Genomic DNA, 65,973 nt, shown 5'->3' with positions numbered 1-65,973 from the left:
AACCATCATTAAGCACTTTAGTACCCTTATTTTCAATGTCGTCAAATGATGTGCAGATTGCAAATCATCCTAATCTATCATTTTTAAAAAAGAGCAGGTGGAAGCAAGACCTCAGCTAGCTAGTTGGTTAGCTAGTTTAATTCAGTTTCTTCTTTTTTTTTTCAGGTATTTAAGAATTATGAACATTGAACATGTCCACTGACGGTAAACTTAAGAATTTTTGCCCCCACTCCGCTTTTTTCCTCTTAATTAGTGGTTTTACTGTCCTCTGATAAAAATGAAAGGCTCATTCTGGAGTCTGTGTTCTTACTATCTTCTGTAGACCACAAAATAAGATCTATAAAAGTTCTCACCACAAGAAAAACTTGTAACTATGTCTGGTGATAGATATTAATTAGACTGATTGTGGTGATTATTTCACATTATATACAAATATTGAATCACTATGTTGTACATAATGTATTATTTTAATTATATGTCAACAAAAAGAAAAAAGAAAATATAAAGAACACACATTTTATCATAGTGCAATAACAATTGCTAAAGTACAAAAAATAAATATTCATTACTGACTTTTTTCTTTAAAAAATGTAAAGAATGAGGAAGGCAATGAAGAAGAATCTTACAGATTTCTTTACTTAATGCACATTTTTATAGGTAATTGGAATCTTTGAACAGTCTGATTTACTTATTAATAAAAACCAAGTTGTGATATTTGCTTAGGTCAGACTAAGGGTTAAATCCTCCTCCTTGCTGTTACACTTTAATTAACCTCTCAGTTCAGTTCATTTCAGTCGCTCAGGTCCGACTCTTTGCGACCCCATGAATCACAGCACGCCAGGCCTCCCTGTCCATCACCAACTCCCAGAGTTCACTCAAACTCATGTCCCTTGAGTCGGTGATGCCGTCCAGCCATCTCATCCTCTGTCGTCCCCTTCTCCTCCTGCCCCCAATCCCTCCCAGCATCAGAGTCTCGTTTATATCATCTTGCATGTCTGTGTGCTCAGTTGCTTCAGGCGTTTGGGACTCTTTTATGACTATAGCCTGCCAGGCTTCTCTGTCCATGGGATTGTCCTGGCAAGAATACTGAATAGGTTACCATTTCCTCCTCCAGGGGATCTTCTCAACCTAGGGATCAAACAGCATCTCCTGAGATGGATTCTGAGCCATCAAGGAAGCCTTATATCATCTTACTATAGTTCCTACTTCACAGTGTTATTAGAGACTAAATAAGACCATTCATGTGAAGTGCAACACAGTGCTTGACATGTTATAACAAATGTTATCAATTTGCTTCCTAAATGCTATGATCACTATTACTACAAATGTACAATAGGTCACAGTACTAATATTAAACAGAGAAGAGTAGGTTGGAAACATATAAAGCAACAATAGCGCTGCTGATAGAGTAAATTATTCAATGGAATGTTTCACAATAGAAATCTCATTATTGAACAGCTAGTATCTAGGAATTATTACTATATAATGTTAAGTGAAAAAAGCAGGTCTCTAAATTATATATATTGTGTTACATTATACAACATGAACCCAAGGCATGATTGTGGATGATTTTAATTAGTTCCTTTATACTTTTCCAATTTTTCAAATTTCCACCATGAACACAAACTGCTTTTATGAAAACTTACTCAGAAACAGCTATCCAAAAACTTGACCACCTTCAGAAAAATGTTACTCAAAATATCAATATTTAAGCCAACTCAAAATAGAATATGCTTTGACCAAATGTTCATATTACTCATTTAATAGACATATAGAGTCTTAGGATAGAGTCTGAAATCACTCTAGAATATTCTACCTGACCTTATCTCTACAATACTTGACCACCACAACTAGATTCAAGACCCTTCAGGTTTCCCAGTCATTTCATGCACCTCTTAATTTCCACAGCACTCTGGAGCACGGTTGTCCATAGCAAGAACTTGATGCTTACTAATAACAAGCATAACTCTCAAGTACTCAAAACAAAGGAAATATTTTACATACTTATTCATTCTTTATCCCCCTAAAACTTTCAAAAGAGGATCTCATATCACTTACAGTAGAAGGTTTGTAGAAAACATCTTTGTTAGATTTAGAAAAAAATTAATGAAAAAAACAAATATGCCCCCAGTTTAAGCCTGTGTACTAATATTGAGCCTTATTTTACATTTATTTTGGGGGTTTGTGGCAGTCAAGAAAAAAAGGAAACTGGGTGGTATGATTACCATTTGATTTTTAAAGTACACATACCAATTCTTTGAATGAAAGCACATTTTTTTGGTACCAGTTCTTAAATATGTTTATTCCATTCCAGAGAGTATAGAATAACAGATGAATGTGTCCTTAATAACCTCCCCTTTGTAAAGAAAATACAGAAACAATCTTCATGTGACTTTCTTGCAGTCACCTTTGATCAATGCCAATGAGGGTAACACTAGAACACATGTCATCAAAGAGAGAGCCAAGCAATTGACACCCCACTTCTTAGCTCTCTGGTGGTGTTACTTGGTACAAGCTTAGAACTTCCATATCTGTAGGGATAAGTAGATATCCTCATAAGTGCTCTTAATGATGATCCCTTCCTTAGCACTTTTGATGGGTGCAGGATAGCAATCAATTTAAGAGAGAGTGAGAGCCTGGAATGCAAACAGTAGACGTTGCTGATTAAAGAAGAATCCACATGCTTCAAACCATAAGCATGCACTCAACAAGGTTGAGATTCTGTTTTTAAAGTCTCTCTCTCTCTCTCTGTATATATATATATATAAGATAAAGAAAGTGTTAGAGTCCCTCAGTCGTGTCCAACTCTTTGAGACCCCATGGACTGTAGCTTGCCAGGCTCCTCTGTCCATGGGATTCTCCAGGCAAGAGTACTGGAGTGGGTAGCCATTTCCTTCTCCAGGGAAACTTCCCAACCCAGGGATCAAACCTGAGTCTTCCACACTGCAGGCAGATTCTTTACCGTCTGAGCCACCAGGGGAAAGTGAAAGTGAAAGTCGCTCAGTCGTGTCCATCTCTTCGACCCCATGAACTATACAGTCCATGGAGTTCTCCAGGCCAGAATATTGGAGTGGGTAGCTGTTCCCTTCTCCAGGGGATCTTCCCAGATCAAACCCAGGTCTCCCACATTGCAGGCAGTTTCTTTACCAGCTGAGCCACAAGGGAAGCCTGAGCTACCAGGTAAGCCATAAATATATATACTTCCTTTCATGAAAGGAAATATATAAGTAAAGGTTCTATTTGCAGAATCTTTTGATGCTCTAATTTTGTTCCTATTTATTTCAGGATATTATCAAGTAGGCATTTATTTGGGAACAAAAGAAAAATCAAATCTTTATTTCTGGTACACTATCAGATTATCTTAGAGAAGTTGAAAGAACAATAAATTTGAAACATGGATACTCTTGTTTTATCCGACACTCTTCCAGTTAGTGGTTTCTCATGACTTTACATGTCTTTAATCATTCTGAGCCTCACTTTTCTTCCATCTACATAATGAAAAACTTGGACTTGATGAGCTCTAAGATCTCTTGCAGTTCTGACATTCTTTAACGTTGTTTTCCCTTTTTTTTTTTTTTTTTTAACATATTGGTTATGGTTGAGATTGAGCAAATCTTGCTTGTTGTCCCAATTTCTGGTTCACAGTTCAGTTGAGGTCAGGCCTTGATCCTGAGAGCATTAGCCAATCATTAAAAGTTGAACCTCTTTTTGGCATACAATTTATTCTGCAGGCTTTCTGAAATAACTACTAAAGCTAATCTCCAGGAAATAAACATGGGGTTTCTCCAAAGCTGCACTTTTAATAAATTTAAACTCAGCTCAAACTGACAAAATCTTCCTAACTCCCCCACCCCCACAAAGCTCATTACTCTCTTCTTTATGCTTTGTCTCTCTAACTTTAGAAATGTTGATACTGTTATCCTACTATATTAAACTTATTTGTCTGCATCCTATACAACCTTGTGAGTTTCTTAAAGAAAAGGGCAAAGGTCTATTTAGTTTAATATCCTCAGCACAGCAAGTGGCACACTCTAAGCCCTCTATAAATGTTTGTTAAACTATTAACAAAAAGAGAAAGAAGTAAAAGAAAGCAGAAAGGAAAGCAAAGAAGGAAAGAAGGCAGGAAGGAGATGACTGTCTGCTTTATATCTGAGGTCATAACCCCATAGAGGTAGAAGAGCAAATTTAATAGCCAGTTGGTTATTCTTAAAGCATCATAATTCTACCACACAGCCACGAGCCTTTTTTTCTAGAGAAGTGTAATGAGTCAAACATCTGGATGGAATAGTCTTTCTGAAAGTTCTTACTTTTGTCCACTTTGAATTTTACCTGTATCAGTTAGCTGGAGAGATTTTTAATTAGGGATTTTATGAAGCCAACAAAAGAGCAATCAAAGCCCTCAGTATAGCAAGAGTTGTGTGTGTTTTCTGATGCTTGTATGCAAGAAGCTGGTATGCAAGGAGCTCCAAGGATATACAGTGGGATCCTCATCATAATTTCCACTGGGGACAGTTGCAAGCCCTCAGCGAATGTGGCTAAAGGCATAATCTGTTCTGCTCTGGTCAGGCTTCTCTTTAGGCACCCCAGTCCTCTTCTGGGTGTGCCATGCTATTCCTCTCCTACAGCTGTCCGTGTTAGTCCTTTGGGTCAGGGCCTATATTACTATTTGAAGAAAATCTTTTAGCTTTTGCTGACCCAATTATATGTGATTTCCTTTAAATTTAGCAGTGGTATTAAATTTTTACTGGTGCTATTGCCAAGGCACTTTGTCTCTATGTATGAGACAGGTTGGCAAAACCAAGGCAGGGCTGCTAGTCTTAGAAACTGGGGTATTACAGATTTTTAAGATACTTATCTGGGGAGGCCTTACAAATAGCTGTGAAAAGAAAAGAAGTGAAAAGCAAAGGAGAAAAGGAAAGATATAAGCATCTGAATGCAGAGTTCCAAAGAATAGCAAGGAGAAATAAGAAAGCCTTCTTCAGCGATCAATGCAAAGAAATAGAGGAAAACCACAGAATAGAAAAGACTAGAGATCTCAAGAAAATTAGAGATACCAAGGGAACATTTCATGCAAAGATGGGCTCGATAGAGGACAGAAATGGTATGAACCTAACAGAAGCAGAAGATATTAAGAAAAGGTGGCAAGAATACACAGAAGAACTGTACAAAAAAGATCTTCACGACCCATATAATCATGATGGTGTGATCACTCACCTAGAGCCAGACATCCTGGAATGTCAAGTCAAGTGGGCCTTAGAAAGCATCACTACGAACAAAGCTAGTGAAGGTGATGGAATTCCAGTTGAGCTATTTCAAATCCTGAAAGATGATGCTGTGAAAGTGCTGCACTCAATATGCCAGCAAATTTGGAAAACTCAGCAGTGGCCACAGGACTGGAAAAGGTCAGTTTTCATTCCAGTCCCAGAGAAAGGCAATGCCAAGGCATGCTCAAACTACCTCAAAATTGCACTCATCTCACATGCTAGTAAAGTAATGCTCAAAATTCTCCAAGCCAGGCTTCAGAACTTCCAGATGTTCAAGCTGGATTTAGAAAAGGCAGAGGAACCAGAGATCAAATTACCAATATCCGCTGGACCATGGAAAAACCAAGAGAGTTCCAGAAAAACATCTAGTTCTGCTTTATTGACTATGCCAAAGCCTTTGACTGTGTGGCTCACAATAAACTGTGGAAAATTTCAGAAAGAGATGGGAATACCAGACCACCTGACCTGCCTCTTGAGAAACCTATATGCAGGTCAGGAAGCAATAGTTAGAACTGGACATGGAACAATAGACTGGTGCCAAATAGGGAAAGGAGTACATCAAGGCTGTATATTGTCACCCTGCTTATTTAACTTATATGCAGAGTACATCACAAGAAACGCTGGGCTGGAAGAAGCACAAGCTGGAATGGAGATTGCCGGGAGAAATATCAATAACCTCAGATATGCAGATGACACCACCCTTATGGCAGAAAATGAAGAACTAAAAAGCCTTTTGATGAAAGTGAAAGAGGAGAGTGAAAAGATTGACTTAAAGCTCAACATTCAGAAAAATGGCATCTGGTCCCATCACTTCAGCTCAAATAGATGGGGAAACAGTGGAAACAGCGTCAGACTTTATTTGGGGAGCTCCAAAATCACTGCAGATGGTGATTGCAGCCATGAAATTAAAAGACACTTGCTCCTTGGAAGGAAAGTTATGACCAACCTAGATAGCATATTCAAAAGCCAAGACATTACTTTGCCAACAAAGGTCCATCTAGTCAAGGCTATGGTTTTTCCAGTGGTCATGTATGGATGTGAGAGTTGGACTGTGAAGAAAGCTGAGCACCGAAGAATTGATGCTTTTGAAGTGTGGTATTGGAGAAGACTCTTGAGAGTCCCTTGGACTGCAAGGAGATCCAACCAGTCCATTCTGAAGGAGATCAGTCCTGGGTGTTCATTGGAAGGACTGATGTTAAAGCTGAAACTCCAATACTTTGGCCAACCTCATGCAAAGAGTTGACTCACTGAAAAAGACTCTGATGCTGGGAGGGATTGGGGGCAAGAGGAGAAGGGGACGACAGAGGATGAGATGGCTGGATGGCATTTACCAACCAAATGGACATGAGTTTGAGTGAACTCCAGGAGTTGGTGATGGACAGGGAGGCCTGGCATGCTGCGATTCATGGGGTCGCAAAGTCAGACACAACTGAGCGACTGAACTGAACTGAACTGAAGATACTTATTAAGTTTCATTACTGTCTTTAAGCATTGGAGATAAAAGGATGAGTAAGACACGGATCTTCCAGATAGAGCTCCCCATTTTTTAGATGAACTTAAGACAGGTAAACAAAATAGAATACAATGCACTCTGAAATACATGTAGAAGACTAGGAGCAGAATTAAGGGACAGACCAGCTAAAACTGCCCAGGCATGTAGGAAGGCTCAAAGAGAACATGACATTTGAATGGATTTTTGAAGGATGAATAAGAGTGTGCTTGACAGAGAAAAAGAGAAAGACTCTTCAAGCAGAAGGAAAAGAAGCAAAGCATAAGAAGTAAGGACTAGAGGACTAGAATTAGAGATAGGAATTAAGGATCAGTCAAAAGCCCAGTTGTCTGAGTGGATTATTGGGACCACAGACAGACTATTATCAAAGGCTTACTGCTGACTCCCCAAAGCATTGAGCTGTCTTTCTGCTTCAGATGAAGCTTGTCCTAGAGATCCAGACAGAAGTCAGCCTTGAGATGCAAGTCAATCGGTTCCAGCATTTGGAAAGGATTTGCAGAACTTGATGACCAGCTAGGTACTGATCTTAGCCAAAACCAGAGGAGAGACGGGGAAGATTATAAAGGATTTATCAGGTGAGAGAGCTGAATCTTCTAACTACAATTTCTTGGCAATCCTCTGATGTAACATACGCAGAGAGAGAGAAACATCAGCTCCAGTCATCAAAAAGCAAAACTGATTTAGTTTCTAGAGAAAGAAAAATTTGGCCAGCAGGTCTCTTTGGTGTTCCTGTTGAGTTAGGCAGGCCTGGGTCCCCAAGATGCTTAGGAGAAGTTTCAGCTACCTGAGGAATAGTTATTGCACCTTGGTTACCACTGCCCTCTCTCTCTCTCTTTTTTTTTTTTTTTAAACTAAAAGGATTATTGGATTATATTGACTCGACAGGGAACAAGGAATGTGTACTCGAGTTACTTGTATATCTGAGTGCCTTCCTGGTGTGCAGTAAACATCTGTTAAATTGGATTCCCCAGTAGATACAGCCACACTATCTTCAACCCACCTGCAAAACCACAGAAAAAAGCATCAGCCTTCACAGGCCCGCCAAAACTAAGAAGCATCCCTGAAGTGCCTATACTGTTTAAGGACATTCGGTTTTCAAGATTTTAGCTGCCTGTCAGCAACTTAACTTCTGTCCGCGTTGTCACCGCCTCCTCCCTCGTCCACATGTACTCTGCAAATGCGCCCTTCCCACCCAGCCCAGGAGACCCCGACTCGTGAAGCAAGGAGCCCTCCTGATGGCACCAGCACCGCCCCCCACTCCTTGCTGGGGAATGGAGGGGAAGGGAGAGGGTTCCTCTGTATTTTGAGGGCGGCCTTTTCGAAGAATCCAGAGGCGGCCCGAGGTCGAACGGAATCCCGGTGTGCGAGAAAACGCTCCCGGAGGCCCCTGCCTGGGCGCCGGGGGCAGCGGAGCTGGCACCCGCGGCCCCGGCGGGGCGGGGTTGGAGATGGGCGGCGGGGGCGAGGAGCAGCGGGGCCCCCCTCCCGCCCCTCCAGCGCGCAAGCGCAGGCGCGCGAGGTGCGGAGGCGGCCGGGAGGGCGGCGGAGCCGGCGGGCGCGGGAAGATGGCGGCGGCGGCGGCGGCCGCGGAGCAGGTCTGTGAGCCCCGCCGCAGCTCGGGGCTGGAGGGCCGGGGGAGGCCGGGGTCCTGCCGGTGAGGTCCTCCTTAGGACCGGCCGGCGGGGGCTGGGGTGCGAGGGCGGGCTCCGCGGGGCGGGGCTGGGCGGGAGCTGTCCGCAGCCCGGGATGCTGGCGAAGGCCGGGCGGGACCCCGGGCAAGGGGCTCCGGGGTGGATAAGGGGGAGCCCTCCGCGGGCTCCCGGCCTGGCCTGGCTGTCCCTCGGCGGGGTCAGGAGGGGCGCTGTCCTGGAGGCCCGGGATGGGGTCGAGGCAGCCGGGAGCCTCCGCCAGGACGTACTGGGGACGTGCCTGCTCCGTGGCCAGCGAAGATGCGGGTAAAAATAACCCCAGCCGACGAGCCGCCAGCCTCCCCCGATACCAGCCAAGAAACAGTCAGCTGTTGTTGGGTATCAGCTTGCGGCCACTTCTTGTGTGCCATCCCCCTAGGCTGACAGCCGCGTTTCTCCTCCCGCTTTGGTTCTGGAGACTAAGTCACAATCAGTATAAGACTGTCTCCTATCCAATTGGTTTAAAATCATTTTTTAAAAATCCTTTATCAAGTATTTCCTTATCTGCATTGTGAACTTGTAACTTAGAATAGCTTAAAAGGCTATTTTCTTCCCCAAAAGCAGGCTATACATTATGCACACATTTACACACACACAAACACACACACACACACACCTGTAGTTACTAGGGTGATTTGTTATAATAAAAATAATTTTGATAGTCTCTCCCCCCGCTTAACTATTATTTCCCTTTAAAAATACTGTGGTAGGATAGTTGCTTTGGAAAAGTCTCATTCTTCAGCATTGTTGAAAAAAATAAATGAGCCAAGTAGCCAACATTCTGTTTCCAGAAAAATCTTGTCTGAAAGTAATTAACTGCTTTTAGAGACATAGTAGGTAGATATCACTGGAACAGTCATGCTGAGCACCATGAAAAATAAAAGACATGACATCTGCCTTCAAAGTTAAAGTCAAACTGCCAGATAAATGCAGAAAAATCAGCTAAAGATGGTAGGCAAGCTACAGGACCTAACAATAAAATGTAAAGGAATGAGTGAAATTGAAAGGAGACAAAGCTTCTTGCAGTTGTTGAGATTGAAATTGTCCTTTGCTTCTGTGATTTCCCTCCTGAATTATCAGCGCCTGTTTTTAGATGGTTCTTTTTTCATGTGCATCACCTGTTGATACTCTTGGAAGTTCCAACTAGTTTCTGTCTTGCTTTACACAAAGACTGGGCAATCTGATCCATCCCTTATTCTCCACTTCAGAGTTAGGTATTTATGTCTCCAGTCTGAATTTAACTGAATTTTCCATGGGCACCCCAAACTCAGAAATTTTTAATGGTGAATGGTGCATTACACTCACCATTAAAAGGGCTCCATTCACTTGGTTTACCTTGCCACAAGCAGGACTGGCTCAAGGGAGCTCAGAATGGACCCACCTTTGGGTTAATGCTCTGCTCTCCCAGGCTTGGTACTTGAGCAGAGAACCTCACATTTTCTTTTTGCTTTAGACCCCACAAATTATGTATCAGGCCCTATTTGGGGGTCATCTTAGATCCCCCTAAGTAACACTCACATCCAGTCAATCACCGGGTCCTTTCAGTTCTGCCTCTTAAGGACTCTCCCAAATCTTGATGTGCAGTGTCAAAATTCAGTCAAGCCCTCATTTGAACTGTTAGGGAAACCTGCTCTTGATATCTCCATCTCTAAATTCATCTATTCCAGTTCAACTCTTCTTGGTTTAGTTTTGCTATAATGCAAATCTGTATCACTAACCTATTTTAAATCCCCATTGCCTTCAGAATAGAGTCTGTCATTCTTGATGTGGTACTTATATCTACTCATTTATTGATCCCTAACCACATCTTGGGGCTTCCCAATGGCTCAGTGGTCAGGAATCTGCCTGCAAAGCAGGAGACCCAAGTTTAGTCCCTGGGTGGGGAAGATCCCCTGGAGGAGGGCATGCCAAGCCACTCCAGTATTCTTGCCTGGAGAATCCCATGAACAGAAGAGCCTGGCGGGGTTCAGTCCATAGGGTTGCAAGGAGTCAGACATGACTAAAGAGACTTAGCATGCAAGCACAACCACATCACACTGCTTCTTTTGTCCCATTCGTATACTCATCTTCACCATCCATATAAAATTACCAACATTAGTTTGCACAAGATGACCTCTACTCAGTTTCGTGATGTTTCCTCTGCCTGGAATGCCTTTCTCTGTACTTTACTTGGCTAACTTTTGTTTGTCCTTCAATGTTCAACTGAAGCCCCAGCTTTTTTGGAGAATCTTCAACTGATGACCTTACTTGATAAGTCAGAGGGTATTCCTCTTATGCACTCTTTTCAGTTTCATTGCTTTACGACTGCACTTGCCATGTTGAACTGTAATTGCTAGTGACTCCATCTATCTACTCTGCTGGCCCGTAAGTAAGTTTGTTGAGAGTAGGTGCAGTGCCTTGCACGTCTTGGTAGTCTGGAATATCTGGCATATAGCAACTCATCAGTAAATGGTAAGTGCAAAGAATGAAATATACTGATGTACATGAATTGACAGAGAAAAGTAACGAATTCATCCCAGGAAGGTAAGATTTGCCCTGTCTTTCTCTTATGTAGTCCTGTATTCAGATTCTGGCTAAGAGTTCTAAATTGCCCATCTGACATCACTGTCATAATCCTATACTGAATCTGTGAAAATTAGAAGCAAATTCACTTTCCCTAAGATATTCTACTTCCTCTGGCCAAAAATCTACCAAAATACAAATTCAACTCTAAAATGTTTGCAGTGTCGACAAGCCCTCATAGTTTCTGCACCTCTCATGGATACACAACCTACATGACTGTATTCAGCAACTTGTTTTGTGTTAAACCTGTTGAGTAGATTGAATGATCTTCTACAAAGCTTTTCTTACTGCTTCAGTTTAGTTCAGTTCAGTCGCTCAGTTGTGTCCGACTCTTTGCGACTCCATGAACCACAGCACGCCAGGCCTCCCTATCAATCACCAACTCCCAGAGTCCACCCAAACCCATTTCCATTGAGTCAGCGATGCCATCCAACCATCTCATCTTCTGTCGTCCCCTCCTCCTTCTGCCCTCAATCTTTCCCAGCATCAGGGTCTGTTCAAATGAGTCAGTTCTTCACATCAGGTGGCCAAAGTATTGGAGTTTCAGCTTCAGCATCAGTCCTACCAATGAACACCCAGGACTGATCTCCTTCAGAATGGACTGGTTGGATCTCCTTGCTGTCCAAGGGACTCTCAAGAGTCTTTTCCAGCACCACAGTTCAAAAGCATCAATTCTTCAGCGCCCAGCTTTCTTCACAGTCTAACTCTCATATCCATACATGACCACTGGAAAAACCATAGCCTCTACTAGACAGACCTTTGTTGACAGAATAATGTCTCTGCTTTTTAATATGCTGTCTAGGTTGGTCATAACTTTCCTCCCAAGGAGTAAGTGTCTTAATTTCATGGCTGCAGTCACCATCTGCAGTGATTTTGGAGCATCTATTTCTGTTTTATTGACTCTGCCAAAGCCTTTGACTGTGTGGATCACAATAAACTGTGGATAATTCAGAAAGAGATGGGAATACCAGACCACCTCACCTGCCTCTTGAGAAACCTGTATGCAGGTCATGAAGCAACAGTTAGAACTGGATGGAACAACAGACTGATTCCAAATAGTAAAAGGAGTACGTTAAGGCTGTATATTGTCATCCTGCTTATTTAACTTATGTGCAGAGTACATCATGAGAAACATTGGGCTGGAGGAAGTGCAAGCTGGAATCAAGATAGCCAGGAGAAATATCAGTAACCTCAGATATGCAGATGATACCACCTTTATGGCAGAAAGTGAAGAACTAAAGAGCCTCTTGATGAAAATGAAAGAGGAGAATGAAAAAGTTGGCTTAAAGCTCAACATTCAGAAAACTAAGATCATGGCATCCGGTCCCATCACTTCATGGCAAATAGATGGGGAAACAGTGGCTGACTTTATTTTTCTGGGCTCCAAAATCACTGCAGATGGTGATTACAGCCATGAAATTAAAAGATGCTTACTCTTACTGCTTGGTGAAGTTTAAAAAATTTTGTCTGCCACATTACCCACAATGATTATTCTTGTCTTTTTCTGTTTTCCATAAGCCCTCAACCAGCCTGCTATCCCTGCAACCACAGTAAGATTCCAGCTGCCCTCTCCACTCTTTATTGAGAGATGACCTTGCCTTTTATATCCCGAGGAAAAATAGAAATGGTTTCTCTTCCTGGTGTGAACTATTTGAATGAAGTGGGAGCCCACCTTTTAAGACTCTTCCGTACATTCACTTTCTTTCCTGTCTCCTGGAGGATCTTATTTCCCTCATTACTCTGCCCTACTCTGAGGTATCTGGTCTTTGTCCTTCTTGGCATGTTTCCCTATGCCATCAAACATGTGAGTCTTCCTACAAATTGTTGGAGGGAAGGGACAGAAAGATCCTAACAACAAGAACAAGCAGTTTTCCTCTGACAGTACCTAATTCTTTAGTTATAGTCTTCTCTCTTAAAATAAATGTGCACTTGCTGGCATCTTTTCAGGACTATTTCTGCTAACAGTTTGCTACTCAGAGTTTGAAAGTCACAGAGGCGATTGTTACCATATTAAGTTCAGCAGTGCTGCACATCCTTAGTTTTCCTGTATCTCTCATTTTCCATTGTTCCTGCACAAAGTTTTCCAAGAGTACTTCCTTGGCTCTTTGTTCTTTTGCTCTATACAAGGGGTCCCTGACTTCCAGGACCCAATGCCTGACAATCTGAGGTGTAGCTGGTGGACTAATAATGGAAATACAGTGCGCAATAAATGTAATGCCCTTGAATCATCCCCAAACCATCCCCCTACACCCCAGTCTGTGGAAAAATTGTCTCCCATGATACCGATCCCTGGTGCCACAAAAAGGGTTGGGGACCACTGCTTCACGTTGTTTCTTTACAGTAGACCTATGTTAGTCTCATGGATTTAATTTACTTTGAAGCTGAAGATTCTCAAATTTGTCAAGTCCTGACTGACCTAATATCTCATGCCGTCTTTCTCATTGCCTTTGAGGCATGCGGTCGTTTCTCATTCAGTTCAAATGCAGCGTATGTAAAATCTCCCTGCTTCATTCCCCATGTTTAACTAGTCACCATTCAGTAAACGTGAGGGGCTTTTTTTTTTTTTCTTAAACCTGGCTACAAATTCACTCAATTCTTCTCTTGACGTCTGTTTTGAATTTCTCCTTTTTCATCCGACCTGTTTTAGGCCCTCAATACCTCGGTTTCCCTTACGACAACATCCCAGCAGCGTGCTGCTGCTCCTAACCTACTTCAGTTGTGTCCAACTCTGCCCCATAGACGGCAGCCCACCAGGCTCCCCTGTCCCTGGGATTCTCCAGGCAAGAGTACTGGAGTGGGTTGCCATTTCCTTCTCCAATGCATGAAAGTGAAAAGTGAAAGTAACATCACGCGGTTGTGTCTGACCCTCAGCGACCCCATGGACTGCAGCCTTCCAGGTTCCTCCATCCAGGGGTTTTCCAGGCAAGAGTACTGGAGTGGGGTGCCATTGCCTTCTCCGATCCCAGCAGGCTACTTGCTAATATTCTCCTCTTTCCTGTGTCTCCTGCAAATACTCACACATTTAGCATCAAACATATATCATTCATATTCAGAGACCTCTAGTGACTCGCCAATAAACAGATGTAAAGACTAGAATTTGTTCACAGGTGTCCCAAAACTTCCACAATCTGTCCTCCTTTTCCACCTTGATCCTTCCTGCATTGCCAGATCTGACCCACCTGCTCCTTCTGGTTTCCGTGACAACTCCAAGCCATGCTGTCTCTTCTCCTATGAACTCCACAGCATGTATTGTCTGTACTATTGATTTTGGCATCAGAGCATACAGAATACGTTATTGCATTGCTAACTATTTTGCGTACCCAAATCACATTTGTAATATCTGGAGGATAAGAATCTTGTCCTGTGTTTCTTTTGTATTCCTATGTATGGGATTAATGTTAAAGCGTAAAGGGCTTAAAAAATGCTTATTCAATAAATTAATTTTCTCAAAGCTCTCAAAAATATGAAAGTTGGGCAGTAAGCATTTCTACTCTTTCCTTTTATGTTCATGATATACCAAATAATCACCTACAGTGTCATTCAGCCGTAGTCAGAGGTTCTCAAATTTTTTGGTCTCCAGTTCTCTTTATACTCTTCAAAATGAAAATCCCAAAGAGAACAAGCTGTGGTTTTGTAGGGGAAATCAAGAGAAATTAAGTCTGAAGGAATATCTGGTATCTAAGATTATTAGATGTATTCATTTCAGTAAAATATAATTGAGTGCCTTGTTGTTGTTCAGTCGCCAAGTTGTGTCTGACTCTTTGGGACCCCATGGACCACAGCACACCCGGCCTCCCTGTCCTTCACCAACTCCTGGCGCTTACTCAAACTCATGTCCATCGAGTCGGTGATGCCATCCAACCATCTCATCCTCTGTTGCCCCCTTCTCCCACCTTCAGTCTTTCCCAGCATCAGGGTCTTTTCCAGTGAGTCAGCTGTTCACATCAGGTGGCCAATGTACTGGAGTTTCAGCTTCAACGTCAGTCCTTCCAATGAACACCCAGGACTGATCTCCTTTAGGATGGACTGGTTGGATCTCCTTGCAGTCCAAGGGATTCTCAAGTCTTCTTCAACACCACAGTTCAAAAGCATCAATTCTTCGGTGCTCAGTTTTCTTCACAATCCAACTCTCACATCCATACATGACCACTGGAAAAACCATAGCCTTGACCAGACGGACCTTTGTTGGAAAAGTAACATCTCTGCTTTTTAACATGCTGTCTAGGTTGGTCATAACTTTCCTTCCAAGGAGCAAGCGTCTTTTCATTTCATGGCTGCAATCACCATCTGCAGTGATTTTGGACCCCCCAAAATAAAGTCTGTCACTGTTTCCACTGTTTCCCCATCTATTTGAGCTGAAGTGATGGGACCAGATGCCATGATCTTAGTTTTCTGAATGTTGAGCTTTAAGCCAACTTTTTAGTCTCTTCTTTCACTTTCATCAAGAGGCTCTTTAGCTCTTCGCTTTCTGCCATAAGGATTGTGTCATCTGTATATCTGAGGTTATTGATATTTCTCCCGGCAATCTTGATTCCAGCTTGTGCTTCACCCAGCCCAGCATTTCTCATGATGTATTCTGCATATAAGTTAAATGAGCAGAGTGACAATATACAGCCTTGACATACTCCTTTCCCTATTTGGAACCAGTCTGTTGTCCCATGTCCAGTTCTAACTAGGCCAGAATGCTGGAGTGGGTAGCCTGTCCCTTCTCCAGGGGATCTTCCCAACCCAGGAATCGAACCCAGGTCTCCCGCATTGCAGGCAGATTCTTTACCAGCTGAGCCAGATGGGAAGACAGAAAAATCATACCTTTGACTATGTGGACCCTTGTCGGTGAAGTGATGTCTCTGCTTTTTAATATGCTGTCTAGGTTTGTCATAGCTTTTCTTCCATGGAGCAAGCGTCTTTTAATTTCCTGGCTACTGTCACCACAGTGACTTTGGAGCCCAAGAAAATAAAATCTGTCACTGTTTCCACTTTTTCCACATCTATTTGCCATGAAGTGATGGGAGTAGATCCCTTGATCTTAGTTTTTTGAATGCTGAATTTTAAGCCAGCTTTTTCACTCTTCTCTTTAACCCTCATCAAGAGACTCTTTATTTCCTCTTTGCTTTCTGCCATTAGAATGGCATCATCTGCATCTCTGAGGTTGTTGATATTTCCCCGGCAATGTCCGCAGCACAGTGGTTGCTGTATGGAAACTTGATGTAGCCAGTGGGCTTCCCTGGTGGCTCCACCTGTCAGTGCGAGAGACTCAGGTTTGATCCCTGGGTCAGGAAGATCCCCTGGAGAAATGGCAGTTTTCTGGAAATGGCAATCCACTCTAGTATTCTTGCCTGGGCAGTCTCATGAACAGAGCAGCCTTGTGGGCTATAGTTCACAGGACATGACTCAGTGACTAAACAGCAAATGTTAATCAGTACAGTTCCTTCATGGTAGCTTAACCTATACACTAGTGAATGAGTTGTAAAAATAAAAACTTTTTATGGCATAAAGTATCACAGTCATATCATATCCTTTTTAAAAAGCCAGTGATATGGGATTATCGGCTGATAACCAGTTTCTCCAGTTAAGAGACAGAGAGACTGTACATAATATAATTCTTTAAAAACAGTAAGGAAATTGTTATTAATTTTATATTAACTCTTACCTTATGTATCTACATGTTTTATATATTCATAGCAAATCTTTTTCTTAATTTTTAAATTGTTGAAAATCTCTTTCTTTAAATTGTTGAAAATCTCCAAAATTTTTTCCAATACGTTTGTTGAAAAAAATCCACATATAAGTGGATCCATGCCATTCAAACCCATTTTGTTCTAGGGTCATCTGCACATTCATGAGAGAAGAGTAAAAAAAAGAAAACAACATCATAGTGGGTTTCTTTTGAAAATGATTTTCTCCCTCCAGACACTTGAAGGATTTCAAGGAACCTCTCCATGGTTTCCTAGCCCATACTTTGAAAACTGCTGGTCTAGGATAATACTAACTTTAGCCAACTGGAGTGATAAGTAAAGTGTATTAGCCTTTTAAAATTCTTTTCATGTAAATGAAATACATATATATATGATTAAGCAGATCTTTATAAATCATTAATAAAAACAGTTCCACTGTAGAGTGTGTCTATCAGCTCTCCCCCAAAATGAGCTGGCTGTTCACTCTAATGATGGTAGGACTATTCAAAGCAGATAGTGGAAGTCTGTTATCAGACTGTTATCTATAACCCTTCTCAGTACAGTCATGTCCCTGCTTGGAGCCTGCAACTCAACATGTGTGTGCATGCATGCTAAGTCACTTCAGTTGTGTCCAACTCTTTGCAACCCTTTGAACTGTAGCCCACCAGGCTCTGTCCATGGGGATTCTCCAGACAAGAATACTAGATAGAGTGGGTTGCCATGCCCTCCTCCAGAGGATCTTTCCAACCCAGGGAACAAACCATGTCTCCTGTATTGGCAGATGGGTTCTTCACCACTAGCGTCACCTAGGAAGCCCCAGTGCAACATGACTTGAGGTTTATTAGTAGAAAATGTATCACTAACCAATTTAGCTTTCTTTTCTTATGAATTTGCACCTAACAAATAATGCATCCAAAATAGTATAGCTGCTCCATTGTGTTGTATTTTGTTTTTAGCAAAGTTCCAATGGTCCTGTGAAGAAGTCCATGCGTGAGAAGGCTGTTGAGAGAAGGAATGTCAATAAAGAGCACAACAGTAACTTTAAAGCTGGCTATATTCCAATTGATGAAGATCGCCTCCATAAAACGGGACTGAGAGGGAGAAAGGGCAATTTAGCCATCTGTGTGATTATCCTCCTGTTTATCCTGGCTGTCATCAATTTAATTGTGAGTATTTAGCACAGAGTATTCTTTTCTTAACTGTTTTTAGTGAAATCATGGTAAAGAATCTGCCTGAAATGTGGGAGACCCAGATTCAGTCAGTCCCTCAGTTGGGACGATCCCCTGGAGAAGGAAATGGCAACCCACTCCAGTATTCTTGCCTGGAGAGTTCCATGGACAGAGGAGCCAGTCTACAGTCCATGGGGTTGCCAAGAGTCAGACACAACTGAGCGACTAACACTCTCTTACCTCATTTTTTTGGCATTTAGCTTTACTGTACTTTGCCTTTACTGTATTTTTTACAGGTTGAAGGTTTCTGGCAGCTTTGTTCCAGGCATGCCTGTTAGTGCCAGGCATGGCAGCATGCTCACTTTTTCCAGCAGCATCTGCTCACCTCAGTCTCCTTGTCACAGTTTAGGAATTTTCACTACATCTCAGAGTTTTTCTCATTATTATATTTCTTATGGTGATCTCTGACCAGTGATCTTTAATATTACCATTGTAATTGTGCGGGGTTCCCGCTATCCCCATCCATAAAAGATGGTGAATTTAATTGATAAATGTTTTATACATCCTGATTGCTCCATCCACTAGCCCTTCCCCCCTTTCACTCTTTCTCTCCCTCTACTTGAGGTAAAGTGAAGTGAAGTGAAGTCACTTGGTCATGTCCGACTCCTGTCACGCTCCTCTGTGCATGGGATTTTCCAGGCAAGAATACTGGAGTGGGTTGCCATTTCCTTCTCCAGGGGATCTTCCCAACCCAGGGATGTAACCTGGGTCTCCTGCATTGCAGGCAGACTCCTTACTGGCTGAGCCATTCTCTAAGAGGCCCTTCCCATGGCCTCTTAAGTGTTCAAGTGACAGGAGGAGTTGCAAGTATCTCTCAGTTTAAATCAAAAGTTAGGTATGATTAAGCTTAGTGAGGAAGGTACATGACAAGCTGAGATCAGTTGAAAGCTAGGTCTGTTATGCCAAACACTTAGACAAGTTGTGAATGCAAAGAAAAAGGAAATTGAAGGTCCTACTCTAGGGAATTCCTTGGTGGTCCAGTGGTTAGGATTTGACACTTTGACTGTCAAAGTGCCAAGTTCAATCCCTGGTCGAGAAATTAAGATCTCACAAGCTTTGCAGCACAACAACAACAACAAACTTAATTCCTATTCTAGAGAACACATGAATGGTAAGAAAACAAAATAGTTTTATTGCTGATACAGAAAAAAGTTTTACTTGTCTGGATGGAAGATCAAACCAGCCACAAAATTCTCTTAAGTCAAAGCCAAATCCAGAGTAACCAACACCTTTCAATTCTATGAAGGCTGAGAGAGGTAAGGAAGCTGCAGAAGTTTGAAGCTAATGGAGGTTGGTTGATGGCGTTTAAGAAAAAAGGCTCTCTATAACATAAAAGTACAAGGTGAAATAACCTGTGCTGATATAGAAGCTGCAACAAGTTATCTAGAAGACCTACCTAAGATCATTACTGAAGGTGACTTCACTAAATGACAGATTATCAATGCAGACAAAACAGCCTTATATTGGAAGAAGATGCCATCTAAGACTTTCTTAGCTAGAGAGGAGAAGCCAGTGCCTGGCTTCAGAGCTTCAGAGGACAGGCTGATTCTCTTGTTAGGGGCTGAGACAGCCAGTGACTTTAAGTTGCATCCAGCGCTTATTTGCCATTTGGAAAATCTTAGGGCCCTAAGAATTAGGCTAAATCTTCTGTGTCTGGGCTCTGTAAGTGGAACAACCAAGTCTGGATAACTGCACACTTGTTTACAGCATAGTTTACTGAATATTTTAAGCCCACTGTTGAGATTTGCTGCTCAGGAAAAAAAAAAGTTTCTTTCAAAATGTTACTGCTCATTGATGATGCGTCAGTCACCTAAGAGCTCTGATAGAGATGTACAGTGTTGTTTCTACTGTAGATGTAGTGTTGTTTTCATGCCTGGTAACACAACATCCAGTCTGCAGCCCATCAATCAAGCAGTAATTTTGACTTCCAGGTCTTATTAAGAAATACATTTATTTATTAAGAAAAAAGAAATACATTTTTCAAGGAGAATAGCTACCATAGATAGTGACTCCTCTGATGGATCTGGGCAAAGTAAGTTGAAAAGCCTTTGGAAAGAGTTCATTATTCCAGATGTTATCAGGAACAATGGGGGTTTATGGGAAGAGGTCAAAATATCAGTGTACACAGGAGTTTGAAAGAAGTTGATTGCAGTCCTTATGCTTGACTTTGAGGGGTCCAAGACTTCAGTGGATCAGGTAACTATAGATGTAGTAGAAATATCAAGATAATTAGAAATAGAGCCTGAAGATGTGATAAATTGCTACCATGCCCCCATAAAGGATAAAGAGTTGCTTCTTACGGATGAGCAAAGAAAGTGGTTTCATGAGGTAATCTCCTCCTGAGGGAAGATGCTATGAAGATTATGGACATGACAATAAGGGATTTAGAAGTGAAGTGAAGTGAAGTGAAGTCGCTCAGTCGTGTCCAACTCTTTGTGATGCCATGGACTGTAGCCTACCAGGCTCCTCTATCCATGGGATTTTCCAGGCAATAGTCCTAGAGTGGATTGCCATTTCCTTCTCCAGGGGATCTTCCCAACACAGGGATCGAACCCAGGTCTCCCACATTGTAGACAGACGCTTTACCATCTGAGCCACCAGGGAAGTCAAAGGATTTAGAGTGTTACATAAATTTAGTTGATAAAGCAGTGGCAGGTCCTGCAGAGATGCTTCAAAGCCTTGTTAAGAATGTTTGGATCTCCATGAAGCCCTACTGTACCCACGTTTACCTGGAGATTTGGGTAGGCATGGCTTCATCATTTATAAAATCAGGAGTGCTGATAAAAGAGGTTAAGCCTTGAAAGCTTCCAGTCCTGCACCTGCTCGTGGTCATCATTAACCAGCTTTACTTGAGTGGGACGTAGGTCCGACTGTGTTGTGGGAACACAGGATGTTGTGTATGCTTGTAGCAGTGCTGCTGCTCTCGGGCATGAATAAATGTGCCTGTGAGGACCTCTCCCCCGCCACACACACACACACACACACACACACACACACACACACATAGCAGGATTTGAGAGGATTGGCTCCGATTTTGAAAGAAGTCCTACTGTAGGTAAAATGCTATCAGCTATGTGTACTACAGAAAAGTCATGAAAGGAAGAGTCAGTGCAGCAAACTTCATTATCATCTTATTTTTAAAAATTGCCACAGCCACCCCAGCCCTTCAGCAACCACCACCCCGATCTGTCAGCAGCCATGAAGTCAAGGCAAGACCCTCCACCAACAAAGAGTTTATACTCACTAAGTGCTCAGGTGATAGCATTTTTTAGCAAAAAGGTATTTTTTCATTAAGGTATGTACTTTTTTTTTTTGGCCTCACCTCATGGCTTGCATGGAGAAGGTAATGACACCCCACTCCACTACTCTTGCCTGGAAAATCCCATGGATGGAGGAGCCTGGTAGGCTGCAGTCCTGGGTCGCTAAGGGTTGGACACGACTGAGCGACTTCATTTTCACTTTTCACTTTCATTCACTGGAGAAGGAAATGGCAACCCACTCCAGTGTTCTTGCATGGAGAATCCCAGGGACAGGGGAGCCTGGTGGGCTGCCATCTCTGGGGTCGCACAGAGTCGGACACAACTGAAGTGACTTGGCAGCAGCAGCAGCATGGCTTGCAGGATCTTAGTTCCCCGACTAGAGCTCAAACTCAGATCCTCAGCAGTGAGAGTGCTGGGTCCTAACCACTGGACCACCAGGTGTACCAACAGGATTCCCTGAAAGTTGTTTTTTGTTGCACACTTAATAGACTACAGTATAGTGTAACCTTAAGTTTTATATGCACTTGGAAGCCAAAAAAGTTTGTGTGACTTGCTTTATTACAATATTCACTTTATTGCTATTATCTGGAATCAAACCCACAATATTATGAAGTATGCCTGTATATGTTTTATCTCATACTGAATTTTAATGAATATTTTCTCTATGAAAACCTAGTGTGCTAATATTGCCATCATCAACTTAAAAAATAGCCACAACCTAAAAGTTGTGAATTATGTTTTATTCTGTGGGTATTTTTAGAATTTCAAACCTTTAGGACTTCAGACCCGGTAGACAGCATATCAGCTGACCCTGAGAGAACTGCTCTGAGGAGGTTAGGGGACGAGCCAGGTTATATAGAAGTTTTGCAACAAAGGGCAGGTAGTCTGAACAGCAAAAGAGTATAGTTAATTAAAGGAAGCCAGATATCCCAGGTTAAAGAATTTATCAATTTTCTGTGCATGGGAAGATGCAAGAATCTGAGTTTCCTGGGATCATTGCTTTCGTATGCATCTCAGCTATCTGGGGCCAGTGTCCTGTGTTTTTCACATCCTGAGCATCCCTGGGGCTCACCATAAGGATTGGTTGCAGTCTGATGGCTGGTATTCTCCATCCTAAGTGTCCTTGCTGTTGCTTCAGTCGTGTCTGACTCTGTGCGACCCCATAGACGGCAGCCCACCAGGCTCCCCCATCCCTGAGATTCTCGAGGCAAGAACACTGGAGTGGGTTGCCATTTCCTTCTCCAATGCATGAGAGTGAAAAGTGAAAGTGAAGTTGCTCAGTCGTGTCTGACTCTTCGTGACCCCATGGACTGCAGCCTATCAGGCTCCTCCATCCATGGGATTTTCCAGGCAAGAGTACTGGAGTGGGGTGCCATCGCCTTCTCCTAAGTGTCCTTAGGGCTCATCAACTCACATTGAAGGGCTGCAGTTGCTGATGACTGTGACATCCTTGTATACTGATATGGCAGGAAATACTTCATTTCTCACCATGTACTAATTTTACTTAGAAAAATAGACTCTTTCCTTTAAACAACTTAACTTTTAAAAGATTAGCATCAACTCAACAGAAGAGACCTTTCCCAAGATGATTTTATTGGCTTCATCTCTCGTAAAAATACACTGCTTCATGTTTTCTTTCAACTTTTCCCAAATTTACTTTTGCCTCCTCAGCTTAAAAATAGTGAACCTTGGATGCAGTAGACTAGTTTACACCAAGGTATGAGGAGTTGGTGTATTACCTTTTCCAAAGAAAATTGCTTTCTTAAAGAAGGAGACTTTTTAATAAATATTTATTTATTCATTCATTTGGCTGTGTCAGGTCTCAGTTGTAGCACATGGGTTTAGTTGCCCCGCAACACGCGGGATCTTAGTTCCTTGACCAGGGATCGAACTCACGTCCCTGGCATTGCAAGGCACATTCTTAACCACTGGACCACCAGGAAAGTCCCTTAAAGAAGACTCTTAACTCAAGGTTGAAACTATCTGAGAGTTAAATGTGAAACCCTCTGGCATGTGTGTGGACAGACATTTTCAGAGAGTGATTATTGGTATCCCTAACACCGATCATGAACATGGATGCCGCAGTTCTAAAGGGATTCCGTTTACTGTATTCTTTACTTCTAATACTCTTAAGTCAGTCCTTATATTTTATGTACATCCAAAACATTTGTGTCTAATTCTTCACTTAAATTAAAAGAGCTGAAACTGTAAGTAGCTTTACTAGGAGCACATGTTCTGAATTTATTTTATTGAAAAGTTATGGTTAAGATGGCAAAAAAGAAAAAAAAAAGACATTTTTCATCCCCTTCTGCTCTAAAAAGTTCAACCTAAGGTTACAATGTCAAGAAGCAGAAATATCTTGGAAGAAAGCGGGAGGCAATCAGAATTCTAAATCATAATATTCGAAGACAAAAAGGAGGATGAGGAATGGCAACTTACCAGAGAAGAGAAACTGCATGTTGGGGAGGGTGTTGCAGAGAGCATTGGTGGAAGTGCCTTGCAGAATCCTAAAAAACCTCAGGAAGTGGAAGTACAAGTTCCTTGAAAAGCAGGAGTGAGAGGGAAACCGAAAACAGAGAGCATCTTTGAAAAATCCGTAGAAGGAGCCATGCGATCCCCAGCCCCGCTCCCCTTCCAGCCAGCAGTCATGGAGCTGCCCCTCCTCACCCTGCGCTGAACCAGACAGGATTCTTTCTGCCTGAGGGTAGGCATGGGTTTCCATAGGAAAGCAGGGGAGTCCTGCACCCTGAGCCTTGAGGCTCCCTTATCCTCATCCCCCACCTCCAGCTCCCTGCACCAGGCTTACATTCTCTGGGCAAGATCTGAAGATGCTGACACTTGGCAGGTTCCCGTGAAAAAGCTACCTAAATCCCCTACTGTGAAGCCTGTCAGTTACTAGCCTCACCCCACACAGAGACCTTTCCATGAACTTTTTATAACCACTGTGTTAACTATGAACACAGCCACAGGGATCAGTAAATTTTTATGGAATGCTCCCAGAATTGAGAAATGATTGAGAACAAAAGCACCCAAACCACAGAGAAAATAGGAATTCAGGGAAATAGGGAAAATGTAGCAAATGACAGTAAAGTTAGATGTCTGGATAAGGAAGCCATGTACGTGTACACAGTATCAGGGCTTCCTTGATAGCTCAGTTGGTAGAGAATCTGCCTGTAATGCAGGAGATCCCAGTTTGATTCCTGGGTTGGGAAGATCCACTGGAGAAGGGATAGGCTGCCCACTCCAGTATTCTTGGGCTTCCCCTGTGGCTCAGGTGGTAATGTACCTGCAATGCGGGAGACCTGGGTCTGATCCCAGGGTTGGGAAGATCCCCTGGGGAAAGGAAGAATGTTATCAAATAAACCAAGAAAATTTGAAAACTACTATTCTGGGTCCACGTGTGTGTGTGAAGTCGCTTCAGTCGTATCTGACTCTTCAACCCTAAGGACCGTAGCCTGCCAGGCTCCTCTGTCCATGGGATTCTCCAGACAACAGTACTGAATGGGTTGCTATTTCCTACTCCAGGGATTTTCCCCACCCAGAGATTGAACTGGCATCTCTTAAGTCTCCTGCATTAGTAGGCAGGTACTTTATCACTAGCACCACCTGCGAAGCCCATTCTGGGTCCAGCAAATGCCTAAAAAAGACTCACACCAAAGCTATCACTGTAAAATTTAAGAAGATCAGGAATAAAGCAAAGATCTTAAAATCTTCCAGATAATTTTTTTAAAAGATTATATATAAAAAACACAAAATCAGATTGGCATCAGACCTTTCAAAAGTAGTGCTGAAAACTAGCAGGCAGGAAAGCAAGGGCTTTCAAAATTCAGACAGAAAATAATTTCAAATCTAGGAATGTGTGTCAAGCTAAACTATCAATCAAATGTGAAAGATTATAGAGACGTTTTCTTAGCCGTGCTCAAAAGATACTTACTTTCCATACATTCTTCCTAAGGAAGCCGTGGGTGACTGCTTTACTGAAAGGTACTAAACCAAGAAGGTTGAAGACAAGGATACAGCAAACTGGGTACCCTACACTGGAGAAAGAAAAAGGAAGCTGTAGCGTGAAAGGGAAGGGAAAGCTCAGGATAACAGCTGTGAGGCAGACCCAGAACAGACTAGAGGCAGAAGATGAGGGTTCCAGAAAGAGTTCCTGGGAGAGGAAAAGAATACATTTTCTGAGAGGTTTGGACTTTTAGAACATTTTATTGAGAGACATTTTACAGAAATGTTGGAGAGTTTGAAAAGACTTAGTCTGATACTCAGAGAAATTTAGCAAATGAGGGAAAGACAAGTGTTAAACTCTGAAAGACACAAAGCCCGAGAAAAGAACTGCCATCATAGTACAGTGTTTGGCTTGGTGTGAATAATATTTATATTGTCACAATGGCTGAGAATGGATGTAACGTGGGCTGGAGTTAGGGGAGAGGAAATAGAAGTGAGCTAAAATTCTCATCTGCTAAAACAGATTAATAGATAACAATCTAAAATGGATCGGTAAAGACATAGCACACACATTATGTAGAAATATGGAGAGAAGTTCTAGACAAAAATAGCTAAAATTGCTTAAAGTGGACAAGATACAGAGGGGGGTGAAAGAAATAAACTGCTTCCTTTTTTTAACTTTTAGTTATTTGTATATAATACCTTGATTAAAATAAAATTGGTTTTGTTTGTAAGTGGAAACCCAGTTTATGTGTTTATGTCACTGATGAAACCATTCAGGAAGTTTAATCCTTTGGCAGCTGCCTTTTCTGTTTGCTTTCAAGTTGTGTTAAGAATGTATGCTACCTATCAACAGTGGGTTTGATTCCTATTTTAGATAACACTTGTTATCTGGGCTGTGATTCGCATTGGACCAAATGGCTGTGACAGCATGGAGTTTCATGAAAGTGGTCTGCTTCGATTTAAACAAGTATCTGACATGGGAGTTATACATCCTCTTTATAAGAGCACAGTAGGAGGAAGGCGAAATGAAAATTTAGTCATCACTGGCAACAACCAGCCTGTAAGTAACCATATTATTTGAGAAACATTAGAGAAAAATTCTTGGTAAAAACCTCAAGTTGATTGTTTGAAATGGATATTTTCCTTTAGAGAAAATTCATAATTATATTTGATAATATTGGCCTTGTAATCTATTAATATTCAGTACTTTCTTAATATTCTAGGTTTTGTTTATGGTAACATTTTCTGGGATAGATATAATTACTGTAAGAATGCTTAGTTACTCGTTTTCTCCTCCATATGAAGAAACCATTTTATAAAGCACCTTCATCCCACCCTCGCCTTCCCCCACTGTGTCCAATATGACATTGTAAAGCAGTTATCCTCCAGTTAAAAATAAATTTTAAGAATCATTATCTTCCCAGGTTAGAATAACCTCTACTCTCTGGGTGTCTGGTAGGGAAATACGTCCATCTAGTCAGTGGCAACCCCTGCCAAGTGGCTAATATAACTGACCAGAACCTGAAGGAAGCATCCTTACTGGCCCTGCCCATCTTAGCTCTGGGTCCTTGTGCTCGGCAACCATCTGTTTTCTGCCAAGCATTACAGCACATAAGCATGTAAGCCCTCATTTGAAAGAACTCTTCTCCCAAGTGGGTGGAGGGAGTCAGAGAGAGGCAGTGAAGATTACTTGAAGTTAAAAGTCTGTTACTGTAGAGTTTTTGATAATGCTCTTGATGAATTTTGGATGCAGCCTTTTTCAAAAACATATTCATGATGAAGTGTTTTTCTGAAGATTGTTTTTCAGCAAGGGACAACAAAGCTCAGTGTAGAAAAGAACAAAACTTCTATTACAAGTGACATTGGCATGCAGTTTTTCGACCCAAGGACTCAAAATATCTTATTCAGCACAGACTATGAAACTCATGAGTTTCATTTGCCAAGTGGAGTGAAAAGTCTGAATGTTCAAAAAGCATCTACTGAAAGGGTATGGTTTATTTTCTTTGCTTTATTAATGGAAGAGAATTACTGTCTAGAGTTACAAAGTGTGTATTGGGGGGAGGCAGTTTTACTGATACAGTGCTGGGAAAGAAATAACTCCAAAATAGTGGAAAAGATTAGTTCTACATTTGTCATCAACTGGTTTGTGTGATCATTATCAAATCATCTCTTTACATCTATAAAATATGAATAAAAATACTTGCCTTTCATATTTTTTCATTGAAACTTCTACTCTTCTATCTCTAATAATAATTCTCACTTTAATTTAGAAATTCTTCATCACTAGTTTTTTTTTTTTTTTAATTTTCAGATTACTAGCAATGCTACTAGTGACTTAAATATAAAAGTTGATGGGCGTGCTATTGTCCGTGGAAATGAAGGCGTGTTCATTATGGGCAAAACCATTGAATTCCACATGGGTGGTAATATGGAGTTAAAGGCTGTGAGTATTTTTTGAATTTAAGTGAATTGCTAGATTCTTGGGTACATAAACTCATATTTGGAAAGTATAGTTATGAAAAATGATAGTGTATTTGTATTTTTTTGACATGGAAAGATGTTCACAATAGATTATGAAGTGGAAGTAAGTTGTAAAACAATGTGTGAAATACTTCATTTTTATTTTTCAGATTATATGTATGTTTATAAAAACCTGGAAGGTTATGCCAAAATGTCAACAATAGTTAGTTATGGCCAGCAGGGTAACAGATGCTTATTTTATTTCTGCTTGCCTGTTATTTTCTAAAAAAAAATTTTTTTGCATAATGATGCCTTTATTATTTTAAAAAGCAAGCAAACAAAAAAAACCTTCTTAAAGAATATCAAAATAACCATCCATGCCCTGAAGTTTTTTTGGGTTTTTTCAGATATTTCATATCTCTTCCTGGGTTTTGTATCTAGTGATGTAAAAATCAATTAGTCAATATATAAAATGTGTTTTTATTTATATATCTATTTAATTGTAAAGGAAAAAGATTTTGTCTTTATTATACCTGTTGAAAAGCACAGTTTTCTTTGTGCCTCACAGACTATATCTGAACTTTAATAGGTAACATATTTCATGTAAGGGAGCCATAAGTCCAAAAACATTTTACCTGTTTCATAATTCTGGTCAAAGTATATTTATTCAGAATGTGTTTTGGGCACCTGCTCTATGCTATCTAACTAAAGCCAATTAAATTTATCAAGCATTAAATAACAAAGATGAACTTAAACCTAAGGACTTACAAAATAATTCTTTCCTTTAAAAAAATGGTTTTTTCACTTTCATAAATATCTTTTTCCTCTGAAGAACATGTACCAGTCTATAAATAGTAAATATGAACATAAAATGTGATTCTTATCAGAAGCTCAGTATCAGTGCTGAGTACTCTTTGTGTACCCTGTAGAAAGAAGCCATCCATCTGAGAGAGTAATAGTGTCACAGAGGGGCTGCTGTTCTCCACATCAGAAACTCAGAAGCAAGAGCTGTGACTGATTTGTTTATACCCATTAGCAAATTACCTAAATCTTTTAATTTTTTCTGCTTGAAAATTCTACCTGTTGTTAATGTGACATACTTTGAAATACACACACACACACACCCCCCAATATCTCCACAGTTAAAGAAAAAGAAGCCAGTGTTGAAAAGATAATTAGCTTTATCTTTCAGCTAATATCAGAGGTTGGTTTTTAAGTGTGTGGCTAATCATTAGGAAGAATCTTATCAATTAAACTGCTTTTTTAAAAAAATGTGCTAAAACAGATATGCTATCACTTATATATGTAATCTAAGAAATAATACAAATGAATCTATATACAAAATAGAAACTGATCCATGGACATTGAAAACAAACATGGCTACTAAAGGGTAAAGAAAGGCAGGCAGGGAGAGAGAAATTAGGAGTGTGGGATTAATAGATACAAATTACTATACATAAACAAGACAACAAGGATTTACTGTATGGCACAGAGAACTATATTCAAAATCTTGTCATAACTTATAACGGAAGATAACCCAAAAAAACAGATGTATGACTGAATCACCTTGCTGTACACCTAAAACTAATACAATATTGTAAATTAACTGTTCAGTCATTCACTCGTGTCCGACTCTTTGCAACCCCATGAATTGCAGCACACCAGGCCTCCCTGTCCATCACCAACTCCCGGAGTTTACCCAAACTCATGTCCATCGAGTCGGTGATGCCATCCAGCCATCTCATCCTCTGTCATCCCCTTCTCCTCCTGCCCCCATCCCTCCCAGCATCAGTCTTTTCCAAGGAGTCAACTCTTCACATGAGGTGGCCAAAGTACTGGAGTTTCAGCTTTAGCATCAGTCCTTCCAAAGAAATCCCAGGGCTGATCTCCTTTAGGATGGACTGGTTGGATCTCCTTGCAGTCCAAGGGACTCTCAAGAGTCTTCTCCAATACCACAGTCCAAAGGCATCAATTCTTCAGCACTCAGCTTTCTTCACAGTCCAGCTCTCACACCCATACATGACCACTGGAAAAACCATAGCTTTGACTAGACAGACCTTAGTCAGCAAAGTAATGTCTCTGCTTTTGAATATGCTATCTAGGTTGGTCATAACTTTTCTTCCAAGGAGTAAGCGTCTTTTAATTTCATGGCTGCAGTCACCATCTGCAGTGATTTTGGAGCCCAAAAAAGTAAACTCTGACACTGTTTCCACTGTTTCCCCATCTATTTGAGCTGAAGTGATGGGACCAGATGCCATGATCTTCGTTTTCTGAATGTTGAGCTTTAAGCCAACTTTTTCACTCTCCTCTTTCACTTTCATCAAGAGGCTTTTGAGTTCCTCTTTACTTTCTGCCATAAGGGTGGTGTCATCTGCATATCTGAGGTTATTGATACTTCTCCCAGCAGTCTTGATTCCAGCTTGTGCTATACTTCCATTAAAAAAAAACCTGCTTTACAAATTTAAAGAAAGTAAAATTACATGACCACAAGATGGCAGCATTGGAACAAAATTTGAAAATTCCATATACTATCTCAATTCCATGTACTATCTCTGAAAGAGACTGGAATACCAGACCACCTGACCTGCCTCCTGAGAAATCTGTATACAGGTCAGGAAGCAACAGTTAGAACTGGACATGGAACAACAGACTGGTTCCAAATAGGAAAAGGAGTACGTCAAGGCTGTATATTGTCACCCTGCTTATTTAACTTATATGCAGAGTACATCATGAGAAATGGTGGGCTGGAAGAAGCACAAGCTGGAATCAAGATAGCCGGGAGAAATATCAATAACCTCAGATATGCAGAAAACACTACCCTTATGGAACAAAGTGAAGAAGAACTAAAGAGCCTCTTGAAAGTGAAAGAAGAGAGTGGAAAAGTTGGCTTAAAACTCAACATTCAGAAAACTAAGATCATGGCATCTGGTCCTATCACTTCATGGCAAATAGATGGGGAAATAAAATTTAAAAATAAAGCATTCTTTATTTTGGGGGGCTTCAAAATCACTGCAGATGGTGATTGCAGCCATGAAGTTAAAAGATGCTTGCTCCTTGGAAGGAAAGTTATGACCAGCCTAGACAGCATATTAAAAAGCAGAGACATTACTTTGTCAATAAACGTCCATCTAGTCAAGGCTATGGTTTTTCCAGTAATCTTGTATGGATGTGAGAGTTGGACTGTAAAAAAGCTGAGTGCCAAAGAATTGATGCTTTTGAACTGTGTTGGAGAAAACTCTTGATAGTCCCTTGGACAGCAAAGAGATCCAACCAGTCCATCCTAAAGGAAATCAGTCCTGAATATTCATTGGAAGGACTGATGTTGCAGCTGAAACTAATACTTGCCCACCTGATGCGAAGAGCTGACTCATTTGAAAAGACCCTGATGCTGGGAAAGACTGAGTGCAGGGGGAAGAGGGGACGACAGGATGAGATGGTTGGAGGACATCACCGACTCGACGGACATGAATTTGAGTAAGCTCCGGGAGTTGGTGATGGCCAGGGAGGCCTGGCGTGCTGCAGTCCATGGGGTCGCAAAGAGTCGCACACGATTGAGCAACTGAACAACGACAACAACAACATCACTAACATAATCAATTAACTGTTTCCATCGCTTCATAATCAACTTTCTCTCAGTGCTTTAAACACCCTCTATAAGCTGATGACTCTCAACTTTGGAACTTCTTTCTCCCCTGAACTAAGATTCATATATCCAACTGCCTTCCCACCTTTCCATTTCAGTGTCTAATAGGCCTCTCAAACGCAGCACGTCTAAAAGTCTGCATATCCTCCCTCCCTCCCCAAACATGTATTTCTCCCAGTGTTCCCATCTTGGTAAACAGTGCCCATTGGTTCATCAGCAGAGCCCACGGGCTCTACCTTCAGAAGATGTGCAGAGCCTGGCTGATGATCGCCACCTCCTCCACCATGGTGCAGACCACCGTCATTTCCTGCCTGCACTGCCAAAACAGCCTCCTCTTTCATCCCTGTACGCAATTCTCTATAAAAACAGCAGAGAAATCCTTTTTAAAAGATCATGTCACTTCTCTATTCAGAACCCTCCAAATGTCTTCCCATAAAATCCAAAGTCCATTCCCTGGCCCCATGTGTCTGGCCCCTGGTTCTTTCAGTGACTCACCTCCTTCAGCCACACTGGCCTCCTGTCTGTTCCTGGAACACAAGTCCCGCGTGCATATTGTTCTTTCCTTTGCCCCATCACCCACATGCCCTTCTCCCTCATGTGACCCAGTTTCCATCAGACTGTGACCTTATCAGAGAGGCCTTCCTTGACCTTCCTCGGTAAAGTAGAACCGCACCTGGTCACTCTCTCTCTACTTATCCTGACTTGCTCTTCTCAGATGATGATTGTTTTACCTCTTAAGATGTTTATTGTCTGCCCCTCCCCAGTAAAACATCAGTGTATGAGGACTTGAACTTTGCCTGTCTGTTTACTGCTGTGTACTCAACACCAAGAATAGTGTCTGACACACAGCAGCCATTTAAAAATTAATCACTGAATGAAGGAAAAGAAGAAAAGGGAAGAAGGGAGAGAGAGGAGTTCCAAAACAGAAAAAGAGTCTGCAGTACAATAGTGCTCCTGGGACAGTGGGCTTGAAGAGAACTTCCAAGCAGTCTTCTTTGAGTATCTGGTCTTCAAAATTATATGGCTTGAATCTTCATTTATGGTGTTACCAAAAATAATTGGAAATTAAAATTACTTTTCTCTAAGAGAGAAACGTTTTCTAGTTTTTCTTTTTCTGTTCATTGTCAGAAACATCTCAATCAGACACTTGGTTAAAACTCTCTTAAGCAGTAGCAAATGAAAAAGATCTGAGACTCGATCAGTGTCAGTCTTATGTGCACTTAGGAATTTTGATATAATTTTTAGCTAACTGAGAAATAAATTGTGTTAAGTGTATAAATACACCTTATGAACAGTTACTAAGTGGTCACTTGTTGAATTTTGATTGGTTTGGGGATTTTTTTGTTGTTATTTTGGTCATGAGTTTACTCTATCTTACCACCTTCTATTCTTGCTCATATTTCAGTGAGTTTTGTTTATTATTTTTGTTCTGTCCCTTCTTGTGGGTGTAAATAAACTGTAATGATTTTTCTCCTGATAGGAAAACAGCATCATCCTGAATGGAACTGTGATGGTCAGCACGGCTCGCCTGCCAAGTTCCTCCAGCGGAGACCAGTTTGGTGGTGATGACTGGGTGCGTTACAAACTCTGTATGTGCGCTGACGGAATGCTCTTCAGAGTGCAGGTGACGGGTCAGAACATGGGCTGCCAGACCTCAGACAACCCCTGTGGAGACCCGTACTAGAAGAACCCAAGAGGACATCAGTAGATTCGTATTGTGACTTAACTTTTTATCTTTTTAAGAGGAGGCACGCATATCATGTTTTTACGGAGTTTGTGATAACTCATAATTATTTTATCTGCAGTGCACTGCGGCATCTATTATGTAGTCTCCATGTTTAAGATAGTCTCAGAGAGCCTAAATTCTAATACATTTCATTGAGTTGCACTGATCTTCAATTTACGGTTCTCTAAAATTATTGAGAGAAGTGAATGTAATCAAAAGTAATCTTTAAAGAAGTATTTTTTTAATGCCACTGTTCCTGTCTAAAGGATAAAGGGATGAAGCAACTGTTTAGACTCACTGTAAGTAACTTTTGGTAACTAATGGGGATAGACCCACTTAAGATATTTAAAGGTACACCATCAATAAATGTTACATGTTCTGTCTCTTGGCTTCTAAGAGGAAAGAGAGATTTTTAGTGTATTACTTTCAACTATATTCTCGCATACAAGTGAGGTCACTAAAGAGCTTCACATATGGGAGATAGTAAGGAACTAAAGGTCCGTCTCGTCACAGCTATGGTTTTTCCAGTAGTCATGTATGGATGTGAGAGTTGGGCTATAAAGTTGAATGCTGAAGAATTGATGCTTTTGAACTGTGGTGTTGGAGAAGACTCTTGAGAGTCCCTTGGACTGCAAGGAGATCCAACCAGTCCATTCTAAAGGAAATCAGTCTGAATATTCATTGGAAGGACTGATGTTGAAGCTGAAACTCCAATACTTTGGCCACCTAATGCGAAGAGCTGACTCATTTGAAAAGACCCTGATGCTGAGAAAGATTGAAGGCAGGAGGAGAAGGGGACGACAGAGGATGAGATGGTTGGATGGCATCACCGACTCAAGGGACATGAGTTTGAGTAAACTCTGGGAGTTGGTGATGGACAGGGAGGCCTGGAGTGCTGCAGTCCATGGGGTCACAAAGAGTTGGACACGACTGAGTGACTGAACTGAACTGATGGTTCCTTAGTTTTGCACTAGGAAGAAAATACTCAAGAGAATGTTCACTCATTAAATATTGATTTACTTGTTAAATACTGTGTTCGCAATGTGGTAGAAATGAAAGCACCATCTCAGCTTTAACTAGTAAATGATGATAGCTGTCACTTGTTGAGCATCTTACACTGCTAGGCATTGTCCTAAGCATTGCACATGTAATGTCTAGTTCTCACTACAAACTCAAAAGCAGTTGGTATCCCAGTTGACCCATTTAGGAAACTGAGGATTAGAGAAGTTAAGAAACTTGCCTGAGGAAAGAACAGAGTTGAGATTGGAATTCAGATGTGATTCAAACCTAGATGGACCTGTTTCTAAATACCACATTCTTTTTATCACTATTGTACTGGATTTTTAGGTATTTAAAACTCTAGAAAGATGAACAGAGGCTAATTCAGACTTACCTATGCAGATAAGAATCAAAACAGTTGTGCTACTCTAGATAAAAGAAAATCAATCTCCTGTCAAATAACTGACCAGTCAATGTCAGATTTTAAAGCTTCTTAAGCCAATTCCCAAATATTATACTACAGAAAGGTCATAGTTGTGGGTTACCCCCATTCCCCAACTGGGGTGCCTGAATGGGTAAAGGGGTTGCCAAGATATGTATACCTCAGCCTTTGGGGTGGCATAGTGGGAGACCGGGAGGTCATGTCCCAGGTGAACCCTGCTGGCCAGAGATGGCTGGTGAGTTTACCCCAGCGAGCCAGACAGATATTAACCTTTTTAATATGTGCCAAACCTTGAGAAGAGTCAGCAAGCACTGGACTAAAGGGCACTAATGCAGGAAGTAATACAAGTAATTTTTATGTAAGATGAGAATTGATCTTTGCTTCTAATGTCAGCACCCATTGTAATGATTTACAACCCTCAAGCCTGTTGGCTTTTAATGTGTTTCATATTTGACTTAAAAGGAATTCTGGTATTATTAACACACATGCAACATCAGGAAGAGAGACTTCAAAGTAGTGTACCATAAAGTAGGCAGCAGAGATAAACCGTAATCCCCATTTTGCATTTAATTATAACAGTATTCTGCCCTTGACACTTTGAACTATATAGATGAGAAAATCAGTATTGTCACAGTCTCTATGATGGAAAAACCAAACCAGAATACAGTAGAGACTGACTTGCCTATTACTGAGTACAGTTTTTAAGTGAAGAACAAAAGAGAGGAAGTGAAATTTATGCCCTCTGGGTATTGTTAGTTGTAGTGATATTCAAAACCCATATGAATATATTCAGTTTCATTTAATATCTGAATGATATTCAGAAAAAATCCATTGGAATTTTCATTCAGCGGCTCAGTATGTTTGTAAATTTTACATTCATTACATGTCTGCTTTATTTAGATTTGCTTTGCAGTTTTGTTTAGATAAATATTTTTACAAAAACCACAAAACACTATGTTACAAAGTATTATTTATTGAATGTAATTCATGAAGCAGTCTATTTTTACTTCTCTCAGAAATAACTTGTTTTTGATACATTTCCATAAAGTGCTTTGGACATGAGAGAATATTTTGATATTTTTAAAGAACTGATTGTTAAGGTAACAGGTATAGTATTTTAGGACACTTTACAGGTAGCTTTTGCTTCTTCATCGAAACATAGACCTGGAAAATTCCCTGGGAAGCAGAACAAGAACAAACCATCCATTTTGTGTAACAGGAAAGCCTCAGCTACTCTTTCTTCCCATCAGATGGTATTTTTCTATAAACTGAATTCTTAACTCTGCCTCTTCTGATTCCTCCCCTGCATCAAGCACTGATACGACAGGCAACAGACGTAGGGTGAGTAGAGGACAAGTCAGACAAGATCCCAGGAAAATGGGGCATCCCACGCTTGTTTAAATAACTGTGCTCCTTTAGAGGTAGATGACGATGACAAGGGGGACAAATGAAATGAAAGCAAGGTATTTTAGAGGCTGTCTAATGGGCAGGTAGGAAGAATGCAAAACAGCACACAGTAGGGACTGTCTATGTGTTGTCTGTAATATTTAAAAATATACTTGTGTTCTTTTTGCATTATGAAAAAAACAAATGGTGTATGATAGTTTTGAATGAACAGTGAAAGTTCTACCTACTTTTGAGTGAGTTCTTTAAAAGAATGAGGATGTTACGGTGCTAAACTTGACAAAAGAGAGACCATTGGAATGCTAATAATTTTAGTAACCTCTTTTCAAAGTATTGAGGGGGCAAAGATTACAAATTATGCCATATAAAAATAAACATATAAATCTGTTTTGAGTTACTAATTTGACTTTCAGTTGATTCAGTTTGTAATAACTATTAATGACCTCTGTTTACAATAAAGATTCTATAAAATTGTTTGCTGTTGAGTTTTTAATTGTTAGAATATTGGCAGGTTTCTACTCACTCCTATAAACATGTTAAACAGCTTGAGAATTGGGCACCCCCAGTATTTATGTCATCTCTCTCGAATCCTAGAGCTCAGAGTGAGAAGTTGTACAGTCCCAGTCTGGAAGGTCCTGCCCTCTGCACTGCAGAAGGCCTCTCTCTCTGGTGGCTTTTCCCCAGCATCCCAGGGAAATATGCACTACAGGGCCTGTCCTCTCTGCAAGAGGACAGAGCTTAGATAAGAAAGGGTTAAAGGTTTGCCAGAGGGCGGGCTCCAGGGCCGATGGGTGGAGCCTCAGAGGTTCAGGTCTAAAATCCTCACCTGGCATGATTTGGAGAGAGCCCACTGGAAAGAATCCCTGAGGACCAGAGGTATGCCCAAGAAACAGTGTTCCTGTTGTGTGCTTTCTACATCTTGGCAAAATTAGCCTCTTGCGCTTTTTTCTTCTAATTGTGGTAACTTTCATATAGGAATGGACTCATTTCCGTTCTACTTTCTGATTTTTCTACTGCTTTCTCCCTACCTCTCACTGACACACCCAGTATTTCTAACTGCTTCCTCATAACTTCAGCTTGAATGTGTCCATTTATAGATTTACCTAATTGTCTCCAATAGTCTCGGAAAATATTTCCGGAGTTCTCAGATGTTCCTTACCTAACATAGAAGTTTATTTTATATATATATATATGTATCTTTTGAATTTATTTTTAATTGGAGGATAATTGCTTTACAATGTGTTGGTTTCTGCCATACAACAATGCAGAGGGGACATATGTATATTATGGCTGGTTTGCATTGTTGTATAATATTTTTTAATTTATGAATTAATACCTTTCATTTTAAGATACAAAGTTATCCTTATCAGCTGTTCTGAAGTCAAATCTACTAGCTACAGATAAATCTCTTCAACTTAGAATCAGGTAAGTGGGGAAAAGTGATTTTTTTTTTTAAGTCCCCTTAAAAAATTTTTCAACCACATGTTTCTCTTTAATATTAATTATAGTATGCCTATGAATGATGACTTTTTTCTGTTATTGCTGATACTGTGACTTTAGCTTGCTATATAATTGTATACTGATGATTTAAGCTTTGAATGTAGTAACAAACACCTTTCTGACTATACAAATTAATTCAATTGCTGGTATTACATAAGAGGTACACTTTAAAAATCAATCACTCCTCCATGCTGTAGGGCACCTTTGCAGTTCATGGCCATGTGTACCTGAATTTAGATGCCCTTCAAAATATGGGAGATTTGACCTTATGTGACACCAAAGTTTAAAAAGTTAAATGGTAAGTTTCATTCACTCCATCTATTCATTTCTCCAAGCAGAGTATAACCCTATGACAGACTGCAGACATAAAAATATAGAACATGGGGGGAAATATAGAAATTTAGATGATAAATAGGTTGATGATACAGATATATCCCTATTTATAGATAGCATAGTCCTATGACAGACTGATGACTATTAAAAATATTTTTAAAGTAGGGGAACTTTTTCTGTATGTGTATATAAATTTTAGATGATAAATAGGTTGATATAGATACAGCCCTATTTATATACAGCATAACCCTATGACTGAAGAGTATTGAAAATATTAAAAAGTGGGGGAACTTTTATCTTTATGTGTATGTGTATATATATAAAAACATGGCCCTTACCATCTGGGAGCTGTTGTCTTTTGGGGTGTTTAAAACAGATGCAAAGCAATGCAGGATAGTATTTATATTCTGTCAAATTGAATGTTACTAACATATATTCATTCATTCAATAAATATGTATTGAAAGGTTTCTGGATAAAATAGAGGCCAAAGCAGGAAAAAGGGTCTTCAGGCCATAGGATCTGTGATAGATCTAGAAGGACATACGTAGGTTTTGAACTGAGAAGAGGAAAGGGCTTTGGGCTTGGAATTAGAGTGAACCAAAAGCTGATTTTTGCATGAGCTCTGCATATATATTGAGGTGCACGAGCCTCATCTCATAGGTACTCCACATGTGCTTTCAAAACTAGTTCATAAAGTTATGTAAATAATACAAAGCCTAGGATGCTGACCCGAGGGATTTGGACTATAGGCACTGAGGATCCCTTTAAGGATTTTGAATGAGGGAATGAAATGAGGAAAACAGTACTGTGGGGAAGTAACCCTTCGGAAGTTCATTGGATTAACCAAGAAGGAAAATCAAGAGGCAGTAAAAATGGCAGGAAAACTAGTTAGCCCATTCTAGTACTCAGATGAGTGATGAGAATGAGAGTGGTGCCATTAGAGCAGAAAGGGTGATTTGTCGTAAACCTACCTGCTGAATCATGTGGTTATCTGTACACACACTGATTTTTTTAATGGAATTTAGTAATTAAATCACAAAAGTATTCACTTTTCTTTTAAAATTATTTTTGCGTATACCTTCAGGCATTGTGATTTGTAGATACTTGTTTTAAAGCTTTTGATTGCTTGCAAGAATCTCTGATGAAGAAGATACTTGAGTTTCTGTATCATACATCTTCATGGGTCCTAGGCAAAGCATCCTTTTTATAACCCCCCCTTTTTTTAGTGTTGTATCTGTCTCATTTCAGGAGGATTTGAAAGGTCACCAAAGCCACCAAGACAAAGCCTGTAGTTCCTCCAGTCATTTAAAATAATCATGAGTCTCTTTCACGAGCTGAACTTTTCACCAATACAGTTCTGTGGTTTAGTGTAACTAGATGACTTGTCACTCACATGGTAAAGCGCACGGCTGATTACAGTGCTGTAAGATAAGCATAATAGACTTTACTCAGTGCTAATGACCAGCAAGGAACACGGAAGTGTTTAATCTTGGTAGGTTTCCCTCAGTCTAAAGCAGACTGTAGGGTGAATGGTCCTGGAAAAGCAGACAGAGGTGAGACCCAAGCGAATATGTATTTTTTGACAGATCGGGGTGGAGGGCAGTAGGGGTGAGGGTCTTTTAAAATTTTACACTATAGCTGTATACCATTTTGGCAGTTACATTTTACCTCAATTTGTAAGAAATCAAACATCCACTTAAATTTGACAATCAAGGCAAGATAACTTTGCTAAGTCTTAAATTGAGAATTAAATTTTCTGCTTATTTGCTGTTTGTACATAAGTCATTTTGAATAAGTCAATTTTTCTTTCTCCAGGCATTATGAAAAACCTGTGTTTCAGAGTGATTACCATGGTTATAGGTCTTTATTTTACTGACACAATGACAAGCCCATCAAGAAAAAGCAGTATTTTATTCAATTCCAAGTGCCAATGGAATGGATATCTTACAACAAATTGCTCTTTTGCTCAAAAGCATGAAATACCCGTGGACATATCACAGACAGCACCCACAGTGGATGAAAGTTCCAATTTCTTTAGGGTTCTCTTACAAACTCACATGAAGAAAGAAGAATGGAACATAAAACACCTGGACCTTAGTAACAATCTCATATCAAAAATAACCTTAAGCTCTCTTGAACATTTTCATGCTTTGGAAATATTAAACCTCAGCAACAATGCCATTCACTCAGTATTATTGGATCTACCCAGTTTTAAGTCCTCATGGGTGAAACGCCACAGAAGCAGCTTGAGAAATTGGCTTCCATTTCTAAAGTTGCTTACTCTTCAACGAAATAAACTCAGCAACATTCCCAAGGGTAAGTACAATTTTAAAAGACGGACCAAGAAACCACGAGTATTTGGAGAGCTAATATGCATGCTTAGTTGCTCAGTCACATCCAGCCCTAGCGACACTTTTGACTATACCCGGCCAGGCTCCTCTGTCCATGGGATTTTTCAGGCAAGAATACTGGAGTGGATTACCATTTACTTCTCCAGAGAATCTTCCTGACCCAGGGATCAAACCCGTGTCTCAAACCCGTGTCTCCTATGTCTCCTGCATTACAGGCAGATTCTTTACCCACTGAGTCATAATGGTTTGTGTCAATAAGAATTCCAGGTTTGTTTTCAGTTTGAGGAAAACAGCTGAAAGTATAGCAATCTGATCAGGGTAAATATACTAAAAGGACTTCCCTAGTGGCTCATGTGATGGGCTCTGCCTACAAGCTTTGATCCCTGAGTCAGGAAGATGCCCTGGAGAAGGAAATGGCAACCCACTACAGTATTTTTGCCTGGAAAACCCCATGGATGGAGAAGTCTGGAGGGCTACAGTCCATGGGGTCACAAAGAGTCAGACACGACTGAGTGACTAACTCTTTCACTTTCACTTTTCAAATATAATAGAAGGAGTTTCTTATGAGAATTTTAAGTTTATAATATGTGAAATTTAAAGTCAATGTAATTTAATCTCCTGTTGCCATAACTTATATTGATATTATATGAATTTGTCATATTGATACTTAAATACTTTCTAATAATAGGAAGTATTTAAGTGCTAAATAATAATGCATTATTTTAAATTACCTAATTTGATTTATGTATATTTGTTACTAATTATAGAAAAGCATTGAGAAATAACTAGTTCAGATACTTTTAATATGTAACAATTCAAATTAAATGTTGCCATATTTATAATTTTTGTTTCTACAGAATACATTTTACATTTACTTATCTAGTTCTCCTCCAAATGTAGACTATATATATGCTAATATTATATATAAACTCTTATTATTAAATCAAAATTAGAACTCATCAGAACATATATCATCTTATTTAATAATAAATACTCATCCATTCTGATACTTAGTAATCTACATGTTGGAGTTCCTTAACTCCAATGTTTTTATTTAGAAAATATGTATAATAATACTAATAATAATGTTTTATATTTTTATATTTTATAATAATAATGATGTTTTATTTAGAAAATAAATCAGATTTGTAAGCCACAGCTTCCTTTTTATATTCAGGAAAGCTACAGAGTTTCCTTTCCCTATTTGTTTTCAGTCTCAACCACTATTGCTAAGTACTTACTTTATATTAGACCCTGTGGTGGAGCTAGTGGTAAAGAACCTGCCTGCCGATGTAGGAGACATGGGTTCTATCCGTGGGTCAGGAAGATCCCTGGAGGAGGGCAGGGCAATCCACTCCAGTATTCTTGCCTGGAGAATCCCACAAACAGAGGAGCCTGGCAGGCTACAGTTCATAGGGTTGCACAGAGTCAGACATGCCTGAGGCAACTTAGCACACATGCATGCACAGGCTAAAAGAGAAAAGAGTATTTTCATTTTTCTCCATCTCAAACTCGATTTAGTTTTTCTCATTTTCAGTTCTTTAATTTCATGTTTTTATTTTTTTATTTATTCATTTATTTTTTGCTCTTTCACCAGTTTCTGTAAGCATAATTGTGACAATAATAGCCTGGCAGGTGAAGGGACAACTGTTCCAGTCACCATATTAGCAGAATTGTGTGAGGACAGGAGTCTTCTCTCTCTGACCTTTTCCATAAAGGCAGGGTGTAGTATTTTCAGTGCAAAGTGTAAACTAATTGCATTTTATGATTTTTATTATATTGTTCTTATTATAAAAGAAATACCTGTTATTTGTAGAATATTAGGAATTAAAGAAAAATTTAAAGGGAAACATTAAAGCCCCTCATGTAACATATATTCTTCAAGTTTATCCTTTATGTCTACCTATATATTTTTCTTTCAAAATTGTATCCTACTGCCCATATGTCATAACATAATTTTATATCACAGAATATTTGGAACATCATTACATAATTAAACAATCTCATAAATATTTTAAATAAATAATTTTCATATATGTTAGTCGCTCAGTTGTGTCCAGTTCTTTGCGACCCCATGGACTGTAGCCCACCAGGCTCCTCTGTCCATGAGATTCTCCAGGCAAGAATATTGGAATTGGTAGCCATTCCCCTGTCTAGGAGATCTTCCCAACTCAGGGATAGAACCTGTGTCTCCTGCATTGGAAGGCAGATTCTTTACATCTGAGCCACCAGGGAAGCCCCAATTTTCACATAAACATATATTATAATCAGTTCAGTTAAATAGCATTTAGATTATTTCCATTTTGTTTGCTATAACTCTTTGATGAACATCATTAAAGCTACACATACTCACATGATATAGCAGTGTTTCCTAACTAGTGTGTTAAATGTGAATCTCAACCCACAAATTCAGGTAAGCTGGATATGTAATTATCATTTATAATTCAGCAGAATTTCTAATTCTGAGCCCCCATTCTGCTCGCATCAGTTAGGGTGGGATGCAGAGATAGTGACAGTTAACATCAGTCTTTCGTGGACTTTCATTTGTCTTTTCCTAGATTTGTACCACAGCTCTAGAATCTTATACTCCAACAAGGCATCAAAGTGTGTGTGTGTGTGTGTGTGTGTGTGTGTGTGTGTGTGCATGTGCACACATGCTCATATATGTATCCCTTGCCCCTTCTAGCCAGAGAACATTTCTTTTCAGTCCTTCACTTTGGAGGAAATTCTTACCTGCTTTTGTTTCTTCAAAATCCTCTATCTAGATCCAGAAATTCCTTCCCTCTAAAGATTTAGGCCTTTAGTAAACAAAAGCCAAAAAGTCATGTATTCACCTCTGCTTTCTGCCTCATGACGTGCCGTCGGGGGCTACTGTCTCATTGCTGCACGCGGGCTTCTCATCGCGGTGACTTCTCTTGCTGCGGAGCACAGGCTCTAGGCATGTGGGCTTCAGCAGTTGCAGCACACAGGCTCAATAGTTGAGATTTGCAGGCCTTAGCGCTCGGGCTCAGTAGTTGTGGCTCATGGGCTTAGTTGCTCCACGGCATGTGGAATCTTCTCCAACCAGGGATCCAACCTGTGTCCCCTGCATTAGCAGGTGGGTTCTTTCCACTGTGCCACCAGGGAGGGCCTCCCCTGGAACAATTAACACAGATCTTTCACTTTCTGCTGGAACAGAGAGAAAGGAAATAAGGTAAAGAGATAGGCAAAAGATTAATATGTCAAAATATCAGCCCACCACAACAGTACATAGAGAAATGCTGACTCTGTCTCCTTAAGGCAAATGAATTCCCCAGAGCTCACTGGAGGTTAGGATGAATGCATTTCATTTAAGGACCAAATATCCCTATAAAATGCAGATACAGTCCCATATTCTTTTTTCAAGTTAAACTTTTGCTTCCCAAAATATCAGGAAATATGTTAAATTTCCAAAGGGGGGGGGAATATATGAAATGAGCAAATCCTGTATCTAAAATTCTATTCAATAATAGAATTCTAGCATATAGAACTATGGAGAGATGAATAAAACAAATCAATGATGAAAGTCCAATGTAAGCCCTAAATCTAATTGGATATTCTTGAGTTCTTTTATCCATAGCATTTTGTGATTTGAAGTATTTTTCTGTAATCATCATATACTTCCAGTTTTTCCTAGGTTGAGTCCCCTCTAGCATACCTTCCCATTCATTATTCTGTGACTATGGCTAGGTAACAATAAATTTGTTTTTGGCTAAATCTGAAGTTATCTTTTAAAATGTTAAATAGTTATTGCAGTAGACTTGATCCTAGCCCACTCTAATTCATAATTATAATCCATAAGCAGAGAATCCTTTGTATCTAACTATTTATATAGGTAAATAGATTTACAATGATCAATGCAAAGAAATAGAGGAAAACAATAAAATGGGAAATACTAGAGATCGCTTCAAGAAAATTAGTGATACCAAGGGAACATTTCATGCAAAGATGGGCACAATAAAGGACAAAAATGGTATGGACCTAACAGAAGCAGAAAATATTAAGAAGTGACAAGAATACACAGAACTATACAAAAAAGATCTTCATGACCAAGATACCCACAATGGTGTGATCGCTTACCTAGAGCCAGACATCCTGGAATGCGAAGTCAAGTGGGCCTTAGGAAGCATCACTATGAACAAAGCTAGTGGAGGTGATGGAATTCCAGCTGAGCTACTTCAAATTCTAAAGTGCTGCACTCAATATGCCAGCAAATTTGGAAAACTCAGCAGTGGCCACAGGACTGGAAAAGGTCAGTTTTCATTCCAATCCCAAAGAAAGGCAATGCCAAAGAATATTCGAACTATAGCACAATTGCACTCATCTCACACGCTAGCAAAGTAATACTCAAAATTCTCCAAGCCAGGCTTCAACAGTACATGAACCATGAACTTCCAGATGTTCAAGCTGGATTTAGAAAAGGCAGAGGAACCAGAGATCAAATTGCCAACATCTGTTGTATCATAAAAAAAGCAAAAGAGTTCCAGAAAAACATCAACTTCTGCTTTATTGACTATACCAAAGCCTTTGACTGTGTGGATCACAATCAACTGTGGAAGATTCTGAAAGAGATGGAAATACAAGACCACCTGACTTGCCTCCTGAGAAATCTGTATGCAGGTCAGGAAGCAACAGTTACAACTGGACATGGACTAACAGACTGGTTTCAAATCAGGAAAGAAGAACATCAAGGCTGTATACTGTCACCCTGCTTATTCAACTTCTATGCAGAGTACATCATGAGAAATGCCAGGCTGGATGAAGCACAAGCTGGAATCAAGACTGTTGGGAGAAGTATCAATAACCTCAGATACACAAATGACACAACCCTTATGGCAGAAAGCGAAGAAGAACTAAAGAGCCTCTTGATGAAAGTGAAAGAAGAGAGTAAAAAACGTCAGTGTAAAACTCAACATTCAGAAAACTAAGATCATGGTATCTGATCCCACCACTTCATGGCAAATAGATGGGGTAACAGTGGAAACAGTGAGAAACTTTATGTTTTGGGGCTCCAAAATCACTATAGATGGTGCTTGCAGCCATGAAATTAAAAGATGCTTGCTCTTTGGAAGAAAAGCTATGACCAACGCAGACAGCATATTAAAAAGCAGAGACATTACTTTGCTAACAAAGCTCCATCTAATGAAAGCTATGGCTTTTCCAGTAGTCATGTACAGATGTGAGAGTTGGACCATAAAGAAAGCTGAGCACTGAAGAATTGATGCTTTTGAACTGCCGTGTTGGAGAAGGCCCTTGAGAGTCCCTTGGACTTCAAAGAGATCCAACCAATCCATCCTAAAGGCAATCAGTCCTAAATATTCATTAGAAGGACTGATGTTGAAGCTGAAACTCCAATACTTTGGGCCACCTGATGCAAAGAACTGACTCATTTGAAAAGACCCTGATGCTGGGAAAGATTGAAGGCAGGAGAAGAAGGGGATGACACAGGATGAGATGGTTGGATAGCATCACCATCAAAATGGACATGAGTTTGAGCAAGCTTCAGGAGTTGGTGATGGACAGGGAAGCCTGGCGTGCAGCAGTCCACGGGGTCACAAAGAGTTGGACTCGACTGAGCGACTGAACTGAACTGATTTACATAGGTGTTCGCTCTCATCTCAATTAACAATTAATTAATCTCAACACCAATCAAACAGTTGGCCTGTGGCACATGTGTGCCTTTATAAATCATGTTTGACATGTCTTAAAATAGTGACAGTTCATAGAGCCAGTGAAATGTTGTTTTGACTCCAGAAAGCCCACTTTTGGAAGGGTAAAAGATCATATTGACTAACCCAATGTCAGCTGACTTCCTGTCTTGATACTGACCAGCTGTGATGTTACCAAAAAGCTTCATGTTGGAAAAACACCCAGAGGAGATACAAAACAGAAACCAACCGTGAATTTAACCTTAATGATCACTTCACCTTCTTCCCATATTTTGGGAGTATAGTATTAATGATGGAAAAGTCAGTTTAAAAAAAATAGAAATCCTAGGGACTGGTCTCCAGTTACACTATCCCACTTACATCAAGCAGTATTTTGGGAGTGCCCAAAAGTGCCTGAAAGTATATCAGGACAAACATCTTACTGGGTTTCCAGTTAGGCTGAAAGACCAGATGTGACAACCTCCCATTAACACATTAAATTCCAGAATCCAAGAAATAAGTATGTTATCAATGAGGCGAAATAGTAACTGATTTTTGAAACTGGTGGAAAAGGAAAAAAATGTAACCAGTGTGTTGTTGAAAAAAAGAAGCATGTTGTATTCTTTTCATTTGTAGGAAATTAAACCTTTCATCCTGATTGTTCCTTGGATTATGGAAATACCAATAACCAATGTTCTCAAAACCAATATAGGTTCTAAAGTAACAAAATGAATGTATGTCATTAAGCTAAGAGGGCAAGGTCTATGGCTCACCTATGTAAATTTGACAGTATTAAGGGCTGATTTTATGAATCAAATATGTTATCCAGGACCATTCCAGACTCTATTCCAATTCTTAATACTTTTGAACTTGAAGCCATAAACTTTATGTTATCAGATTATCACATTTGGAAGAGCATTTAGGAAGTTCAGAGTCCCAAGGAATGTTTCTAAGATAGTGTAATGTCTGGGCATACCCTCTGTAGCATTTTTTTTCTAATAGACACTGAGATAATTTCTTGGAAATAATAAAACTGTCTGGCCATTTAAATGCAAAGGCTAATCAAATTCCTGCCCCTTGTGGCCTAAGTGATCATCAGAAGACAGTTTAATAAATAATCCCTTCTCCACGAAATTGCCTCCATATTTTTCTCCCAACATTTAACTTTCTTTAAACATGAAATGTGCTCTCTGATAACCAAGCCCCACCCAGTAATGCACCTCACAACCTCTTTCACTCACCTGAATGTCCCTCAACATTGATTCATCATGCAGTTTGTGAAAGAACATACTTCCCCTTATTGAGAAACACAGTCACGGGTCTTGGAAGAGTTTACCCAAATTCCCCAACTCCATCTTGAGAGACCGCCAGACGAAAAGATCATTTGTAGAATTTCACCAGTTCTCTTAGTAGCATTAAAGCTTGATTCTCTAAAAGTGGAAGTAAAGAGAAAATCGTCATGTGGAAGGAATAACTGAACATGTGCAGAAGTTTTCTTCTTCTTATGGATCTTAGCTGGATATTATGAAGGAATTCAAATAAAAGAGGTATTTTTATAACTGTCCATGTTCAAAAGCCACCCCACCCCCCATCCCCAAACATGCTTGGGCATGTTCTGGTTCTACTCTTCCCGTTTGTATTTATCAACCCCAAACTCCCAGTCCATCCCTCTCCTTTGCCCCTCTCCCTTGCCAACCACAAGTCTGCTCTCTTTATCTATGAGCCTGTTTTGGTTTTGTAGGTAAGTTCATATGTGCCTATCATATGTGCATTTACTCTCTGCTTTATCTTTTGTATTCCTTGCTGGTGGTTTTTGTCACTATAGTGTCCAGCTCTTGCGACCCCATGGACTGTAGCCTTCTAGGTTCCTCTGTCCATGAGATTTCCCAGGCAAGAATACTAGAGTGGGTTGCCATTTCCTTCTCCAGGGAATTTTCCTGACCCAGGGGTCAAAACCCAGAGTCCTGCATTGCAGGCAGATTCTTTACCAACTGGCCTACCAGTTGTAGGCCAGTTGTATTACTCTACTTGTTTATTGACCTTAAGCAAGTCACTTAACCTAGAAAAGCCTCCTGGTTCTTATCTTTACCTAGAGATAGCGATATATATAAAGGTTGATGTGAGGCTTAGAGAGAACATTTGTAAAAACTGTAAGAGAGTGATATATGTAAAACATCTCTCCTTCAACCTCATACAAAACAGGTGTGCAAAAATGTTAGTTCTCTCTTAGGGCCATTTGATCATCCTGAGTATCTAATTTTCTTTCCCACCCCAGTTCTTGCTACGGTACCTTACAAGGTATGTTAGTGGTAGCAGCTAAAATGACCCTCAGTTGCTAACTGCCCCACCCCCCAATTTTATTTCAAAACTCAAACAGCTGAAGCGTTTGTTTGGTCTGGAGTTATTCCTGCTACAGACAGCTTCCACCGAGCTGGCAGAGGATGTTTGCCGAGAGCAGCCTCCCTGCCTTCTGCCAGCCTCACGTGGCAGCTGCACCCATATGGCCTTGCTCTGCAGTGGGACACACTGGGCATGCCATAGGACACCTTGATACCAAGACCAAAGCATCTCTGGTTTACAGAGGGGGCACATCAGCCTGCAGAGCTGGCTGAGATGAGACTGTGATTTTTTTTTTTTTTGGTCGTTTTTTTTAATGTAGTGTAGTTGACTTCAGTTCCGTTCAGTTCAGTTGCTCATTTGTGTCCGACTCTTTGCGACCCCATGAATCGCAGCACGCCAGGCCTCCCTGTCCATCACCAACTCCCAGAGTTCACTCAGACTCACGTCCATCGAGTCAGTGATGCCATCCAGCCATCTCATCCTCTGTCGTCCCCTTCTCCTCCTACCCTCAATCCCTCCCAGCATCAAAGTCTTTTCCAATGAGTCAACTCTTCACATGAGGTGGCCAACATACTGGAGTTTCAGCTTCAGTATCATTCCTTCCAAAGAAATCCCAGGACTGATCTCCTTCAGAATGGACTGGTTGCATCTCCTTGCAGTCCAAGGGACTCTCAAGAGTCTTCTCCAACACCACACTTCAAAAGCATCAATTCTTCGGCACTCAGCTTTCTTCACAGTCCAACTCTCACATCCATACGTGACCACAGGAAAAACCAAAGCTTTGACTAGACGGACCTTTGTTAGCAAAGTAATGTCTCTGCTTTTGAATATGCTATCTAGGTTGCTCATAACTTTCCTTCTAAGGAGTAAGCATCTTTTAATTTCATGGCTGCAATCACCATCTGAAGTGATTTTGGAGCCCCCCAAAAATAAAGTCTGACACTGTTTCCACTGTTTCCCCATCTATTTCCCATGAAGTGATGGGACCAGATGCCATGATCTTCGTTTTCTGAATGTTGAGCTTTAAGCCAACTTTATCACTCTCCACTTTCACTTTCATCAAGAGGCTTTTTAGTTCCTCTTCACTTTCTGTCATAAGGGTGGTGTCATCTGCATATCTGAGGTTATTGATATTTCTCCCGGCAATCTTGATTCCAGCTTCTGACTTACAATGTACTAATTTCTGCAAAGTGATTCAGTTACACACACACACATATATATGTATATTATGTATATATGTATATACATATATATGTATATTTTTATATTCTTTTCCAATATGGTTTGTCGTAGGATATTGAATGTAGTTCCCTGTGCTATATACAGTACGACCTTGTTGTCTATCCATCCTAAAGCTAATAGTTTGCACCTACCAACCCCAAACTCCCAGTCTATCCCTCTCCTCTCCCCACTCTCAACTTAGCAACCACAAATCTGTTCTCTCTGTCCATGAGTCTGTTTCTGTTTTGTAGATAGGTTCATTTGTGCCATATTTTAGATTCCACATGGAGGTGATATCATATGGTATTTGTCTTCTTCTGTCTGACTTACCTCACTTATGATGCTGTCTAGATCCATCCATGTTGCTGCAAATGGCATTATCTCATTCTTTTTTATGGTTGTGTAGTACTCCGTTGCGTACACGTGCCACGTCTTCTCTATCTTCATTTGTTGATGGATCATTTAGTTTGTTTCTGTGCTTTTGCTCTCTCTTTTGACAGTGCTGCTAGAAGCAGAACTGTGCATGTATTTTTTGAATTATAGTTCTGTCTGAGTATATTCCCAGAAGTAGGATTGCTGGATCGTATGATCATTCTGTTTTTATAAACTATTATTATTTTGTCTTACTTGACTGTTTTCCTTGGTTTCTACATTTTCTCACTTCTCTGATTAAATTTGCTCTTCGGAACTTGGGGAAGGCCTAGGAGGCTAAAGCTTTTCTACAGACGAGAGGGAGGGAACACAGGGTCCTGTCTCTGAAAAGGCCCCACAAGGTCCAGCTTCATTTCAAATCCACGGTTAGAGGTGGAGGTTTCAACACTCCCTGTCAATTGATGGATGTGGTCTCCCTCATCCCTAAACTCCTGGGGTACTTATTCAATTCAATTAAGCACGAGATATAGTAGCAACCATGAGCTTACATCCCTATACAGGCCAGGAAATCTCATAAAAATGTTAAGAAACTCCTTCATCTCAGTTTCTGTGTGGCATTTTTGTCTCAAGACCCATATGTGTGCATATTAAAACACATAGGGATATTCTTCATTCCACAAAGAAAGAGATTTTCTCCAGAGGTTATGTTCAAAACATTTAACAAGCGACCTTTAGCCTGGGTTCCCAAGCAGGAAGGCTCCTGGCTGTATTGATGGAGTGGAATCTTTCTGGGGGAGGGAGGGGGAAGGGAGGGTGCAGTCAAGTGCCCAGGGCAGTGGAGCAGCACACGGGGGCTCAGCGATGGCTGCTCATGAACCAATATGGAAGTATTTCTCATACTGTATTCATAAGTATTCAGCATATGCCAGCTGAATATTAACCTTGGCGGTCTCTCCTTGTTCTAAATGTGAGGGCTTCTTGGCCTATTCTTTGTCTTCCTATTTTTGATAGAGACATCATATTCATCTGTAAGTACATGTCCCATCCAAAGCAGGCAGCCTTCATTCAGCTCCAGCCAAATGTTTTGTGCCATTTGAGACTTTCAATTTTTCAGGAAAAGTTAGAAATGTACATATTTGTATTGAATCTTCAATGTTGGCTCCACGACTTGTAAATTTCTGTGCAGGTCAACCACTGTGACCTCTAGCCTACAGAATGTATATCATACAACAGGCCTTACAAGTGTTCACAAAGATGGGAATTCTGCCCTGAAGGGACCAATCATCTGATGGAAAGACTGACAACCAAAGACTGTTTTATTGGTGGGGGTATAACTGCTTTGTGTAACTAACAGCTTTTTCTTGTGCGTGTGCTTTATCACGTAACCCGACACAAGGTTTCTCTATTGTCTTCATCCCCAGCACCAAGTGCCTTGCTCATAATATTTTGACTGAGTTGTCATCCTTGTGATCTCTTGCTTAGTCTGTACAGCTGAAATGAACATATGAAGGCATAGATGTGAAGCCATTTCAATTAAGTCATCATCTCTCAGCATAAACAGTTATAGTAAGTACTCTGCAGATAGTAGACAAGAAATAAACCCTTCTGGAATTGAACCAACATGATCTGTATGTAGTAGATTGTTAAAGACACAGACTACATGTGAGAACAGAGCAGAAGGAAATGTAAAAATGCAGGGCTTCCTTGTGAGACTCATATGGGAAATCAAATTCGGAAGACTGCTATGGCTAGCACCTCATTCTCAACATTTATCTTCAGTGCCAAATGGTTACTTCTGGAATCAAGTGAAATACGAAGGCAGAGGCCAACACTCAATTAGATGATTTTGCCAGAAAGTAAAATATCTAGCTATAACACATTACCTAATTCAAGAATTTCTAGAAAACACTTATCAACAATAAGTAGTTAAAAGATATAACTACAAAATAGAACAATAATCTCTGAAAAGAGGAAGAATTCATCCATGTAAGTGAAGCACAAAACAATTTTTTTCTCTATAACCATAGTAAGATCATCCAGTTTTACCCACAGGTCAATCAAATAAGCAAGTATTATAATAATCTCATTCAATCCAGGTTAGATTTTTTTTACTAGTGCTCTTATAAAATTAGCATATGCATGCGTGCTAAGTAGTTTCAGTGGTGTTCGATTCTTTGTGACCCTGAAGACAATAGCCTGCCAGGCTCCTGTGTCTGTGGGATTCTCCAGGCAAGAATATTGGAGTGGGTTGCCATCCCCTCTTCCAGGGGATCTTCCCCACCCAGGGACTGAACCGACATCTCTTATGTCTCCTGCATTGGCAAGCAGGTTCTTTACCACTAATGCCACCTGGGAAGACCCCAAATTAGCACATGTTCATATAAAGAAAGAATTCAAAGTGTATAAAATAATAGCATAGTTTCACCTTTCTTCACCATCCTGCTCCAAAGTGTAAATACCACTGGTACCTTACCTAGTTCATCTCCTTCCAGGCCTTCTTCTCTGCTCTCTCAAAACAAATGTATCTGGCTCTTCTTTTGCAAAAACAATAGAATTATACTCTATACTTTTCTGAAAACTAACACTTACCTTCCTGTCCAGTCAGTTCATATTGGTCTACCCCATTCTCTTTTAAGGCTACACGGTATTTATAGTATTGATAGACTACCCTTTGTTTGCCTATTCTCTGTTGTGAACCATTTAAGTTGTATCCAGTTTTCTACCATTATAAACAACGCGGCAGTAAATATCAGATTTATATTTCAATCTGCTTTTTAATTTTAACAGGACTATGGAAACTGAAGTCATTACAGAGTTTGGATCTGTCATTCAACAGGATATCACAAATTGGTTTGTCTGATTTTCATAACTGCCTGCAACTGGAAAACCTCCATTTAAAGAGCAACAGGATATTCAGAATTCATCCAGAAGCCTTCAAGGACCTAAAAAGTTTACAGGTTAGAAAATAAAGTTTATAACATCTCAAATATGCGGACCTACAGGCAATTACATTAGAACTCTTCATTGAACAGTTTGTACATGCCCAGTAGTATTGGCTACTAATCAAAAAATATAAGTCTATTTTAAGATTCCCCTGAAAAAGTTGAAGTCTCTCTCTTGCCTCAAAACTCCAAGGCCTTAGTAGTGGACATGAATTTTATTTGAACATTAATATTCAGCAGCAAGAATAGGCACATTATTTTTCCTAAGTCAAATTAAACTCAGCTCTGAGCTTTCACTTACCAACTGGCAAGAAAATGAATCTCAGTTATTAGGAAGGCTCCTTCTCTAAACTACAAGGTCAGTCAAATATCCCTGGTATTTGATGCACTTTGGGACACTATGGGCCTATATGGGCTGTACACCCATAGGGCCCAGGACCACATGAATCTCAGAAGGCTAGTGACCCTGGTGCCTCACACCAAAATTGTACACAGAATAATACAAATAATAATGGTATCAACATATACTTGCATCACACATACCACATGCCACATACGGTTTCAAACATTAGACCAATATGGGGGGGACCCATGTCACATTTTAGAGCCCTGCTGCCTGACTCTCGGGCACCCTGCAGCGAATCTCACCAAGGTCCTGACATCCTGACAGCTGTGAGTGTGAGGAACTCCCAGAGCCCTGCTCTGGTTCTGACAGCTCTAGCCCCTTCTCCTCCAAGCCCCTTTCTCCCACCTCCCCCTCTTTGAGGAGCTATTGTAAAAATCTCTCCTCAGTGCTCCTTTAGAAATACCAAAGTGGCCAGCAGTGTGGCACCTAGAGATGCCTTGTGCTGTGCTTAGTTGCTCAGTCATGTCTGACTCTTTGTGACCCCATGCGCTGTAGCTCGCCAGGCTCCTTTGTCCATCGGGATTCTCCAGGCAAGAATACTGGAGTGGGTTGTCATCCCCTCCTCCAGGGGATCTTCCCCACCCAGGGATCAAACCCAGGTCTCCCACATTGCAGGCAGATTCTTCACTGTCTGAGCCACCAGGGAAGCGCAGAGATGGCTTAGGAGCAGCCTAAGCCCCCATCCCTGTAACCTGCACCACACACCCACATTCTTTACATAGGCCACTATCATCCAATAAAAACAACGTGAGCCACATAGGCAATTTTAGATGTTCTTGGTAACTTATTTTTAACAGGTAAAAATAAGCAGGTAAATTTAATTTTAGTAATATGTTTTATAACCTAGTATACTCAAATACTATCTCTTAGCATGGAGTCAATATAAAAATCATTAATGTATTTGGAATACAGTCAGCCCTTTATAAACAGAGACTACACATAGACATTCTCAAGTGGCCAGGGTGACCTTCTCCTTTAACATACAAATCTGATTGGCCCCTGCCTGCGCCTCCAGGTTTATTTCAAGCCACACTCCTCTTGCTAACTGCTTTCCTGCCTAGTTTTCATCCCAAGCCCTCCCATCTTGCTAATCCTTTTGCCTGAAAGAGTGAACTCTTACTAATCCTTCCAACATCTCTTCCTCAAGGAAGCCTTCCCTGGGCCTCTAGATTGAATTCATTCCCTTTATACGTATTTAATAGGCTATGATTTTTCCTTATTGTACATATGGAATCTGAAATTATTTCATTTTAGGTATAGTTAACTGTTAATGCTTATATCCCTATAATCCTCCTACTAGGTGCAGAGCTCTTTGAGAATATATGGGTGTGTGTGTTCAGTCGCTAAGTCACGTCCGACTCTTTTGTGACCCCATGCCAGGCTCCTCTGTCTCTGGGATTTCCCAGGCAAGAATACTGGAATAGGTTGCCATTTCCTTCTCCAGGGGATCTTCCTGACCCAAGGGTTTGAACCTGTGTCTCCTGCATTGCAGGCAGATTCTTTACCACTGAGCCACCAGGGAAGCCCCTTTGAGGACATACATTATGTCTATCTTGTTTCCTAGTGCTTAACGTCTGTCCAGTACATACCATGTATTTACAAACTCTTGGTGAATAAACAAAGGAATGAATGAATAGATGATGTTCATGCATAGGTGTATAAATTATCTATTGCTGTGTAACAAATTACTGTAAACTTAGCAGTCTAAAACTACACACATGTATTTATCTGATGCCTTCTGTGGATCAGCAATCCAGGCAAGGCTTGGCTGGGGCCTATGCTGAAAGTGTCTCAAGAGACTTCAGTCAAGATGTTGGCCAGGGCTGGAGTCTCACGTGAAGGCCCAACTGAGAAAGGATTCATTTCCAAGGCCACGTGGTTATCGGCAGGATTCAGTTCCACATGGGCTTTTGGGCTGAAGTCTCAGTTCCTTGCTGGCTGTCAGCATAAGCCTACACTTGTTTCTGTGCCATGTGGGCTTCCACACAGCAGTACACAGCATGGCAGCTGGCTTCAGAGCCCAAAGGAGAAAGCCTGCCAGCAAGAACATTACAGGCTCATGGAATGTAATCATGGGAGACGTGTCTCATTGCTTTCAGCATAGTCTGTTTGCTAGAAGCAAAGCAGAGGTCTCACCTCTCCCCCTCCAAGGGGAGGCGATGACTCAAAGGATGTGAATGTGGGGAAGGTTTTCTGGGGACCTGTATGCCATAGTAGTTATCAGAGCAGATAAGAAAGTCTACTTCACTTGACAGCACTCCACAATTCGCCACAGAAATGTTGTCAGATTGCCTGGAACCCCATTTAGTATGTTGTATACTGATTATGTGTGTGTGTGTGAGTGCTCAGTCGTTTCAGTCATGTGCGACTCTTTGTGATCCCGTGAACTATAGCCCACCAGGCTCCCCTGTCCATGGAGATTCTCCAGGCAAGAATACTGGAGTCAGTTGCCATGCCCTCCTCCAGGGGATTTTCCCAACCCAGGGACTAAACTCACATCTCTTGCATCTCCTGCATTGGAGACAGATTCTTTTACTGCTGACCCACCAAGGAAGTCCATACTGATTATATTTATATACATAATTTCCCTATGCCTGTTTTATTTCCTATGCATTTTTATTGTACTTATAAATAAAAGTCTTCTGCAGCTCACAGGTAATAGTTGCTACAGTCAGACTAAAAAATAAGCCCAAGAATGTTTAAATCGTCTGTAATTCTAAATTACCCAAGTTGCCCAGAATCATACAATTTCTCCTTCTCTCTTATCCCTTCTGCATGTTCAGCAATAACTCTAAAAACTGGTTTGGGGACATGATGAGAATCTTTGGTACCAGAAAGCTGAATATTAAAATGGATGCTGTTTTTTTCCCCAGATGATATATTTAATACTTGTACTATATTATGTATCTTCTCATGTGGGAATCTTTTCAGAAGCCAGATAGATTTTTTAAAGCATAAATCCATCCTCATGTTTGGATAGAATGAAAATGTTTCATTGGCATTTCAAATTAGCCTTCCTTTTTGCATGCCATTCATCCTAGCATAGTGATTTGTTACCAGCATTACATGTTTCTCCCAATCTCTCTACAATATAATGTACATTCCTTTCAAATGATGGTGAATGGTCACTTCTTTAGCAAAACTGGTCTGTTTTCATCTTTTCTCAGAAATTACCCCTCCTGAATCATTTTATTAGCTTTCTGTCCTCTATTCTGTTTTGATTTCAGTTTCATGATTTGTAACATAATAGCTACTAGGATGAAAAAGCAGATGTACACGCAGAAGAATATGCCAACTAAGGAATATTTCACCTGTTGATGAGAAGGGTGTATGTCAGGGGACGTTCAACTTTCAGTTCAGTTCAGTCGCTCAGTCATGTCCAACTCTTTGCGACCCCATGAATCGCAGCATGCCAGGCCTCCCTATCCATCACCAATTCCCGGAGTTCACTCAGACTCATGTCCATCGAGTCAGTGATGCCATCCAGCCATCTCATCCTCTGTTGTCCCCTTCTCCTCCTGCCCCCAATCCCTCCCAGCATCACAGTCTTTTCCAATGAGTCAACTCTTCGCATGAGGTGGCCAAGATACTGGGGTTTCAGCTTCAGCATCATTCCTTCCAAAGAAATCCCAGGGCTGATCTCCTTCAGAATGGACTGGTTAGATCTCCTTGCAGTCCAAGGGACTCTCAAGAGTCTTCTCTAACACCACACTTCAAAAGCATCAATTCTTCAGTGCTCAGCCTTCTTCACAGTCCAACTCTCACATCCATACATGACCACAGGAAAAGCCATAGCCTTGACTAGACGGACCTTTGTTGGCAAAGTAATGTCTCTGCTTTTGAATATGCTATCTAGGTGGGTCATAACTTTTCTTCCAAGGAGTAAGCGTCTTTTAATTTCATGGCTGCAATCACCATCTGAAGTGATTTTGGAGCCCGAAAAAATAAAGTCTGACCCTGTTTCCACTGTTTCCCCATCTATTTTCCATGAAGTGATGGGACTGGATGCCATGATCTTCGTTTTCTGAATGTTGAGCTTTAAGCCAACTTTTTCACTCTCCTCTTTCACTTTCATCAAGAGGCTTTTTAGTTCCTCTTCACTTTCTGCCGTAAGGGTGGTGTCATCTGCAAGGGATCCAATATGTTGCATTTTCCTTTGTGTACCGTTTCTCAAGGACTCTCTGTTCCTTATCAGTTCCTGGAATACAGGAACAAGTAGAGCTGCACACAGTTCTCAGGACTGAGATAATGGGAAAGGGCACTGCTTGGATTCCTTTCAGTGACTCCCTTCAGTGACTCACTTCAGTGACCTTGTATGTATTAGACTATCCATTTAGTTCAACTGGTGGAATTTCATTCTTTGTAATGGCTGAGTAATCATTTTACTGAAGATATATAAGCATGCAGTTCTGCTAATAAAATACCCTTGCTCCACTAGAGACCTGGGTCCCCCGCACCCTTCTTTCTGTCTTCATTCTTGTCAGAGTGTGGAAGCCTGCCAAGCTCACTTTCTCATCCAGGCTTTCAAGACCTCCTTGAGAGGACGCCTGTGCCTTCATGAGCAGTACAAGTCCTGTGCACGGGCTTTCTTGGTTTTCCATGTAACCCGAGAGATACTGCTCTCTCTCTTTTTCTCTCTTTCTTTTTGTTGACTCCAGTCCCCAGGTCCCGGTCTGTAAAAGACTGCAACAGGTGTATACAGAAAGCTATTGATCCTAGACAAGGCCAGGCCAAAGCAAAGTTGTTTTGTGTATGTCTTCCAAATCTCATTTCCTATTTTTGACCACCTTCCTTTAAGAGTTAAGAGTGCTTGGTTACTCAACAATGCAAAGGTCCCCTTCACTACTGAGTATTGGTTATGGTGTTGTTTGAGTATCTGAATCAGCTTTTCTTAAGAATTTATATGACCTAAGATGCCAATGCTGCTTTTTCCCCTGAGTTTTTTAAACAATTGACCTGAATTACATTCAGACTTTCTGGTTTTTATCCATGGCTCTCTTTTTACTTTTCAGCAAAGTTTGCATTTATGATTTGCTTTCAAACCCCATGATCCCACTCTGGTGCCTCACACTCCAGGCCTCCTCTGCCCAGCCCTTCACCAGGGCAGTGAGCGCTCAGGCTCCAAGAGGCTGCATTCTGGAATAGAAGGCACCCAGCTGCAGAGGCAGATCAGACTTTAATTCTGCCATTCATTCATTCATTTGTTCATTCCTCCATTATTTTTTGAGCATGTGGGTACCAAGTTCTAAGATGAGGGCCTATGTGGCATATACTGTGACCCCATCCGGTTTCCTCCTTTGTAAAAAGGGGGAAATGACAAAGCTGTTGGGAGGATCAGAGATAAGGCATGTAAAGCACCCAGTAGAATGCCTGGTACACAGCAGCAATGCTCTGTAGACAGCAGCGAGAGCTGCACCTAACTCTGCTTCGCCTACCCCATAACACCCCTGCCAGATCCAACTTCAGCAGATCCTGCTCTGTGTTTCTAGAGTCACTGAGTCCTTTTTGTTCCCCACATTCCCTTTTTTTATATGAGACTAGGAAAAGTAGTCATTTTGTGTATAGTAAGTAGCCATGGATGCAGAAAGATCCATGATAAGGTAAGGTAGTATCTTATCTTCACACCTGATGTGAAGAGCAGACTCATTGGAAAAGACCCTGATGCTGGGAAAGATAGAAGGCAAAAGGAGAAGTGGGCAGCAGAGGATAAGATGGTTAGATAGCATCATCAACTCAGGGCATGAATTTGAGCAAACTCTAGGAGACAGTGGAAGACAGAGGAACCTGGAGTGCTGCAGTTCATGGGGTCACAAAGAATCAGACACGACTAAGCAACTGAACAACATTTAAAATAATATTTGCAAAAGAATCCTCTTGGCTCCTGTTCAATCACAGTTGTTCTTCTGGACTCTATCCTCATCATCCAATGTTTTCTGCCACTTTCAAGATTACAGGGCTTCTAGACATTCTAAATCTAGTAGCTAATTCCAAATCTTGATAAGAATTGGGAGTCTAGGTTATATCTAGCAGTACAAAGCACAACTCTTAGGAAAAAAGGAAGGGAAAGTGGCTGGGCTTTTAATAAACGCTCCAGACTTAAAGATTTTCCATACATTTAATCTTCAGAACAACCCTGGGAGGTAGGCTCATTGAGAGTCAACAATTTGCTGAGTCTCGCAGAGTTCTTAGGGGCAGAGCAGAGATTTAAACCCAGTAGTCTCTGACTCTGAAATCAGTGGGAAATTCATATTGCTTCCGTAGAGATATAGGCCGTATCTGTACCTCATTTGTCTCCAAATGCCTTTATTCACAGACTGTCCTGATCTTTTTTTTTTTTCTTGAGCAGATGGTAGACCTCAGCAACAATGCGCTGACAGCCATCCTGCCAGTGGTAATCATGGCCCTAGAGCTTCCCCACCTGGAGGCTGACCTGGCTGATAACCCATGGCAGTGTGACTACAGCCTGGCAGTCTTCCAAAATGTTATTTCTGAGTCCTGGAGGAAAAGGTGGAATGCTATTTGTAATGAGTCCACAGGTAAGTCAGTAGTACCTCTCCTCTCAGAAGTGGTTCCATTTAAACAGAAAAAAATGTACCCAAAACATTTAGTGTCATTTGAAACAATGACAGCTGCCTCAGGAGCAAGAGTGCATTAGTAATTCTTGGGCTGTATCACAGAACAATTGTTGGTATCTGTTTTCCTCAATTCATGAACAATTTTCTTCATGTGGTCAGGAACCACTGGATTTGGTCAAAACCAGAAATTTCACAAAGAATGTTTCTCTACAACCCCCAAATATCATATTTTTACCCAAAAGAGTAACAAAATAATCAAAGAACTTCTAAAACTTAAACCATAATTATTTAAGATACTTGCTACCCCTCTGAAAATGAAACATACACAAAACACACAAATTTAAAAAGTATATTTTTCTTTGATTTTTTTTTTAATCTGTCACCCTCCCAAACTGCTAAAATATGTGACTGGAATTGAATATTCTGGAAAGTTTTTTTTTCACTATCAACTATCAGGCTTCTCTAGTGGCTCAGCGGTAAAGAATCCGCCTGCCAATGCTGGAGATGTGGGTTTGATCCCTGGGTTGGGAAGATCCCTTGGAGAAGGAAATGGCGGCCCACTTCAGTATTCTTGCCTGGGAAATCCCATGGACAGAGGAGCCTGGCAACTACAGTCCATGAGGTTGCAAAGAGTCAGACACAACTGAGCAGTGAGCACTGTTGTTAGTAACTATCTTGGCTAAATCTAAAATCAAACTCCTAACTGGGAAAAAAGAGAGAAATGGACTTTCCCTTTTTTTTAATGAGTTCTGGCCTCTGCTCTCCTCAGGACTGCTATTGAGTAGAGACATAGCCATGTTTAACAGGTTTAGGAGAAATCCATAATGATGAAAGAAGTCTTTAGTGTCAGCCACACTTGTTTCATCACTCTGTAAAAGCCACACCAGCCTTCTGAGTGTGGGGGGCAGAATGTCAGGAACCAGTAGAAAAACCTAAATATTTTTGCTGTTTACCAGCACTGAGGAATGGTGAGGAGATGATATAACAAACACAGGTGGGGCCAAGGCAGATTTTGCAGGGGGCTGATGGAATGTCCTCACAGATGTGCAGTAAGTAGGTAAGGATGTGGAGAGAGGGGAGGCAATGTGACTATACCCACAGCCTGGCTTCCCTGGATGTGACTATACCCACAGCCTGGCTTCCCTCCTCCTGTGGGCAGGAGTCAGTCAGGAAGCCTAAGAAACACAGCCTCTGGGCCTTGGAGCCTCAGACCCAAGCCTGATAGCCTTGTGTAAATGTGCACAGAGCCTTACACACACTGTTGGCATCAGACAACCAACCAATCAATCAGCCAGTATTGCTAATCATGTAAAACAGACTTTTACATCTAGCTAGATAAGGACTGAGGCTTCCCTGGTGGCTCAGTGGTAAAGAATCTGCCTGCAAGTTAGGAGATGTGGGTTTGATCCCTGGGTCAGGAAGATCCTCTGGAGGAGGGCATGGCAACCCACTCCAGTATTCTTGCCTGGTGAATTCCATGGACAGAGGAGCCTAGCAGGCTACAGTCCATGGGGTTGCAAAAAGTAAGACACGATTGAAGTGACTGAGGACTCACAGATGCTTTTAAATCACTGGAATCTCATTCCCATTCTTAGGGAAGGAGGATGCACACTGGTGGACCCCCACAAGCAGAATGGCTAGAGAGACTCACCTTCCTCAAGCAGATTTGAAACATATGAAAACCCTCATACAGAGCAAAGCTGAGAGGGCCCAGGAAGTGCACTTTTCCATGCTGGAGAAGGACACTGCTGGCTCTGATGTCGGTGACAGGCCGAGACAGCTGCCAAAACGGGTTAGGAGGGCCGAGGATGTGCACGCTGCTGGCAGACAGGCAGACTCTTCCCAGGACCTGGTCCTGGCCGTCTGTCTGTCGGTGTTCATCACGTTCTTCGTGGCTTTCTGCCTGGGGGCTTTTACGAGGCCTTATATGGACAGACTGTGGCAACAGAGATGCCGGAAAAAAAGTCCAGGTTCAGCGTTGGGGAACGAGTATTCAAACCAGGCCTTCTACGATGAAATCGAAGGTGCGGTAAACCTACAGCAGCCGAGGATGGATCTGCCCCAAACTTTCCACCATCTAAACCTCTATGAGAACCAAGCCCCACGTGCCACTGTGCTTCCACCAAGAACGGTGGCACCGAGCAGAAGGGAGGCTGGCAGCCGGCAGGACGGGGAACAACGCGGGGTCCCCACTGGGGCAGGAAGTGGGAAGGATACGGTGCCCCCAAATCACAGTGCAGCCCGGCGTGTTCTCTACGGACCGCCAAATGCCCATGACACCCAACTCACATCGGCGGGATGGGACCACGTCTACAGGAATGATGTTCCTGGAGAAGGAAACTATGACACTGTGGCCAGGCAAGTTTCCCTTGGTGAGCGTTCAGTGGGCATCCCTGCAGTGGCTGCCAGAATACAGACCAGCCCTGGCTCAGTCCGTAAGGATTCCGATGAACTAGGCCCACCCTGCCCCAGAGAAACGACAGCGCCTCTCTCCCAAAGACCAGCGCGCGCACACGCGCCCAGCACCGGGGAGGAGAGAGGAGGGGTCCCTCCACACTGCCGTTCAGAGTTTTCTAAGGAGAATGGGCAGAGCGCACAGCAGCAGAGGCTCCAGGGACAGCCTCCCGCCCGCTACGAAGCGGCCACGCTCAGTGACCCGGGAGACCCGTCCCCACTCGGCGGCCCTCCAGGATGCCGCGGGGACCTGCCAGTGACTCCAGCTTACCAGGAGCCCGCGCAGAAGCACACTCCTGACGCTCAGTACGAGGTGGACTCTGACTCCGAGTCTGAGGAAGGGTCTTTATTTACTCTGAGTTCAACAAGTTCAGAAGACTGGAGAGATGTGGCCGGAGAAGAGGCAGGTGGGGAGCAGAGCCGGAGAGCCGAGGAGCCCCCTGGGGACCAGGTCTCCTGTGAGAGGAGGGACAGTGTCAGGCCATCAGAGAGTCCTGAGGACAACATCACCTTCCAGAAGACTCTGAGGAAATGCGAAAATCAGGAAGATCATTTTGGAAAAACTGTCATTTCTGACCCAGACTCTCATTTGTGCCAGACTCATCTGGAAAGTGCCTCTAACACCAATAATTATGAGGATCCCTTGCCCCGGTTATCAGGCAGCCGTTCTAGCAGTGAGGAGGTCCCAAGCATGTCCATTTACAACTACATCTCTGCTCTTCAGCCCAGCACAGTGGAGTGGCAGTACTCACTTAGAGACTTGGAATTCGCAAATGTGGATGCTTTACCACAAACACCACCGTGTTCTGCCCAAGTTCCCTCAGATCCTGACAAGTGTCTGTCGTGAAGGAGACACAGAGGTTTGTAAAGAACTTTATGTTCAAGGAATAGACACAGCTCAAAACAGTATTCCTTCCAAGGTCACTGCAGGGCAGAACTTGAGAACCTCACAACAAGATTCTGAACAGGACAACAAGAATGGACACTGATGCAAATGAGGAGTGTGTCTGTCCTCTTGGGGACAATGATTCCAGAAAGGTTATAAGTGAAACACCATTTGTGAAGGGGTAGGGGGGCAAGAAGGGTATTTGGAAGATGGTTTCAAGAGCCAGGTACCGCTATTACAAGTGCTTTCAGATAAAGCCAGCTCACTGAGCACATAGGAGCATTTCAGTGATAAAGACTGGGGTCAGCACTCAAAGCTGAGTCAGTGAACTGGAGTCTCTAAATTCTAATATAATTAGAATATAATTAGTTAATTCTAATATAAAACTGCCATTCACAAGACATGGGTCATTTAGGTAGAGAAGCATTGAGATACCTAAACATCGAAGGTTCCAATGAATAAATTTTACACTAAAATTTAACACTGATGGTATTGCAGTTAGAAAAAAGGTGATTCCAATTTTTATACTCAAATGCAGACCCAGAGAAACCTGATGGGAGTTAGCTGTCCATGTGAGGACCAGATCTGCTATGACAAACACAAGGAGGTTCAACCTGAAAATCAAAGGGGATTCAAGTAACATTTTTAGTGCATAGTGAAGCACTTAGATGGAGCTGCTGAGGAGATTTTAATGAATTTTGCCCAAAGAACAGCACAGCTTTTTGGAGTGTGATTAGAAAACTACAAAACTGGAGGGATTCAGAGCAATTCTAAATATTTGTTTAAAAATGTTAATGGAGACTCCATTTTGTAGAACAAAGTGTAAATTAAAAATTATTTTTCAGGATGAGCACTTATGTTTCTTGTAAAAGAAAAAGGTACTCCACCGTTCTATGTTGTTCTAAATGTCTATGTTGTTGTCGTTTTTAGCTATGTCTGGCTTGGTCCCAGACCCTCTTGTCTTCTGACTCAGTTTCCTTTCCCTGAGTGAGCTGTTACTTGTCATGGCTTTTAATTGTTATTTTCTGCTTCTGTAACTTCAGCTCTGAAATCTTTCTGGAACTTTAAACTCACATCCAGCTACCTGTTGGATATCCCCATAGGCAGTTCAGTCTAAGCATGTCCAAAGTGAAACGCAGTAGCAGCGCCTAATTCTTTCCACCACCACCCCCAGTCTGATCCTCCATTTCACTATCTGCCCTGTTGCTCCATCCGGGAACCTGGGGGTCCTCCTCTCCTTGCTGCCCACATCTAATTATTTTCATTGAGTACAATCACTTCTAGCCCCTCAGTATCTGTCAAGTCTGTTCTATCCTCTCTGTCCACACAGCTCCAGCTTCAGTTCTCACTTGGACGCTCCCACTAGTTCTGGGAAGACAGCACACTGGCTGGGTTCCTCAGCACTGGCCCTATATGCCTGTATCATTCCCACACTACAGCCAGGGAGCGGTTCCTAAAACCCAAGTATGGTCACATGGCTCCCATTTTTTGTGGATGCAGTCTTTTCTATTTTTTTTTCTTTTTTAATAGCACCATGTAACTCCCTGTCTCCAGACGTTTGTCCACATTGCATCTGCCCGCAATCTTCTTTCCAATCCCACCCAACAACCTCACCACCAAAGCCCCCCTTTAAGCTCAATAGACCCTACCTGAGTCTCAGCCTTAACACTTCCTCATGGAAGCCTTCCTGGACCCCTAGACTCTGTTGGATTTTCCTGTTGCAAACTCTCTCATTACACAAGCATTGTCCTTCACAAGGAGAGCTTATCGCAAGTAAAGCTGAATAGTTATTGTGTGATGGTTGGTTTACTGTCTGTCTGCCTCTTCTATACTCTTATCTCCACAAGAACAACAACACTGTGTCTTGTCTCCTAAAGGTCTAGCATTTAATAGGTTCTTGATATATGGATTTATTAAATGAATGAAAACAAACTCTTTAGTACTGATCTGGCCCCACTTTCCATCCAACTTTTCATGTGGTATTTATCTCACTGTGCAGTACCTCACTCTGAAATCCACAGTTACAGACACACCAGACTATGTCACCCTTGCCCACTCTGCTCCCCACATTTAGGGGCACATCTGGCCTTTCCGCTAAGTCCAGTCCCTGCCTGGAAAATGTCTCTGCTGTTTTTGAGACACTGTTTAAGGTTACCTCCCGCAAGAGCCTTTCTCGGCTCATTCCACCCAAGTAGAATGGACCACTTCCTTCCTCCCTCCAGTCCTGCTATACTGCTGTGTGCTGTGGTGAAAACAAGGCTTCACATGGTTTGACTGAGATCTGCTGGAGACTCTTCTGTGGGCTGGATGAAGTTCATTGCCAGCATAGGGTCTATAAAGCTGAAAATCATCTCAGAGTTTGCAGTTACTTTATAAAGTGAAAAATTACTTTCTATTTCAGAAGCACTGAAGAAAAAAAGTATATATGGCTTTGACTATTTTTGTTTGTTTTTGTTCACACCTCCAAAAAAAATGGCTTCTGGTAATGTGGCATAAACATCACAGGTATTGCAGTTAAGTAGGTCTGTATCTCAGCAAGCGCTCATAAAAAAATTTTTTTAAAACCCTTCTCAGTATGCCTGCTTGGACAGAGGAGCCTGGAAGGCTACAGTCCCATGGGGTCACAAAGAGTCAAACACGAATGAGCTACAGATGCACACACACAAGCTTGGCTAACACTGCTTGATGTGAGTGAGATTTGAGGCCCGCTACTTCCAGATTTCCAAAATGTCTCACCTTTGGGGTCTGCTCCCAAACTGACTCAAACTTTAAAATTCCCAAGTTCCTTAGATAGCCTTTATCCCAGTTTCACTTATTCCAATTAAGTCTCTAGTTCTATTATGACACAAATGACCTTTCAAACATCTCACTTTTCATTAAGATAACACTTTTTAATTTCTTTAGCAGAGTAACTCAAATTTTTATCAGCCTAACAATTCCATAATAGAGTATTTTCATCTAAGAAAACATTGGGAAAACCCCTGGCATAATTAACCTTTACATGTTTCTAAGACTATTAAACACATCGTGGACACATGGCTGTACAAACAACATATGAAACATTAAAATACTTTTCTTAAAAAAGCAACTGGTGCCACATTTACTTGTCTTTTTGA

At 41.2% G+C, this 65,973-nt stretch overlaps 2 protein-coding genes across 2 annotated transcripts; both read left to right on the top strand.

Moving 5' to 3' along the window:
- The first annotated feature begins 8,330 nt into the window (after positions 1–8,330).
- Positions 8,331–36,247, top strand: SGCB (sarcoglycan beta). The gene is made up of 6 exons (XM_052641750.1): positions 8,331–8,369; positions 17,656–17,865; positions 26,011–26,196; positions 26,932–27,123; positions 27,448–27,579; positions 32,720–36,247. The coding sequence occupies exons 1-6, from the start codon at positions 8,340–8,342 to the stop codon at positions 32,921–32,923; spliced, it is 954 nt and encodes a 317-aa protein (XP_052497710.1). The 5' UTR covers positions 8,331–8,339; the 3' UTR covers positions 32,924–36,247.
- Positions 36,248–37,586: 1,339 nt separating this feature from the next.
- LRRC66 (leucine rich repeat containing 66) lies at positions 37,587–62,818 on the top strand. Its single transcript, XM_052642342.1, has 5 exons — positions 37,587–37,608; positions 39,460–39,960; positions 52,382–52,551; positions 59,289–59,478; positions 61,113–62,818. Exons 2-5 carry the CDS (start codon positions 39,465–39,467, stop codon positions 62,816–62,818), a joined length of 2,562 nt encoding a protein of 853 aa, XP_052498302.1. The 5' UTR covers positions 37,587–37,608; positions 39,460–39,464.
- The last annotated feature ends 3,155 nt before the right edge of the window (positions 62,819–65,973 follow it).

Source organism: Budorcas taxicolor, chromosome 6 (assembly GCF_023091745.1).
Source record: "Budorcas taxicolor isolate Tak-1 chromosome 6, Takin1.1, whole genome shotgun sequence".
Taxonomy (NCBI): Eukaryota; Metazoa; Chordata; class Mammalia; order Artiodactyla; family Bovidae; genus Budorcas; species Budorcas taxicolor.
The sequence above is the reverse complement of the archived record's forward strand: the minus strand, read 5'-3'. Positions and strand labels throughout refer to the sequence as shown.

Coding starts and splice junctions, on each gene's coding strand:
- LRRC66 (XM_052642342.1), top strand. CDS start 39,465: ATGAAAAACCTGTGTTTCAGAGTGATTACCATGGTTATAGGTCTTTAT. Junction 39,961..52,381: donor ACTCAGCAACATTCCCAAGG/GTAAGTACAATT, acceptor TAATTTTAACAG/GACTATGGAAACTGAAGTCA. Junction 52,552..59,288: donor AGGACCTAAAAAGTTTACAG/GTTAGAAAATAA, acceptor TTTCTTGAGCAG/ATGGTAGACCTCAGCAACAA.
- SGCB (XM_052641750.1), top strand. CDS start 8,340: ATGGCGGCGGCGGCGGCGGCCGCGGAGCAG. Junction 8,370..17,655: donor CGGCGGCGGCCGCGGAGCAG/GTCTGTGAGCCC, acceptor TTTTGTTTTTAG/CAAAGTTCCAATGGTCCTGT. Junction 26,197..26,931: donor TCACTGGCAACAACCAGCCT/GTAAGTAACCAT, acceptor GTTTTTCTGAAG/ATTGTTTTTCAGCAAGGGAC.